Source organism: Dama dama, chromosome 15, assembly GCF_033118175.1.
Source record: "Dama dama isolate Ldn47 chromosome 15, ASM3311817v1, whole genome shotgun sequence".
Lineage (NCBI taxonomy): Eukaryota > Metazoa > Chordata > Mammalia > Artiodactyla > Cervidae > Dama > Dama dama.
In genome coordinates, this window is record NC_083695.1 from 14,110,425 (window position 1) to 14,182,277 (window position 71,853).

The window sequence follows — 71,853 nt, forward strand, 5'->3', positions numbered from 1 at the left end:
AAACAGTTTAATTCTTAGGTAAAGCAGTTTTTGGTATGTGTCTCTATACAGTCTCTAAGAAAAGTATTCTGGGAACAAACAGCAAATACCTCAATAAGATGCTAATGAATAAAGAAATGCTGTTTGGAACAGTGCAAGGTTTTAAAGCATTTCAGAGGGTCAGTGACCACATGATCGTCTCTTCATTTTGTAAAGAGCCCACTGGCTAAGTCAAATCCACAAAGAACAAGGCAGACTGCCTCTATCCAAATTCTTGCCTAAGAAAGATGATTAGCGCTAGAATCATCCCACTATTTTACCTTATTACATATTTGGAGTTTAGCTATCTTTACTTCTCTGAATCTACTTATCTATCTATACATCCGTTTATCTCCTAATTGCAGCAAAATTATTTAATTCCTTTGAGTTTCTTATTATAATATGGAAGAAATTTTCTTTTAGCTACCTCTTATTACCCAGATCATGGATTTTACATAGCTTGGCTGATGTCCCTGATTTGTTTCATATTGCATTTATATTATGACTTCTCTGGTAATAAATTATATTTGATCTAAACACTTAATTGGGTTATGCTTTTTTGCAAAGACCATTTGTTTTTGCAATTGCTGTGAAAACCAGGTGGGACCAAGTTTCTAACAGCACTGAACTCTTTCTATGTGAATTTCAAAGCAACTTCGAAATTGTTAATTTCAAGAATACATCTTTAAACATCACCCACCTTATTAAACATCTTTAAACATCACCCACCTTATTATTAAGTGTTTGAGGTGAGAAAGAAGGATTCAGATTGGACCTATAGAAATAGACTAGTACCAAAAACCTCAACCTCCTGGCTTGATAAGTAGTCCTTCAAATACTGAGCAATCCCAGCTATTATTTGGTGATTTTTTCCACTGTTTTTCAATATGGTATGCTAATAACACTTGATAGAAATATCTTTTATTGTAGAGCTAGTCACATTCATGACATTCTAAAAATATTTTCTAAGGAATTCCGAGCCAGAAGATAAAGCTATCACACATTTAAAACAGAACTTTGCAAGTTATTGCTACAACTGTGTTCAGAATTATCCAAGAGTTTTATTATTATTATTATTATTTGAGGTAACATTGATATTTATAACACTATATAAGTTTCAGATTTATCCAAGTGTTACTTCAGAGGCAATGACCCTAAGTAACAGCTGAAATGCAGATTTTTTTTGTTTTAAATGTGGACATTTAATTCTCATCTGAGCCCTGTTACAGTCTTATTCAAACCAGCCAGACAGTAAAGCAGATGAGGACTCTGTATAATTTTAATGGCTGTGCTCTGAGACATACTTCAAAACGGCACACCTGACCCCCCACACTATTGGGATGCTGCTTCTCTGCCTATGAAAACTTCCTGCTGCCCTTCCGTTCGTTTGCAAACCTCAAGCAGCCTAGAGTTCTTGTGATTTCTGAGACTCCAAAAGGAATCTTGGAGAAAGCAAAGACCATGCGACAGGTTTGGGGAAGAAGTCTTCACCTGCAAAAGAAAAACGAAGTTCAGGTTTACTAGCCCGCGGGCCGAAGATGCCCGCCCGGCAGTTCCTAACTCCTTTTTAGCGAAAGGCTACCTGATACTTCACTTTACTCCTCTCTTTGGGAGCCGCGGAAATTTATATTCTTTCAACTCTCTAGACATTAGTCCAGTGTCCCCAGCTCGTATTTTTTCCGTCCTCACTGCCCCGAGCCCACCCCTTCTATCAGCTCACCGCGCCAAGACCCTGGTCCAGGTTTGGGGACAGTTCAGAGAAAGATGAAAAAGATGACTCAGTTGGGAAAGGGATAAGAATAAGGTGGCCTGTGGCTTGGTCCAGAAATGCCGGTATTACTTAGGCACATCGGAGGGACAAAAGTTTCCTTTGTCAAACTAGTGACCACGTGGCGCTATGGCGGTCACCACCAGCAATCCCATCAGACTGCCAGGCGCGGACCTGGGGACGCGCCAGTCATCTCCTGCGCTGGCCAAGGGGAGCCCCGAAAAGTGGGGGCACCGCGGGAACATGAGAGAGCCGATCTGGAGGACGCAACCAGGCGTAAGAAGGTAGCTCCGGGAGCTGCCCGAAGGGCGGGGTTCCCAGCGGTGGGCTAGTGCGGGATGCTCGACGCGGGGTTCCCGCGGTCGGGGCGCCAAGACTGGGGTCCCGGGGTGGGAGTGCGGAGGGCAGGTTCCTGGGGGTAGAGGAGCGCGGAGTGCCAGGTTCCAGAAGCAGTGGGGTACAGACCGCGGCCTTCCCAGGGTGGGGGCGCGGAGGGCGGAGCTCTCGGAGTGGGGCGGGGCGGGGCGGGGCCTTGGGGGCTGGGCGGGCTCGGAGGCGGGGTTCCTGGGGCGGCGGGGCCCGGGCTCCTGGGGGCGGAAGGGCGCTGTTCGGGGGGGCGGGGCGGGGGCGGCGCTCGGGCCGCTGGGCGGGGGCTGGGGCCTGGGCCAGGGCCCTGGCCGGGGCGGGGGCGGGGAGCTGCGGGCGGGCAGGGCATGGCGTCCATGGCGGCGGCGATTGCGGCCTCGCGCACGGCCGTCATGAGCGCGAACCGGCCTCTGGACGACCGGGAGCGGAAGCGCTTCACCTACTTCTCGTCGCTAAGCCCCATGGCTCGGAAGATCATGCAGGACAAGGAGAAGATCCGGGAGAAGTACGGGCCCGAGTGGGCGCGGCTGCCGCCGGCTCAGCAGGACGAGATCATCGACCGGTGTCTGGTGGGGCCGAGCGCCCCGGCGCCGGGCGACCCCGAGGAGCTCGCGCGCTTCCCCGGCTTGCGCGGGCCCACGGGCCAGAAGGTGGTGCGCTTCGGGGACGAGGTAGGTGCGGACGGGCCGGCGGCCCCTCCACCCTTCCCCGGCTACGCGATGCGCCCGCGGCCGGGCGGACACCTGCCGGCTAGCAGCCCTCCCCTCCAGACGCGCGGGCAGGGGCTGGAGAGAAGGCGCAGGAACCCGGGTGGGTGGAAGGGGCGGCCTGGAGCCGGAGGTCGGGGCCTGGGGGGGCTCCCCGGGGGAGTCTGTGGAGAACCGCCGAGAGAAGGAAGGAGGTCATTCAAGACCCTCCATCTAGACCTGCCCTGACGGGCCGCATTGGACACGAGACTTCTCCCAGAGCTGGAGGCAGTTGCTGGAAGCGAGGCAGACCAAATTGGCCGCAGCAGGGAATTTTAAGCCAGGCCAGCCTAGGTTCTAATCTATTCTGCCATTTAGCTGTCTGGCCGTGGGTGACCTAACCTTTTAGAGCCTCAGGTACCCCCAAGAATAATAATACCCACCCCAAGCCTACTAGGGAAGGTAGTCATTTTATACATAATAATATTGTTAATATTTGCGATGAGTTGTGCGGAGAGAGTGAAATTGTCAAGCAAGATAACAAGAATAAAGAGGTGCCTTCCGAGATTTCCCAAAGCCTAAGATGTTTCCGAGTGAGCCCCATGTGCAGTTTTGTTTTGGGAGTGAGTGTGGTGGCCCCTCTTTTCCGTTGAAAAACACTGGATGCGTTTAAATGAGCTGTTGCAAACCTTTGGTGCATATAAGGGCATGTCTGGGCCTCTGACCTAGACACTCTGCTGGGACTTCTAGAGGGATGTTCACTGGAGGAAGAAACCCTGACGCTAGAAAAAACTCAGGGATGACCCATGGAAACTCACAAAGGCCAGAGTGTTCTGTGCTGCTCAGAAAGTTGGCTTTTTCCTGGAAATGTGTTTAACTAAAACCTGTTTGGTGCCAAATTTGTGGCTCTTGGGCTTTTCAAACTCAACTTTTGGTCCAAGTCGAAAGCAGCAAGCAATATACAATGAAATGCGCATGCTTTGAGGCTGCAAGGATGAGGGGCCTAGCTTGGAGAGATTTTCTGAGGAAGTTGTGGACTGCAGAAGGAATTCTAGTGGAGAATGAGGTTTTAATCTGATTTTCAGGCGTGGGTGTGCGGAAACGTTGATTAATACAAAATGTTTGTGGTCATAAACCCGCTTTAATGTGAGAGATGTGTGAGAGGCAGAAATATGCTGCCCACATGGCTTTATTCTGAGAGGATGAAAAGTCTTCATTGGATTTTAAACTCTAAAGGCTTTGCCAGGAAAAACGAGGGTGTGGTAATGGAATGGATGAGAATATACATTTAAAATGTAATCCCAGAGCTGAAACATATTTAATGTGAAAATAAGCATCTCTAAAGATGTTTGCAATGTTGGTGCTCAGATTTGGGTGATGGAAAAGCAGTCAGCCCCTCTTGGAAACGTCATGAGTAAATAAACTGTGAGAGGAAATAAACCTGCAAGTACTTACAGATGTTGGAGAGTCACTGTCATTTTCCTTTAGCTAGCTGCCTGGCTAAGAATATCCATATGCCTGTTCATCATCAAAAGGCCTGTGCCATATTGCTGATAAGATATGACCAAGTGGATTGTGTACTCTGATTTCTTAACTGGGTACCAGACTGAGCCATTTGTGAATTTGTAAACCCAAAGCAATTTAACAGCCAATAGAACTTTTTGTTGTGGTACTTGCATATTCTTCCGGGAGCACAAGAGCCCTGTTTTTCAGAACTGAACTTAGCTTTGCAAAACGGCCTGCCTGGGAGCATGATCTGCAAACCTGCCAGGCTCTCAGCGTGAGTGGCAGAGACACAGTGAGTTTGAAGAAAGTTACAGAGGAACATTGCCCAGAGCTTTTTGTCTTTTGGGCTACAGTGATTTAATCCCACTAGAGAGTTTAAAGTGTGTTACATCGACTTGGCACCAGAGTCGAGTTGGTGGTCTCATGCCCAGGAGTACAGGTGTTCTTGGAGGAGGGTTGGCTCCTGGGCACAAGGGGTGATGATGGGGACAGGGTGGGGGTACCCCCTCTGTAGGCTGCTGGACAGAGTAGCCTGAATAGGTGGCCCCAGGCTTACCCAAAAGGGCCCTGAGCCAGTCTGAGTCAGCTGCTCTGTCCCTTCCTGTTTAATCTGCCTTCAGATGTAGTCTCTGTGGCCTCCACAGCCAGTCTTGGAACAGAGACTGCTCCTTGGGCTCCGCCACTGCCAGCATCCACAGTTGGCTCAATGAAGGCTGGGTGCTCAGGTGGACCCCAGCTCTTGCTTTAGCCAGTGTCTGACCCTGGATGACAAGCCGGCGGGGGGGGGGGGGCTCGTTGATACTTGGGAAAGACCACCTGGGTTTCTGGGTTCTGAGGGCCTTTTCTAAGGCTGTAACACGAGGCGCCTGGGCTTGGTTGTGAGTCTTGGGTTTGCTTTGGCTGCCCATCAACTAACTTTTTGACTGTGGTAATTCATTAATGTCTCTGAACTCCTACAGTGGGAAGAATAGTAACAGGATGATAGAAGAGCTTATATGTAGGAAAGGCCTATGGGACTAAAAATGGCTGCTGCTGCCAATGGCAAAAATGTCAGTATTAAGGTTGTTAGCTGTAGTCTGTCTGTGTCCACTTTTGAAAATCACTGTCGTGAAATAAATTCCTCCCATTGCTAAGCTTAGAGTCGGCCGTGTAGAGTCCCACGTGAGAAGGAGCTCTGTTCTGATGAGCTCTGGGGATTCACCTTGGGGCACATATTGAAAGCTGGGCTTGCTCTGTCCACAGTGTGGATGTGAGGTGCCCTGACTCCTGATCAGCCATCATTCCAGCCTCAGATTGTTCCCCCCTTTCAGCTATCATGAAGGACCAGGACATTGCCTATTTCTTTGAATAGCCTCTATCCTGTCGCCAGTAACATTTTTGCATCCCAGACAGCCACATTTTACGTCAGATCATGCGAATACAGCCTTCAAATGTGACTGTCATCCAGGCTTCGTTATGTGTGGCAGGAACAAGCAAGTGGAAACTTACTTGTGTGTTGATGGTCATGGATCTTGGTGGCAGGGAGTGTGGTCAGGGCTCGGCTCACACGTCCAGTTGGCACATGTGGGGCTGCTCTATGTAGGACAGGTGTGGCAGCATGCCATCTGTGCGTTTGTTTGTACGTTTGCTGTCTGTAAAGCAAGAGGACCAGTATCCAGGCCCAGATCCACCCTTGCTGGGAGGACAGGCCTGACGCAGAGAGGGAGGCTGGCTGCCTGCTTTTGAGCATGGAAGCCGTGAAGGGTTCTATCAGTTTTTTGGTTCTTACTACCTTGGCAGTCAACCGAGTGACTATTTCCCTAAGCCTAGTATGTTAGACACTAGAGCCATTCATTCTTTAGGGTTGCTTAGCCTTCCTAGGTGGCTCAGTGGTAAAGAATCCGCTTGCCAATGCAGGAGACGCAAGAGATGCAGGTTCAATCCTTGGGACGAGAAGATCCCCTGGAGGAGGAAATGGCAACTTGCTCCAGCATTCTTGCCTGGAAAATTCCATGGACAGAGGAGCCTGGAGGGCTGCAGTTCATGGGGCCACGAAGAGTTGGACATGAATGAGTGACCAAGCATGCCCAGCTCACCAGACCTTTCTGGCTTACAGGCCTTGCTTGGAACAGACAGGGACATTGGGCGTGCCCTTTGCATCACATGTTTGGTCTGGGCATTAAGGCATGTTTGCAAATAGGTGCTTTCAGCAGTTTGACTTGCCCTGTGCTTCTCAATTCCTGCCTTCTTCCTACAGCAGTAAAAGTCTGGGGAATGGCTTATTTTGGGAGATGAAGAGTTTTCATCTAGGGAGATTTAGGTATCACCCCAGTCTGCCTCCTGTTATCAAATAGCAAAAACAGAAAACAAAACCCTGACTTTCTAGGCATGTGTAGCTCTCTGCACCCTGCCCTTACTCCCAGATTCTTGCCACCGATCTAGCAGGATCTGAGAATTCAGGGTTCTGAGCTCCGTGCCACAACTAGGCTCCAGATAAGACATAAGCAGGTGAACTCAGAAATTTGGGCAGCCAGAGTGTTGCCTCTCATGTACCTACTTGCCTGTTTCACCTCTTTATAAAGTAAGTGGGGCTGGGCAGGAAGGATGTTCCCATGTGCCAACCCTAGGGGCCCGGATCTGGATTTTGAGTGCTGGAGAATGTGGGTTGTAAGCCCTGGAGCCAGACAGCTCCACCTCCTGTTCAGCAGCTTAGCTTGACCAGCTGCTGTTGGAAGGAGGTGTTCCCCCAGCCTCTGTGTCCCTCCCCCTCCTGCAGGAACCAGAGGACTGGCTGGCTTATCTTTCACTCCACCTGGCCTTCACCTCCTTTTCTGGGGCTGTGTCTTGGCCTTCCTGACTCCTGCAGGAAGTCAGGAGATCGCCTGCAGGCCTCTGAAGGCCCCTCAGTTTTCCACAGCCCCGCCGCCTGTCCAGCTCCTGCTCCCCCATGGCTGGTGAAGCACCCTTCCCTGAAGTGCTCAGGAGGAGGGGGTCAGTATGGAGCCCCCCAGTCAGCAGACTTTGATGAACTGCTGGCATCCAGGCCATGCCCTTTGGGCTGCCTGTAACAAGTCACCTTGCCCTCTCTCCTCAGGGTCTAGGAGCTGGACAGCCTAGATGTTTGTGTTTTAAAATAAAATTAATTAAGTGTACAATTTCTAAACTGACATACCTGTGTGTGCATGTATGTTAAGTCACTTCACTTGTGTCTGTCTATTTGTGACACCATGTACTGTAGCCTGCCACGCTTCTCTGTCTGTGGGATTCTCCAGGCAGGAACACTGGAGTGGGTTGCCATGCCCTCCTCCAGGGGATCTTCCTGACCCAGTGATCGAACCCGCGTCCCCTGCATCTCCTGCATTTCAGGTGGATTCTTTACCGCTGAGCCAGCAGGGAAGCCCACCGTACCTGTATATTACTGTTAAAAGTTTCAAACAGTGCAGAAGCAGCATTATGAAGCAGTTGGTAGTCCTTCCAGAATGCTCCTCAATTATTAAATCTTCTTCAGATTTGAGTTTGGTTGGCTCTGTGGCTTCCTGATGCAGGACTTGTGATGTGTGAGGTCACCTCTTCTCCTTTTGCTTCAGCAGCTTGGCTTTTTATTTTTCAGCCTTTGGCCCCCAAGTGAGAAATTTGAGAGTTACCTTTTCAGTGTTTTGGACTTTTTTTTTTTTTTTTAAGAAAGGTGGAATGTGTAATTATGAGTCCCACACTTCTGTCCGGCAGATGCATGCGTTCTTTAGAAAAGATGACAGGGTGGATGTGGTTTATCAAGTCCTGGTGCCTGTGCCCTGGCTCCAAGCAGGAGTTGAGAACGTGGCCGTGGGTCCATGTTCACCTCCACAGGCTGTGAGGAGGAGGCTGTGGGTCTCTTCCCCAGGTTTCCCTTTGCAGACAGGTAGTTCTCTGTCCAGAGAAGCACCTGGCCTGGGACCCTGCATAGCTGGTGCCTCTGGAAGAGGAAGGGTATTGAAACCCTCCCCCTGGGAGCTGAGGCAGCTACACTGGCTCCCCCTGCCCCTGCCCTTGGGTGCGTGGCCCCGTAATTACCAGGGAACAGGTTTTGCAAAAAAGTGAAATGACTTGCTCCTTGTCTCCCAGGGTGAGGGGCAGAGCTGGGAAGCTTATTGGCACATGTGAAGTCATCTTGTAATGGACGGGAGTTACTTTGACATTCTAAAGTAAAAAGAAAAAAATCCGTTTCTCAGAAAAATAAATCAAGGCCAGACCTGTCTTAAACTTCCTACTCCGTGCTCCTGTTTGTTTCCTCTGGCCTCCCCATCCACCTTCAGTGGCCACCTTGGCACGGAGCTTTTGTTTTTGCTAAGGTCTGTGGAGGCCTGAGTTTCTGTGCTGTGTTCCTGGTGGAACCTGTCCATTAGTTAAACTGTAACTCTTTTTCGGTTGTCAGAACTGCAGTTTTGTTCCTCCAGTGATGGAAACCGTCTTATCTCAGCAGAATTAAGTGTATTCAATGCTGCAGGTCAAAGGGGAAAGCATCTATTCCATAAATATATAAACAATAGTCCCTAAGAATAAGCAGTTGGTTAAAAAAAAAAAGAGCATATTCTTCTCCCTTACTCCTTCCTTTTTTTTTTTTTAGTGAAATTTATTTTTCAGAGCATTGTTAGGTTCACAGCATGACTGAGCAGAAAGTACAGAGGTTTCCATATACCCACCTCCTTATACATGCAATCCCCCCACAGAATCAACAGCCCCCCATCACAGCGGTGCATTTACTATAATCAGTGAAGCTACACACCGTCACCCAGTTCATAGTTTACATTACAGTTCACTCTTTTGTAAAATGTATATTTTCCACTATTTTTTAATAATCTATTTAAATAATTAATTTTTGGCTGCGCTGGATTTTAGTTGCTGGGCACGGACTTTCTCTAGTTGCAGTGAGCAGTGCTCACAGTACTCTTGGCTGTGGTGTGCGGGCTTCTCACTGCCGTGCCTTCTCTTGTTGCAGAGCACAGGCTGTAGGCGCTGGGCTTCCCTGGTTGTGGTGCATGGGCTTAGTTGCTCTGCAGCATGTGGGATCTTCCCGGATCAGGGATCGAACCCATGTCTCCTGCATTGGCAGGCAGATTCTTATCCACTGCGCCACCAGGGAAGCCCTATAGTTCACTCTTGATATTGGACATTCAGTGGTTTGGACTAATGTTTGAGGACTCAATTCCATCATTATACTGATAGTACCATACAGAGTATTTCACTGTCCTAAAAACCCTGTATGCTTTTCCTGTTCATCCCTTTCTCCCCTGCAGTCCCTAGCAACTGCTTATCTTTTTACTATTACCATAGTGTTGCCTTTTCTAGATGACGTGGTTGGAATCATGGAGTCTGCAGCCTTTTCTGACTGTCTTCTGTCACTTAGTAATATGCATTAAGTTTCCTCTGTGTCTTTTCATGGCTTGATAGCCCATTCTTCTTAGCACTGACTAATAGTCTACAGCCTGAATGTGCCACAGTTTTCTTAGCCATTCATAGCCATTCACCCATGAAAGGACATCTTAGTTACTTCTAAGTCTTGGCATTTATGATTGAAGCTGCTATAAGCAGCCATGTGTAGGTGTTTATGTGGACCTAAGGAGATCCAGCCAGTCCATCCTAAAGGAGATCAGTCCTGAATATTCATTGGAAGGACTGATGCTGAAGCTGAAGCTCTGATACTTTGGCCACCTGATGCGAAGAACTGACTCATTTGAAAAGACCCTGATGCTGGGAAAGATTGAAGGCCAGAGAAGGAGATGACAGAGGATGAGATGGTTGGATGGCATCACCGACTTGATGAACATGAGTTTGAGCAAGCTCTGGAAGTTGGTGATGGACCGGGAGGCCTGGAGGGCTGTAGTCCATGGGGTCGCAAAGAGTCCAACATGACTGAGCAACTGAACTGCAGTTTTCAACTCATTTGGCTAAATACCAGGGAGTATGATTCCCTCCCTTCTGTTTTTAACATGCTCCTGTTTGAGGTACAGACTGACACTCAGCAGACCGTCAGGAAGAAGGTGCTTGATGCAGGATGTGCCAGGAGGCCCGGGCCAGCTGACATCCCTGGAGGGATGAGACAGCAACACAGGGAGTGTCTGTCCCTCTCCCGTAGACTCTGCCATCTGAGCGTCATTTCTCTAGTTTGGAGTATTTCACAGTTAAGCCACGATGGCACCATCTGTCAATTAACTGGAAACTCCCCCAATTTATGGACTTAGGAGGACAATGATAATGTGTGGTTCCTGTGAGCACTGCTTCTGAACCACTCAAGAAAAATCAGATGTATTTCTGGGGAGCTTAATGGTTGGGATTCTAACTTTTAGAGACTCAGCCCTCTAGGTGGCAGGAGAAATTTAACAAACAGCACACCATATTTTGACTCTACAATATCAGAGTATTTATGATTACATACTTATTGTAGTTATGCAGAGGCATTATTAGAAATGCTGTTGCAGTAGTTGTATGTAATCTTTGAACTCTGGAAAGAAGGAAAAGAAAGCAGCCATTTAGTTCAGTTCAGTCGCTGAGTCGTGTCTGAATCTACAACCCCATGGACTGCAGCACTCCAGGCTTCCCTATCCATCACCAACTCCTGGAGCTTGCTCAAACTCATGTCCATCAAGCCATCAAACCATCTCATCCTCTGTCATCCCCTTCTCCTCCTGCCCTCAATCTTTCCCAGCATCAGAGTCTTTTCCAATGAGTCAGTTCTTTGCATCAGGTGGCCAAAGTATTGGAGTTTCAGCTTCAGCATCAGTTCTTCCAATGAATATTCAGGACTGATTTCCTTCAGGATGAACTGATTGGATCTCCTTGCAGTCCAAGGGACTTTCAGGAATCTTCTCCAACACCACAGCATCAAAAGCATCAATTCTTTGGTGTTCAGCTTTCTTTATAGTCCAACTCTCACATCCGTACATGACTACTGGAAAAACTATAGCATTGCATAGACGGACCTTTGTTGGCAAAGTAATGTCTCTGCTCTTTACTATGCTGTCTAGGTTGGTCATAGCTTTTCTTCCAAGGAGCAAGTGTCTTTTAATTTCATGGCTGCAGTCACCATCTGCTGTGATTTTGGACCCCCCAAAAATAAAGTCAGCCACTGTTTCCACTGTTTCCCCATCTATTTACCATGAAGTGATGGGACCAGATGCCATGATCTTAGTTTTCTGAATGTTGAGTTGTAAGCCAGCTTTTTCACTCTCCTCTTTCATTTTCATCAATAGGCTCTTTAATTCTTCAGTTTCTGCCATAAGGGTGGTGTCATCTGCGTATATGAGGTTATTGATATTTCTTCCAGCAATTAAATAAGCTGGGTGACAGTGTACAGCCTTGATGTACCCCTTTCCCCATTTGGAACCAGTCTGTTGTTCCATGTCCAGTTCTAACTGTTGCTTCTTGACCTGCATACAGATTTCTCAGGAGGCAGATCAGGTGGTCTGGTATTCCCATTTCTTTAAGAATTTTCCAGTTTGTCATGATCCACATAGTCAAAGGCTTTGGCATAGTCAATAAAACAGAAGTAGATGTTTTTCAGGAACTCTCTTGCTTTTTCAATGATCGAGCAGATGTTGGCAATTTGATCTTTGGTTACTCTGCCTTTTCTAAATCCAGATTGTACATCTGGAAGTTCATGTACTGTTGAAGCCTGGCTTGGAGATTTTTGAGCATTACACTGCTAGCACGTGAGATGAGTGCAGTTGTGCAGTAGTTTGAACATTCTTTGGCATTGCCTTTCTTGGGGATTGGATGGAAAACTGACCTTTTCCAGTCCTGTGGCCACTGCTGAATTTTCCAAATTTGCTGGCGTATTGAGTGGAGTACTTCAACAGCATCATCTTTTAGGATTTGAAATAGCTCAGCTTGAATTCTATCACCCCCACTAGCTTTGTTTGTAGCAATACTTCCTAAGGCCCACTTGACTTTGCATTCCAGGATGTCTGGCTTTAGGTGAGTGATTACACCGTCATGGATATCTGGGTCATGAAGATCTCTTTTGTATAGTTCTTCTGTGTATTCTTGCCACCTCTTCTTAATATCTTCTGCTTCTGTTAGGTCCCTACCACTTCTGTCCTTTATTGTGCCCATCTTTTTATGAAATGTTTGTTTGGTATCTCTGATTTTCTTGAAGAGATCTCTAGTCTTTCCCATTCTATTGCTTTCCTCTATTTCCTTGCATTGATCATTGAGGGAGGCTTTCTTATCTCTAAAGTAGCCTTTAGACGTGATTTGCTGAGGCCTTTAGAGGTGATTTGCTTTCTGCCATAAGGGTCGTGTCATCTGCATATCTGAGGTTATTGATATTTCTTTAGCAGCATTTAGATGTGATTTGCTGAGGCCTTGCAGTGTTTAGGAGACTGTTTGCTTTGGTTGATTATACTGATGATGTAGAGCATGGTTTTGCCTGCTTCAAAGTGGGGTAGGTGAGAGCCAGCCTAGAAAACCGCGGGCCTCTTGTGAGAGCAGCCAGCATCCAGGTTGGTTTACTAGAAGTCCTTACTTGGGAGCAATGAGAGCTGTGTAGCAGTATTGATTGAGGCCGCCTCTACAGGTGGGGTGGCCTGGGCAGAGAGGTGGGCGCCTGAGCCTTGGAGGTCAGCACGTGCAGCCTGCGTGGCCAGGTGCCTCCATGAGAAGCGGGAGTCAGGTGTCCTGTGGAGGACTGACGTAGGCGAGCTACCCATGGGAACCGCTGCATTAGAATGACTTAGGGAGTTGTTGGATCATAACCGGGTGGCAGCAGTGGTAAAGAATCTGCTTTCCGATGCAGGATATGCAAGTTCAGTCTCCGGGTCAGGAAGATCCCCTGGAGGAGGGCATGGCAACCCACTCCAGTATTCTTGCCTGGAGAATCCCCGTGGACAGAGGAGCTTGGTGGGCTACAGTCCATGAGTTTGCAGAGAGTTGGACATGACTGAGCACACACACTCAGGGAGCTGTTGGTTTTCTAAAACTATGTCAGGTGGGACCCACAGCTTCTGCCTGTTAAAACAGCACCGGCATCTGGTTCTATCACTTCATGGCAAATAGATGGGGAAACAGTGGAAACAGTGGCTGACTTTATTTTTCTGGGCTCCAAAATCACTGCGGATGGTGATTGCAGCCATGAAATTAAAGGACGCTTACTTCTTGGAAGGAAAGTTATGACCAACCTAGACAGCATATTAAAAAGCAGAGACATTGCTTTGCCAACAAAGGTCCCTCTAGTCAAGGCTATGGTTTTTCCAGTGGTCATGTATGGATGTGAGAGTTGGACTACAAAGAAAGCTGAGCACCAAAGAATTGATGCTTTTGAACTGTGGTGTTGGAGAAGACTCTTGAGAGTCCCTTGGACTGCAAGGAGATCCAACCAGTCCATCCTAAAGGAGATCAGTCCTGGGTGTTCATTGGAAGGACTGATGCTGAAGCTGAAACTCCAATACTTTGGCCACCTGATGCAAAGAACTGACTCATTGGAAAAGACCCTGATGCTGGGAAAGATTGAGGGCAGGAGGAGAAGGGGATGACAGAGGATGAGATGGTTGGATGGCATCACCGACTCAATGGACCTGAGTTTGAGTAAACTCCGGGAGTTGGTGATGGACAGGGAGGCCTGGCATGCTGCGGTTCATGGGGTCGCAAAGAGTCGGACACGACTGAACAACTGAACTGAACTGAGGTGATTCTGATTTACAGCTAGGTCTGAAACCTTTAAGCTAAGAGTGCTCTTTAGAGAGCCTTGAATCTGGTGTGTATGAATGGCACAAGCAGGGACCCAAGACCAATAGGGGCCTAGGAAGTGGCCATCCCCTCAGGCTACCTGGGACAGATGTGCCAGAGAGGGGGTGTCTGCAGAAAGGTGCAGTTTTTTCGGGTTTAACGTGGTCCCCAGCCTGTCCCTCATTGAGGCCGGAGAGGAAACAAGACTCTCAGAGTGCTTCAGGGGTCTCCGAAGCACTTCTTTTGACTGTTGTAGGAAAGGTACCTCTCCCTGTCTGCCGGCTGCTAGTGACCTGGTTTTGTGGAGGGGAAGCTCAGAGTTGCTCTGTAATGCCCATGCTCCTGGCCCCGCTTCCTCAGGCTGGCCTGTGGGCCCAGCCGAGGGTCGTCCACTGTGGACACTGCCATCCACGGGTGCTGTCCCCTACGCTGGAGACGAAATGAAGTCTACTGGCTCTGAAGTTGGGAAGGAAGTTATAAAAGAAGAAATGACTCATTAGTATCCAGTCATAGAGGAGAGGCTAATATTTATAACATTTCACCTTTGAAATGAATTTGAAGTCCAGAATTTCTCACTTTAGATTAGTTTTGGAATAGTCATGACTTTTACAGATAAACCAACCGATTCTCGATGAGTTACTGTCACCAAATAATTTCAAAGGCAAGATGACCAAAATCCTTAAAAATTTTAATAGTGAAAATTGCATTTAATGTACAATGGAGTGGATTTCAGGGTGTCTGGTATTGGTTGCAGCTTGTGATGTGTTGGGAAATGTTCAGCATCTGGCGTCAGGGCAGCGAGGGGAACAGCCCTGCTGTGGAGCACCCGCTGGTTGCCATGGAGATGCTCCCCTCGGTCCTGTCCAAGCCCCACGGTGGCTCACGGAATCAGAGCCAGTCAGGGAGGTGCAGCGACCCCACTGTGTGTTGTTACAGATGGATGCACTTTCTATCTTGCAGGTACAATAGATATAAGTAATGTCAGGAGCATAGATGATAGCAAGACAGACTGAAGTAATTAGGAAATGATGTTTTTAGTGTTTGCTACCCTTGTCAGGTTTTTTTTTTTTTTTTTTTTTTTGGAGTGGGGAGGGGTCATTTTTATTTTGGAAAATAAATTAATTTTCAGAGCAATGTAAGGTTCCCAGCAAAAGTGAGTAGAAAGTATAGATTTCTGAAATACTCCCTACTGTCACACACGTGCAGCCTCTTCCAATACCAATGTGGCCCACCAGAGTGGGACATTTGTCACAGTGGATGAACCTACATATCATTATTGCCCTAAGTCCATAGAGTAGTTTCACTGTCCTAAAAATCCTCTGCCCTCTCATCCCTCCTTCCATTTAACCCTGGCAACCACTGATCTTCCTGTCTCTATGATGTTACCTTTTCCAGAATGTCGTGTAGTTCGAGTCATATAATGCATTCAGGTTTTTGAATTGTGGTAACATACTCATGACATAACATTGACCATTCTCACCCTTTTTTAAGCGTACAGTTACGACATTCCCAGTGTGGTACAGCTGCCACCACCACTGTCCACTTCTAGAACCTTGCAGTTCTGATGCCGGTTTGCGTCCCGCGGCCTGGAGAGCCTGCGCTGGCTGCCAGGGCTGTTAGTGGCTGGAGTCTGCAGCCGGGCAATGGCTGACATCAGAGCTTCAATCGCGGTTTGGTTTGGCGTGTTTATTTTTGTTGAGTGCTTTTATTATTTTTTTATGAGCTTGGAACTGCAGAAATCTAAGGAATTTGCCCCTTGACTCAGCTTCTTGCTGGAGCAAACAAAAGATTATTGACTTGACATCAGGTTGTGGAGAAATCACAGGGTGCCCCTCTGTCTGCAGCCCTTTTAGAATTTAGGCCAACATGGGCTTCAGCTGGAGCCTGCTGGCTTACCACGCTCTAGGCTATGTCTTTGCTCCTAAGAGTCTTTTTCTTTTTTTTAAACAATAACTAATTCCTTATTACTCCATGAGTACATATACAAATTTTAGACATCTTATCCATTTCAATCAGAGATGACTACCAATAAAACTTTCCTTTCATGTTTGTTTATCAGATTTTATAAAATATATTTACTGTTTCCCAAATTCTTCACCAAGGAATTATGAGGAATAATTCTTTTAAAAGTATACAATATGTACAAGAATGATCAAATATAGCTCAAATGAAGCATTGTTATAGAAAGTGTATTTCATTGGTTCCCTCTGATACTCCTGTTCGATTTTTTGTTTATTTCATGTAATATTGTTTTTTCATCTTCATTTTTTCTTTCATTAACAAAATTACCTAAGGAGGAATACATTTATAACTTGTATATGTATATTGGTAGGGAAGAAGATAGGCCAGGAATACTGTAGAAAAAAGCTGGAAAAATAGAAAAGAAGGTTGTTCCTAAGAGTCTTGCACTCATTCACCTTCCAAACTCCCAAACCTTCTTACTCTGTTCTTTGCAGATTTCAAAGGGACTCAAGCTGCATAATTAATATTCAGAGGATTGATCGTATCACATGAGAAGGGATGTGTCCTGCTTTTAGCCAGTGATCCTGCTCCCTGTCTGTCTCTGCTTGCCCACTGAATCTCCACACACCTCCTCTGTCCCCTGAGGTGGCCACTGGGTTGTCTGTGACAACACATTTGCCAGTTGGTTTCCCTTTGTCATTTTTTCACTGGTCCAAATCTAGAATAAAGGGGACTTACATCCCATCAGCCTCCTTTATTTTTCCCATCTGACAAAGTCTTTCTTGTATTGCTTCTATGAGGAACTTAGAGGGTCCTGAGATCGTAGAATTTTAAGGACTTTCAGGTCATTTAGCTCAACTACACTTTTCTCCCACTTGCTGACCACACACACCTGGACTGAGGGCCCCCTTAGCTGAGACTTGTTAACTCATATTTCTACTTTTGGAGGGACACAGTTTGTAAATTATAGCGTAAACGTGGGCTTAACTGCACAGTGGCGACACAGTTGGCCCATGTTGCCTCATGTTTTTAGTTTTGCCTGAGAGTCAGGAGTGATAGGAGACATAGCTCAGAGACTGAGGCTGGGAATGGAGTTTGTACTAAAAAAAGTGGGCCCTTTACAGAACTGGGCCACCTCCTGGAGGAGGGGGAGCCAGGTGACCTACCTCTAGGGAGTAGGAGTGCTTCTGGGTGGGAAGACGCCATGTCCCTGGGGTGCTTTATGCAAGGACAGTCTCAATTCAAGTACTTAATCCCATTTTCAATCTGGATCGCCCAAGATATCCCAGTTTTTGCTTCAGAAAATATGATCCCCAGTAGAAGCTGGGCCCAGATGAGACATTTGCTAGTATAGGAATACAGGTGGAAGGGTGGAGAAGTGGCCAAGGGAAGGAGATATTTACAAGCCTTTATTTAGGCTGGTGGACCCAAGGTCAAATCTCGTGACTATTTTGAAGGGCTCCTTTTATCCTGTTCTGCTTGTGAGGGTCAGAATGATTCTGAGTTTTCATTATAATTGCATTTTCTTCATTGATTTGCTGATCATTGCTTTTGAGATTTCTGGGAGGCACTTATTAGGATTGCGGGTGGGGCTCCATTTAAAAATTGGGTACTGGTGTTGACTGCAAATAATTTTCTGACATTCTTTTCACTGTTGTTCAGTTACAAAGTCGTGTCTGGCTCTTTGAGACCTCAGGGACTGCAGCAGGCCAGGCTTCCCTGTCCTTCACCATCTCCCAGAATTTGCTTAAAATCATGTCCACTGAGTCAATGCTGCCATCCAACCTTCTCATCCTCTGTTGTCCCCTTCTCCTCCTGCCCTCAATCTTTTCCAGTATCAGGGTCTTTTCCAATGTGTTTGAAAGCATTCCTTTCATATGTGACCTCATTTAATCCTCACAACAACCCTGCAAGGCAAGTGTGATTCTCCTTTTACAGATGGGGAAACTGAGGCTCAAAAGGCTAAGTCATCATCCCCTGGCCACATGGCTAATTGCTGGTAGGGCTGAGACCTCAGCCCAGAAACCCTGTTCCCTTTCTGCTCAGCTTCCCTGTCACCAAGTTTGCCCTGGGACTCCCAGGCATCCATCTAATATCTGCTTGGCAGGGGACAGGCATGCCTGGCAGCTTCAGTCCGCAGAGTGAGGGGAAGCCAGATCCAGAAGGTCAACATATTCTCTGCAGACTGTGATGATGTCAGGCTTGTTCAGAGCCAGGAGTTGGGATTCTTCCTAAATTTTGGTTCCCCCATGGCCTTGGGTGGTTGTTTGCACAGGGTATGTTTGGGTTTGGATTTCAGATTTATTCTTGAATTTTTATTTCAGGACATAACTTGGCAAGATGAGCACTCTGCCCCTTTCTCCTGGGAAACAAGGGTAAGTTGGATTATATTTAGATTTGTTTATCTTTTATAAAAGTGATGTGATTAGGTATTTTCCTTTCAGCACTTGGGAGGTCAGATGCACCCTCTGCTAGTAGGAAAGGATAGGAGGTGGGGCGGGGCCTGTGCTAGGTTAGATGCTAGGTTTGGTGATGGATTTAAAGTGAGGGGGTTGGTGGCACAAGGGTCCGTATGACAAAGCCTTGAGGGAAGCTTTTGGTGGGGGTGGGATAAGAGCAGCTTTTATTAAAATGAAATCAGAAGGGCAGCAGAGGCAGCAAGTTGGGTGGATGTGGGGGCAGAGTGCAGATCCATCAGAATTGCCTGGAAGAGTCAGCTCTAAGGCAGAGAGTCCTGAGTGGAAAAGAGGGAGAGACTGTTCTTTGTACCTTGTGAAGTCGGAATAGCCAGTGGATACACACGGACAACTCAACCTGGGTCCCTGAATGCTGGTGTCCAGTCATTCATTCATTGTTATCAGTGTTACTGTTGCTGAAGTTGCTTAAGAGTATCAAGCTTCTCTGGGTTGATCCATTTCCCCATTCTCCCTAGTTGTCCCAGAACAAGTGCATTAATAAGTAGCAAAATGACCAAAAGGTAGGTGTCTCAAATCCAAGGAAAAAGACCAGGATTCTCTGAATTCTAGAACTTTTGCTGCTGTGTGTTGGAGGATCCTTTCCATGATGGAGGTGACTATAATGGCTCAGTGCCTGGACTAGGGCTTAGGCTTGAGGTCAGATCAGGGCTTTCAAGCAGGATACTTGAAGGGGCTTGTTCTTGTCCCTGCAGTTGTTCATCCCAGTAGAAATGGCCTCCATGGGGCTGTAGGAAGGGTGGGTCAGAGTGGGATGAAGCAATGAGAGGGTCTGCAAGTGACTCAAGTCTGAGAGGCCCTCACGTCGGGGTCTGTGTCTAAGAACAAATGACGGACTTGACAAGGGCCTGTCTGGATCCGGAGAGCTGGCGTCCTTGCCCATAGGTGGCACTGTAACCAACAATGACTGCCCCAAGTGATGCGATGCTCCTGGGATGAGGAAGCCTGTGAAAGCCAAGGTGACTCTTATGTGGGAGTTAGGAGGTGGCTTTTGAGAATACTTAGCATTAATGCAGATGAACATGTTCATTCGGCAAGCACAGACTCCTGCCTTCAGGGAACCAGAACGTTGGGTCCTAAACGTCCTAAAAATAAAGATGCAAACATCTGCATCCTGTGTGTCTTTTTATTTTTATTTTTTTTAATTTCTGAGGCAGATGAATAACCTAAGTCTAAACAGAGGGCAGGGTGAGCGACAGAGTTCTGCCTGGAAGCTGAATCCTTCAGGATATGGACACTGGTTAAGGGGTGGCTGAGGGTGGGTGGGAGGGAGCCAGGGATATGGAGGAGCACCCTGGAATTGCAGTTTCAGAGCTCTGAAGTCCGACAACAAATCCCTGGTCCAGTAACAGGGCAGAGGTAGTTGGAGGTGGGTGGAAAGTACATCGCCACATTGACATTCATCAGGGCACCACTCTTGCTTTTCTGTGGGTCCCCCAGATGGGGACCTGAGAAGCACGAATCCTGTAGATGACGTCTAGTAACAGGCAGATGGGCAGTCTGCAGGTTGGAGTGGACAGGGCACAGAAGGCAGCACAGATGTTCCAGGACTGGGCCATAGGTTTCATGATGTCTCAGTGATAAAGACTGAGAAATCGGATTAGTTAAAATGCCCCGAGCCCTACGTGCATTGTGCTCCCCTGAGGATATCTGCTCTCATAAGAATTTAGCTTGTTAAGCAACTCCTGCAGCTCAATTCCAGAAAAATAAATGACCCAATCAAAAAATGGGCCAAAGAACTAAACACATATTTCTCCAAAGAAGACATACAGATGGCTAACAAACACATGAAAAGATGCTCAACATAACTCATTATTAGAGAAATGCAAATCAAAACCACAATGAGGTGCCATCTCACGCCAGTCAGAATGGCTGCTATCCAAAAGTCTACAAGCAATAAATGCTGGAGAGGGTGTGCAGAAAAGGGAACCCTCTTACACTGTTGGTGGGAATGCAAACTAGTACAGCCACTATGGAGAGCAGTGTGGAGATTCCTTAAAAAACTGGAAATGGAACTGCCATATGACCCAGCAATCCCACTCCTGGGCATACACACCGAGGAAACCAGATCTGAAAGAGACACGTGTACCCCAATGTTCATCGCAGCACTGTTTATAATAGCCAGGACATGGAAGCAACCTAGATGCCCATCAGCGGACGAATGGATAAGAAAGCTGTGGTACATATACACAATGGAATATTACTCAGCCATTAAAAAGAATACATTTGAATCAGTTCTAACGAGGTGGATGAAACTGGAGCCCATTATACAGAGTGAAGTAAGCCAGGAAGAAAAACACCAATACAGTATACTAACGCATATATATGGAATTTAGAAAGATGATAACAATAACCCTGTATGTAAGATAGAGAGACACAGATGTATAGAACCGACTTCTGGACTCTGTGGGAGAACACAAGGGTGGGATGATCTGAGAAAAGAGCATTGAAACATGTATATTATCAGTTGTGAAACAGATTACCAGTCCAGGTTGGATGCAGCAGACAAGTGCTCAGGGCTGGTGCACTGGGAAGACCCAGAGGGATGGGATGGGGAGGGAGGTGGGAGGGGGGATCAGAATGGGGAACACATGTAAATCCATGGCTGATTCATGTCAATGTATGGCAAAAACCACTACAATATTGTAAAGTAATTAGCCTCCAACTAATATAAATAAATGAAAGAGAGAAAGAATTTAGCTTTCTAAATGTTCGCGAGTCGGCCCTTTGTGGGATGGGCTGTTTCTTCTGTTACTAACACAATGCAGACGACGTTCTGGGACAAGGAGGGGGCAGCGCCTGGGGCAGCTGCTGTGAGTGAGGCTCAGTGTGGGAACAGATGCCGGGAAAAGGTCTCTAGAACAAAGTGTGCTGACATAATCCAGCATGGGTTACACTTGTGCTGGTGTTAATTGTCACAGATGGCATCCAAGTCTCCTGGGAACCTGCATAAATCAAGAAGGCTTGGTAGAATCACGTCGATTTGTTTTGCCCATTTTAACTTGTATCTTTTCAGTAAAAGGTATAGTCTTTGTGGCTCAGAATTCCATTTCATGTTCCCTTCCAATGAGAGAACCAGCTTATTTCATGAATTGGTAGGCTGGCTATGTCCTCACCTGTCTGTTTGAGTTCTCAAAATAAAACTTATGTGGTTTAAAGTCAGTACTTTGTAGGGGTAACAGAAAGTGTTCCAAGGAGCAAAGGACCACACCCCAACCCTGTCCTTACCAGTCAGCATTCCACATTCACCTCTTCCCAGCCAAAAGTCAAGTGCCTGCCTCCCTGAGCTGTCACACTCTTCCTTAGGACTTAAAGACTCATGAGAACTTCTTTGGAGAGCTGCTTGCAGGAGGCAGGTTAGCCATGGCAGGGCGGCCCTGACCTCCAGCTGCAGGGCTAGTGGCCCTTCATCATTTGAAATCTTTGATACATGACAGACACCCCACTGCTTTGTGGCTTGAAACGTTCATTTCTTTGCTCCTGACTCTGTGGGCCAGTGGTCTGGGCAGGGCTCAGCCAGACTGTTCTTCTGCTGGCCTTTCCATGGACCTGCTACCAAACAGCTAATGGGAACCAGCTGCTCGAGGATAGCCTCTCTTCCATTTTCCGCTGGGGCCACATGTATCCAGTGAGCTGCTTGGTAGCTGAAGAGTTCCCCTGGGTGAGAGTGCAAACCGACAAGGCCTTCCTAGGCTTAGGCTTGGGTATCAAAGTGTCCCCTCTGCTTTGTTCTGCTGGTCTAATTGAGGCCTAGTCCAGCTCAGATTTGGGATTTGAGGACATACATTGTAGCTTCTGATGGACAGCTGCAGAGAATTTGTGCCGTTTTGAATCTAAGACTCCATGCTCTGACAACCCTGACACCAGATCATTTTATTTGATTGTCTATCATCCACTGATTTTTTAAATTTTTGTTTTTAAATTTTAATTGTTATAAAATATACCTAACATAAAATGTGCCATCTTACCCATTTGTGAGTGTGCACTGTTGCGCAGCCATCGCCACAGTCCATCTCCAGAAGTCTGTGATCTTCTTGAGCTGAAACTCTATTCCCTATAAGCAGAAACCCCCCTTCCCCCTCCTCCAGCCCCTGGTAACCATCTTTCTACTTCCTGTCTCTATGACACCATTCATTGATTTTTCAAAAATTCAGTAGACTGAATTGATTGATTATACATTGATTATACATCTACTCTGGGTTAGACATTATGCTTAAACTCAGAGATGAGTAATCACTTGCTCTCAGAAAACAGCCCAGTGAGGGGATGAGTGCATCTGGGGACAGGAGGACAGCTTTAGGCACACAATCACTCCTTCAGTTATTTTCCCTCTTGCAGTTAACACATATCTACATGCACATTGGTAGATATGATCTCATGCCTTCTGCAGCTGTTCACTCCAGCAGACTTTTTTCCCCGATTTTCTTTTTTGGCTGTGCCACACGGCATGTGGGACCTTAATTCCCTGACCAGGGATCCAACCCATGCCCCCTGCATTGGAAGCACAAAGTCTTAACCATTAGACCGCCACTTCTGCAGACTTTTAGTGAGTGCCACTCAGGGCCTTGCTCTTTCTCAGCTCTGATGCGGAAGGGGGGACTTCCCTGGTGGTCCAGTGTCCAAGACTCTACTTTCAATTCAGGGGCACAGATTGGATCCTTGGTCAGCAGCCACCAAGAGATTAGCTGAGGCTGGGGTCAGCCTGACCCAAGGTCATGACTGTCCGGTACAGAGTTAATCTCAGGGATTTGGGATTTCTTCCCAAGTTTTGCACCTCTGCCTAGGCTCCTTCCTTGAGGCTAGCTTGTGGCAGAGGACCTCTGCAGAGACCTGCCGAGGATGGACAAGCTAGTGTCGTCTGTCCCTGAAAGGCAGCTCTGATCAGGACAGGCCTTAATGCTGGGCAAGCACAGTCGATCTTCCTTGGCTCCTGCTCAGTCTTCTAGCCTGCCCTCCCCTCCTGGGTCGCTTCCTTCGGAGGCTGTGCCAGGTCGGGGGCCTCTGTTGCTCTGACCTCTTCCCCATGGAAGGGAGGCTCAGAGGCAGAAGTGCCCATTGTAGCCGGTGAGGTGCTCTTGGTCGTCATCTTTCCCCTCATGCGTCAGCCTCACAGGTGTGCTAGAGCAGGGGGTTCCTGCAGGGCCTCACGGTGGATTCCTGTCTCATGCTCCTGAGGTTTCAAGAGGAAAACACTCAGCCTTGGAATGTTCCACAGAGGGGAGGAGAGGATTCTTGGCATTCCTAGTCCCTCTGGGCTGGGGAGTTTAGAGGAGACTCCTACAGGGGCAGGTCAGGCCCTGGCGCTGGGGAGCTGGACCCTGGGGACCCCACCCCCACTGTGCTTTCCTCCCCCAGGCTGTCTGGAATTTTCCTCTCTGTCTGCACGAGTTCTTCCCCTGAGGTTCAGCTGCCTCATTGGGGATAGTAAGTAAGCTGGGTGGGAATCAGCTCCTTGATCTCTAACGGTCAGCATAGACCATGCCCGGAGTAGGGAGGCCTCCTAGCCCCTCTTCAGGAGAAGAAGTAAATGCCTGGGCACAAAAGCATCTCCATACACTGAAGTCCACACCAGCGATTTGCAGGCACGTCCAAGTCTTCTGCCCTGGGAGGTCAGTGTCACTACTCCTGATGTGGGCCAGGACAGCGGGGCTCACAGAAGGCTGTAACTGGCAGGCAGGGGGAATCAGTGAAGAGAGACTGGAGCTTAGATCTGCCTGTGGCTTGCCGGCATCTCCTGCTCATGGGGAACAGAGGGAGTTCCATCAGGTTATCCATACATGGAAGGTTCTCTGGAAATCCAGTTATGGCTCTGCCTGGCTCTCCCTCTTCACTGCCAGCCCAAAGTTTCTGAGAAGCAGGGGGACGTGGAGCCGTACCATCCCCCCGTCACAGAAACACTCCTGCTTGCAGCCCCTCACTTCCCAGCAGTGAAGTCTCCCTCCTCTTTCCGAAGCCCCTGTGCTGTCTCTCACTTAACTTCCTGAGATTCAGAGTGGAACTGTGGCCCCCTGCTCTTGACCTTTCCAGACTCTCATGGGTGCAGGAACCTGTCAGCCCCTTCAACCCAGGGCCCAGCCTGCTTCTTTGACCCCAAGGGTCCTTCCTGCTGGTCGCTCCTGCAGCCCTCAGCCCTGTCTCCTGTCTCCTGCCTCTGTGCCTGGCCCAGTCCCCGCTCCTGCCTCAGCCCGCCCAGCCCACTGCCTTCCTCATGCAGGTTCAACCCGCCCACAGGCCCAGAGCAGATCCTGTTCCTTATGGTTTGCCCAGTCCTCTCAGCAGCCTGGCAGCTCCCACAGGCCCCAACTGTGGTGAGCACCTTGGGGACATTTCCTTGACAAATCCCGACAATGTGCCCTTTTACCCATGAGGAAACTGAAGGCTGAGTGAGGTGTGTGGGCTGGGTATCCGAGCCCAGACCGTACCCTTCACCCTGAGCTGCAACCGTCCCCCTCCCGTGTCCCCTCTGAGGAGCACCCCACTGGACAGGCACGCATTCGTGCTGTTGGTACCGGTCTTTGCTGGGGCATCTTATCCCTGTGAGGTGACAAGCTCCTGGAGGGCAGAGGCTGCTCTTCCCGTGACCTGATGACTGCAGCTCCTCACACCCACCTCCTGTTGGGCATCTGTGGGGTTTTCTCCAGGCTCTCGTTGCCATGGAGCCCAACAGCATGGAGTGGAGCTGGACTGCCCATTGTCTGCCCGGCTCCCTGGGGAAAACACCCAGGGCCTCGGGATCAGGGGCGGGTGGTCCCAGGCTCTGTCTGCCAGGCCCCACTTGCCTGGGGGTCTGACACCCCCAGTCTCAGTGGCTAGGGCCTGCTGTCTCTTCTCCAGGTTGTCATTCTGCTAATTTTGAGATTCTAAGTTTTTAGTATCTTCCCTTCTTCCTCTTCCTTCTTTGGAGGGGGTGGTGGGGAGGATAAATGTTAAATGGTTTGTGAATTTATGAGGATTTGCTCTAGTAAACTATTATATTTTCTAACAATGTTTCTACAGCCTTTGTCTCAACAGTTTAGACCTGCCGCAGGCTGCCAAGCCAAACAGTTAGTTTTGGCTGCCTGCACCCTCCTTTACTGAAATATTACACATTCCTCTCCAGTGAGTGGAACGTAAAAATAGAGCCTGGTCTTTCTGTTGTGGTCTTTCTGTTTTTAGAACAGACATGGCCAGCTGAGACCCAGGTCCCCACATGGGCAGCTGACACCAGGCTTGGCCCAGCTGGCCTGAGCCCCTGGGTACACAGCGCTGGGCTCTCGCCATCACCTGGGAGGTTGCAGGTGGGGTCCTCAGCATCATTGTGAGGGGAGAGGGCTTCCTGAGTACTCCCACCTCTCCCGTCTCAGCCCTCTTATGTGAGACCATGGGCTTGAGGCCCCCATGGGCTTGCTGTCTGAGTCGGGAGCTGTTGACCTTGGGCTGCTTTTTACATGAGGCCCCCCATTGCTGGACGCAGTTCGGTGTGGCTACCAGGCTCCTGAGAGCTCTTCCTCTGCACCTGGAAAACCTGACTTTGTTCCAGGATGGAGGACATCACATGAGAACTTCCTCACTTTCTAGCTTTCATCACAGGCTCTGGAGGCGGTCCCCCTGCTGACCTGTCAGGTTCCGAGGCTGGGCTGTCCCCTCCAGTGTCAGAAGACCCCCTTTCCTCGCCTCAGGGGTGTGGGGAAAGGTGAGGCCAGAGATCTCTAGGGCCGCCTATGGGACCGCACAGTGGCCACACCATGGCCCTGCAGGGAGTATCTTACTCAGACTGCACGTCTGACAGTGGGCCAGGATGGGGCTCCAGAGTCTCACTCCCTTCCGGGCACAGACACTGCCTGCGTGTCCCAGCTGCGGGCACTTGGCTTACACCCCTGGTGGCCAGAGGAAGGCGGGAGGGGGCCAGTGCCCAGAGGGCGATACTGACCTCCCCCAGGGAGCTGAGATACCTCTGACCGAGCAGAAGAGGAGCAGAGCCCAGTAGCCTGCATTTATTGAGCACTTACTATGTGCCAAGTCTGGTTCTAAAACAACAGTCTGGGGAGGTAAGGATAATCATTACTCCGTTTTAACTGGAGAAGAAAAGAGCCCAGTTTTGGGTTGGGTCACTGGTGTGTTTGCCCTTTACTGAGAGGAGCAGGTTCCGGAAAGAACATGAGTCTCCTACATTGCAGGCGGATTCTTTACCGCTGAGCCACTTGGAAAGCCCACATATTTCCAAATTCCACAATAAAACGTAGGGAGAATGTGGACATAGAGATGATGAGTTCTTTAAATATGCAAAGTGCTAAAACAAACTAACAAACAAAAAAAAGCTTAGAATTGAGACTGAGAGAACTGAGTTGAGATTGATCTGGAAATTGTTGGGTAAGAAAAGTACTTATACTGAGCAGTTCATCAAACTTTAGGCTTTTTTAGGATCAACATTTCTCCAGTGGGGAGAAGCCCCTGGAAGCCTGGGCTGAACACAAGTCTACACAGGGCAGCAGTGGGCCAAGCCAAGGACCCTGGGGAGGGAAGCCAAGGACCCTGGGGAGAGTCGCAGTGGCTCCCGGGCTGCTTCAGGCCTCCGTCAGGACACCCAGGCAGCCACTCATATTTCTCACTCCGGTTTTGAGCCGGTGAGCAGAAGGCCCTTCTAAAGTGGACCCAGGGCTTGGGGGACGTTCTAGGAGAAATCGCAGGAGACAGGCCAGGCTGAGTCCCGGTCTGGGAGGGAAGGGCTGCCCAGGGCGCTGGAGTCATGGAGCGAAAGCAAAGACGCCTCCTCTAAAGGACAAAGGGGGCTGCAGCGCAGGTGCTGCTTCTGTGTGACCCGGACAACAGTGTCTTTGAAAATGACCACTGTGTCCTGGCCCAGTTTTGCTGGTATTCTGGGGTCTTGGAGCCAAGGAAGATGAACTTTAGTTAGGAAAAAATGGCCCTCTGTCCCTCTTCTTTTTCCTTCTGCGTCCCTTCCCAACAGGCACGTGTTACTTTGTTTTTTATTGTTACTTTTGGCTGCACTGAGTGCTCTTTTCTGCTCCAACTTTCTCTAGTTGTGGCGGTGGTCGGCCGCCCTTTATTGTGGTGTGCCAGCTTGTCATTGCAGTGGCTTCTCTCGTGGAGCACAGGCTCTGGGCACATGGACTTGAGTAGTTGTGGTGCATGGGCTTAGTTGTCCTGCAGCACGTGGAATCTTCCCGGACCAGGGATCGAACCCAAGTCCCCTGCGTTGGCAGGCGGATTCATCCCCAGGCATGTGTTTCCAACACAAACCACAAACCTTTGCCTTCTGGGGCGAGAAGTAGTGCAGCTGATCAGGGAGGACTGTTTCTTAAAAGGGGGCTATGATCATAATTCTATCTGCAGAATGGAAACCAACAAATGCCTGGTTAAAAAAAAAAAAAAGACTTAGAAGCTGAATTATATTAGAACTTTGTCTTTTCTGTAAGTTCTTATTTTTCCCATTTTCACCTTAGAGCGCCCCAAACCAGCTAGCCACCCCAGTTCAGCGTGGCCCCCTCTTCTACCCAGATGTCACCCTTCCCCGAGGAGCTGTTGTGAGGGCTCTGGTGGCCCTAGGAGCCATGAAGCCTCCGTGGCTGTGTTGGTTTGTCACTTCCGGCTCAGTGCTGCCTGGGTGTCCTGACGGAGGCCTGAAGCAGCCCTGGAGCCACTGCGACTCTCCCCAGGGTCCTTGGCTTCCCTCCCCAGGGTCCTTGGCTTGGCCCACTGCTGCCCTCTGTGTAGACTTGTGTTCAGCCCAGGCTTCCAGGGGCTTCTCCCCACTGGAGAAATGTTGATCCTAAAAAAGCCTAAGGTTTGATGAACTGCTCAGTATAAGTACTTTTCTTACCCAATAATTTCCAGATCAATCTCAACTCAGTTCCCTCAGTCTCAATTCCAAGCTGTGTTTTTTTTAGCACTTTGCATATTTAAAGAACTCATCATCTCTATGTCCACATTCTCCCTATATTTTGTTATGGAATTTGGAAATATGTGGGCCTTCCAAGTGGCTCAGCGGTAAAGAATCCGCCTGCAATGTAGGAGACTCACGTTCAATCCCTGGGTTGAGAAGAGTCCCTGGAGAAAGAAATGACAACCCACTCCAGTGTTCTTGCCTGGAAAATCCCGTGGACAGAGGAGCCTGGTGGGCTATAGTCCATGGGGTCGCAAAGATTTGGACATGACTGAGCAACTGAGCACGCAGACACGCACACATGGAAATATGGAATATTTGAGAATGATTCCCTCAGAAACCTAAAAACCTGATTAGGTTGCTGACATACAGAAATCCTGCTGCATATGAGGATCTCTGGTGTTTATAAAGACATTGTCCATGGCAGCCACTGGCTTTTTATACGTGATGTGATGCCCAGCATAGTTGCAAGCCTAGAATCACTTGCTCCAGATTGGAAACCCAGCCACACAATCTCTTAATGGACTATCTCTTAATCCCTTATGTGACCTAGGACAATTCACTCGTTTGCTGCAAACCTCCATTTTTCTCCTTTGTAGAATAAAAGCTGTTAGATGAAAAACCCATCAAGAAAGGAAACTATGTCTGGTGCACTGGATGCACTCAGAATCTGCATTTGTTCTGAGCCCCAGTACCTGAGTTTTGAAGTCGTTTCTTGGGTTTTATATCTTATAACCCTGAGCTTGAGTGCAGCCTGTGCTCGTAGCTAGAGTTCCTTGTGGCCTCATCATCTCGAAGGGTGTCCTCTGGCTATCAGAATCTGGGGTTTGAGGAAAAATCTCAGCCAAATAGAACATGTGCAGCTCCCTGGGCTCAGGTCTCCAGCTTCTGTGGGAAAAGCAGTATTTCCATCCTTGTTATGACAAACATGTTGCAATGGTAAGGCTTCTGGGAGAGTGCTGTTTATATAAACTAGACTGGAATCACCATTTATTAAGTGAAGGTGTATGTATTAAAGTAGTAGAGATTCATGGTTTTTTTTTTTTTTTCATTTATTTTTATTAGTTGGAGGCTAATTACTTTACAGTATTGTAGTGGTTTTTGCCATATATTGACATGAATCAGCCATGGCTTTACATGTATTCTCCATCCCGATCCCCGCCATGAGACAAGTGCTCGGGGCTGGTGCACTGGGAAGACCCAGAGGGATCGGGTGGAGAGAATCATGTTTTAATAGGGAACCAGTGGCTGCAATTGGTACCCTGATATATAGTGAACAGCATTAAAAATTGGGGCAGCCCCTGGCAAACAAATTTGGTATGCACCCAAAATCATGATAGAAGAAAGGTTTAAACCTGCTGTAGTTTGGTATTTCACTTCTGGAAATCTATCTGACTAAATGAACCCCAAATGGAGAAAGCTGTATACTAGAAGATGTTCCTGGCAGCCTTAATTATAACAACAAAAATTAGAAGTAGCCAATTGTCTGATAAGAAGAAAGTGGGAAAGTAGATGGTGCGACAGCCACTGAATGAAATATCTTATGTCCTTTAAAACGAATGGTTTACAAAGACCACACCCCACCATTGATGATGGTTCTAAGTGAAAAAACAATACCCAAATTATATGCATAGCAGAACTGCAATGTCATAAAATACATATCTGAAAAAGATTACCTGAAAATACAAAAAGAAATAGAGATTATGGGAAGAGGGAAAGGTTATGAATGTTTTTTTTCTAACTCCTCAAATTTTAGCATATAGTTTTAATACTTTTATTATTTTCCTTTTAATATTCATTTATTTGGCTGAGACAGGTCTTAGCTGTGGCATGTGCAGTCTTTTTAGTTGTAGCCTGTGGGATCTAGTTCCCTGACTAGGGATTGAATCCAGACCCCCTGCACTGGGAACTTGGTGTCCTAGCCACTAGACCGTCAGGGAAGTCCTGATACCTTTACTTTAAAAAGAAGAAGAAGAAGGGAATGTACGCGAGAGTACAAGTAGAGAGGAAGAGAGGAATGTTCCAGGTTGATTTTAGAGGCATTGAGGTAGCGGAGGGCTCGCTCTGTAGGACTTGGGAACAGCCTCCAGGGCACACTCCTGTCAGAGGGGCTAGGTTTCCCCCCAGTGATCTGTTGGTCATACAGCTCAACCTTGGCCTTCCCAGGTGGTGCGGTGGTGAAGAATCCGCCTGCCAATGCAGGAAACCCAAGAGATGTGGGTTCTGTCCCTGGGTTGGGAAGATCCCCTGGAGGAGGAAGTGGTAACCCACTCCAGTATTCTTGCCTGGGAAATCCCATGGACAGAGGAGCCTGGTGGGCTAGAGTCCATGGGGTTGCAAAGAGTTGGACGCAACTGAGTATGCCCAGCTCAGTCCCACTGCTTTTAGTGGTTAGCAGCATCAGAATAAGGCAGTGTTTTGGGGGCACTTGGATGTGGGGTATGGCCCTGCCCTCGGGGGTTCCCCACCTAACAGGACCAGGATCGGCTGAGAGCAGGGCAATACTGAAGAGAGCACTGGAGAGGAAGCTTGTCTTGTCAGCCAGATGCCACAGGCTGGTGGCATCCAGTAACAGACGTTCACTTCCCACAGTTCCAGGGCTAGGAGTCCAAGGTCACAGTGCCAGCAGGTTGGTCCGGGAGAGACTCCTCTTCCTGATTGGCAGACGTCCGTCTTCTTGCTGTGTCCTTATGCGGCAGAGAGCGAGCATCTCTCTGTCTCTTCTTATAAGGGCACTAATCCTGTCATGAGGGCTCATCCTCATGACCTCACCTAAGCCTCTTAAAGACTCTGCCTCCAAATACTAACTTCAGAAGTTAGGCCTTCAACTTAGGAATTAGAGGCACACAAACAGGCAGTCCTTAGCAGGCATGAAGGCAGAGTGTGGGATGGAAGGGTGTGGGGGGGATCGAATCTTTGTAGCTGCACTCAGGCCTGCCCTTGACTTTCTCGTTTTAGTTCAGGAAAGCAGGGTCTGACTGCTGGATTGTTTTTCACCCTTGCTGGCTGTCATCGGTCAGGAAGGAAGAGGCCTATGAGGTGGGGAGTTGGTTCTGGGTTTGGATCCTCACTGCAGGGCACTTATGCTAACCGTGTGCCCTTCCTTGTCGTTGCCAAGGGGACAGTCACCCTCCTCAGGAAGGTGTGGGAATCTCTCTTGAAGAGCCAGGTGGGGGATCCGCTCACCAAGCAGAGGCCTTAGTTGTCAGTCAGAGGCAAGAGTCTCAGATGTTTGTAGCCTCCAGAGTGAAGGGCCTTGCTCTCAAAACTTCTGCCGTGTTCCAGGGATGTTATGGCATTCCTGCAAATCACTGCTGAGGACAGACAGTTCCAGCAGAAGGACAGCAGGCAGTCGGTTGCTCCTGGGGAGATGTTTGGGCTGGCACACCCATTCTGTTGACTGAAAGTGTGGCTGTACTTCTCGTCCCCTCCCCCAACCCTGCTAGAGTCAGATGGAGTTCAGCATCTCCTCCTTGTCCATCCAAGAGCCGAGCTGCAGCACCGCTGGCGAGGCCAGGCCACCATCCAAAGCCCCTCAGGGTTCGCAGGCCCTCCGGCCCCCGCAGGGCGGCAAGTCCTCCAGCCTGGATGCCCTGGGTCCTGCCTGGAAGGAAGAGGAGGCGTCCTTCTGGAAGATCAACGCAGAGCGGTCCCGCGGGGAGGGCCCCGAGGCGGAGTTCCAGTCGCTGACCCCCAGCCAGATCAAGTCTATGGAGAAAGGGGAGAAGGTCCTGCCCATCTGTTACCGGCAGGAGCCGGCGCCAAAGGCCAGGGAGGTGAAGGTGGAGAAGCCCAGCAGCCTCCGCCAGGAGCAGCGGGCCGCTCCCAGCATCAGCGCGGAGTGTGAGAGGCCCCCGCCTGCCCAGGCCTGCACCAGCCCTGCAAGCGAAGCCGGCCCCTCTGGGCCCGTGGGAAAGCCCCCCTCTCCTGAGGCCATGGAGGCTGCAGAGGACATGGAGGATGCTCTCTTCCTGGAACCCGTGCCTGTACAGGTGGGTGTCTCACTTCAGCCAGGGTCTCCTTCTTGCTGAAGGGACGAGGGCTGCCTCACAGGGGTGGGCAGGCGGGCCACAGATGCCCATGCCTTCTTCTTCCTCTGTCATCCCTCGGCGGCCTGCTGGGTTGTCACTCAGCTCGGCAACCAACAAACATGCAAGAAGCGTGTTCAGTGAGCCTGTCTGGGTGCCGTGACTTGTCTGCCTGCTGTGTGATCGTGTCTCAGATGCCCCCCGCCCTTCCCTGCTTGTGTGAGGGCAGGTGACGAAGGATCGTGGGGGCAGCGAGCAGAGGACTCGAGGGGGAAGCTGGCAGTGTGGGTGGGGTTTGAATGCCAGCTCCACGCAGGGGCCTGGGAGGCTGGGCTGCTCTGTGAGTGAGGAAAGGAGCTGCAGGTGTCCTGAGGGCACATGGGGAAGCAGGCAGGACCCCCAAACCTCCACCAGGAGCAGCTGTGCTTGTTTGCAGATCACAGGAGACTCGCTTCGGTAGTGATGGGCAGCTTCTCGTTTTCAAGCAAAACACAGAGTTAGGTGTCCCAAGTAGAGTCCTAAGGAAAGGACTCGTTCCGGGGATGCATGAGAAGGAAAAGAAAGATCTGAGAGGTTCACTGCCGAGGTGCAGTGAGTCGTGAGGAAAGGGCCCTGCAAGAGAATGGGCAGTGTGAGTGGCTTCTCCATGTTTTCCCAGTGTTATGAAGCACCGACTTTTGTCTTTGTTAGCTGGTCTTCATTACTTGAGAAAATTCAGCAAAGAAAGAGAATATTTGGTTAGGACTTTAAACGGAGTTAGTGTTGAAGGATCACCCAAATCCAAAATATATAAGTGTGTGTGTGTGTGTGTGTGTGTGTGTGTGCGCACGCACATGTGTGCAGGGTAAGTCACTTTAGTTGTGTCCGACTCTTTGCAACCCTGTGGACGGTAGCCCGCCAGGCTCCTCTGTCCATGGGATTCTCCAGGCAAGAATACTGGAGTGGGTTGTCATGCCCTCCTCCAGGGTATCTTCCCGACCCAGGGGATCTTCCCGACCCAAGAATTGAACCCACATCTCCTGTGGCTCCTGCATTGCCAGCGAATTCTTTACTGCTGAGCCACCAGGGAAGCCCAAATAAACAGGTAGTGGTATTTCAGAGGGAGGCCGTGGTTTTGAGACATTGTTTTATAATGAACAAAGAGATACTTGGGCAAGGCATGTCTGAGAACCATTTCTGGGGGAAGATGGTGGCCTACTCGTGGAGCTGGGTGAGGCGATGAGCAAGGCTTCGTTCATGGAGATGGACGGCACTTCCCAGAGCTTTACTGCTTCCTGCCCTTCCGAGCTTTTCTGGATGGGCTGCAGTGCTTGCTGAGGTCCCAGGGAGGCATGGGGAGGACGGCCATGGGGTGATGGAGGCCCCCGGGTCCCCAGGAGCACCGCCTTGTGGTGCTGGCCCTGAGGCTGGCTTCCTGCCCAGCGGCTCCCTCTCGCAGACTCAGGCAGCCCACTGCTCTTGACAGTCTGCAGTGGGGTCTTCCTCTGAGGGAAGCATTTATATAAGATATGTGAGAATCTTAATTGTAAAGAGATGCAGGAAAGTGTGTGTCTGCGGGGTGGGGTGGAATGTGGGACAAAGCCCATGAAATCCTCTGACAGAACTGATTCTGACTGCGGAATACAGAGTGACATGCTGCTGAACTGAGAGCACTGGTAGGAAACCAGAAAAAGGAATGTACGCCTGAACCCCTTTGGCTTTTCAAGCTCTGGCTCAGTCTGAGGGGCAGCAAAAGCCCGAGACCTGCCTCAGGGGGAGCTGCTTAGCCCATTGCCTCTGTTGCCTCTGTGGCAGCGCCTTCCATTGGCAGCATGTGGAGGGTGCAGGCTCAAGGCTCCCTTGCCCAGGAAGGCTGCAGCCACAAGGTGAACACGCTTGTGTTAGACCCAGCAGAAGGGTCTCTCAGGTGGCTGGTGGAAGCCTGTGGGAGTGTGTCTGGATGAGCTCACAGATGGCCCTTTAAACCAACCCCACGTCCTGTAAGTGGGCAGTCTGACCTGAAGAATGGTCCTGGGTTAGGGAAAACCACTCCAGAACCCACCACATCATCTGAGAGAAAGAAGTTTTATATCCTTTCTTCTATTTTTCACTCCCTCAACTTGGTAATTTATTTTGTTTTGTCTGTCACTGTGTAAGTGTGTTTCATATTAGAAAGACTGTCTTCCTAACTTGTTCTCTTACTCCACGGGTGACTAAATTTAAACATGCCCCTCATTAAGAAATAGAAAAGATACATTTTTCTCCTTTTCTCTCCAGGTGGGGTCTACAGGCTGCCCTCAGGCGTGCCTGGGGACAGAAAGGGATATGTGTTGGATCCTGGCAGAGTTTGGCTTGCACTGAGCTTTATTTAATTTTCTGGTTCCCAACACTGAGGCAAATTGAGGTCAGGGAGCCTCTGAGAGGGAAGTACGCTATTTCATTTGGGTCATTTTAAATGAGATGCTGTTTTTAGATTGTGCTGACTTGAAAAAAGCCTCATGCCTTACTTTGTTTTTGTCCCTTCTACAGGTCAGCTCAAGTAATGTCATCTTGAAGACAGGATTTGATTTTCTGGACAACTGGTAAAGTGGATTAGACAGAACAAACAAACCAAGAATCCCCAAGTGTTTTCCAAAGTGGTGTGGTGAAGGGGGAGATTAAACAAAAGGGCAGCATTCCCACTCTTTCCAGAATCATTTGGAAGCTGGTTAATGTTGCCTTGGCCAGCTCTCCAGATTTTTCCCTTTTTGGTAAGACCAGATATCTGTGCTATTTTCAACAATTTGATAACAGAAGTTTTACATTTGGAATTTTTAAAAACTCTTAGGAATTCAGTAAATCTTAAAAATAAAAGCTGTGCTCTAGCTCTACCCAATTTTCCCCCTCCTTCGAGAAAGAATTTTCTCAACCATGTCATAAAAATCATAGAGTGATTCCCACCTCGTCTCTGTCCCCACCCTTTTAAAAATGCACGGGGCTCCTTTTGACGGGTGGCTGTTGAGGATGTTCTCAGTAGTCATGGCGCTGGGCGCCCGGTGTGACCATGGGGAGACCTGCCTGCCCCTGAAGTCCACACCCACAGCCCCAGCTGTCCGGCTTCCCGTGTGGAAGCCACGCCTCTTCCTCTGCGGAAGCCCCGCCTCTGTATCACGTGCCACCCTTCACTCCGCATCACTTCCAGGAAACGGATCATGGGCACATGGCAGAGGTTGTCTTTAAACTGCCTGCCATGCTACTTACTCAGACTTCATCTTTAACAAGTTGCATGTTTTAAAGTTTTGTATTAACTTTACATGATTTTGTATCTAGATTTAGCAGTTATAGGGCTACCGCTTTTTTTGGGTTTGTACCAGTTTCCCCTTGGAAGTTCTTTGCTACTTTCCTGACCTTTTAGGTGTTTCCTGTCCTGGGCATCTGCAGGAGTCAGGGCAGATGACAGGCATTGCTGGAAGGCCAGGTTCTTCTGATTAGTTGCGTTGGAACCTTCTGGCGTGAAGCTGGCAGGGGCAGTGCATGTCCTTCATCCCACGGACTGGTCAAGCTGTGTCACGATGGACCCTCCCTCAATCCTGACCACCGACAGAAGTGCAGTCGTTTCTGCATGGCCCCAGCGGCGCCCCCTGGAGACCTTCGTGGTCATGGCAACAGCATCTCCTGGACGTGGACTTGGCTACCTGCTGTGGTCTCTGCTGCCGGGGGAGTGGGGAGGGGGGCGGGTTAGGGCAGCTCTAAGCCTACCCAGAAGGGCAAGGTGTCCTTCACCCAAGATGGGATGGCGTAAGGTCAGAGGAGAGCCCTGCCCAGTGACCCCGAGTGCTGTGAGCCTGTGTTCCATGCCCTGGCGTGGTCTCCATGTTGCCTCTCACTGTGTTCTCACCTGACGCCTTAATCCCTGCAAATCCTGCCAGTGAGCACCTGATTTCAGTATCAAAGTGTATCTTTTTAAAATGCCTTTCTGTTTCGTATGACATTCTGAAATGATTTCTACAATGTTTTATCAGGCTCCAAGGTAAAGCACATGGCAACTGTTTTTTTTCCCAGAAAGTTTCTGCCAAAACTGTGGCCTAGCCAACTTTTGGTTTGGCTTCTGCCAATTGCATTATGTCTCTAAACCTCATTTGGCTCCTTGGGGTCTTGAGTTTGACCTTCCTCCTCTGGTGACTGACTGTACTGTGGTGAATACAAGTTCTTTCTGCCCTGTTTAAGTAGAGTTGAAACATTCAAGGGAAAAAGGTTCCTAGCATGGTAATGAAGGGGAAAGAATGCTAGAAATCCCAGCTGCAATTGCACAGCTGGGTACCAGCCCCACAGGTCAGCCACTGAGCTTCAGAGCTGGGCTTGCCACCTGTCTCCACTTCCAGCTTTGAGCACAGTGGACTGTCTTAGAACCCATGCTTGAAAGCAGGGTCAGCTTAAGAAAAAAAGATGTCCAGAAGTTGCATTTCTTAGTGTTGACATATCAAGAAAGAAAGATCTGTGTCCTGGGACAGTTAGCCAAGGTGATCTATCTGTTCTTATGAGAGAGAACTCTAATTTCTTTTCCACTTTCTCATAAAACCCAGTATTCCCATCAAGTTCTCCTGGTAGCTGAGGAGATTTGGGGATTATTGAAAGGTTCTGCCTCTCTTATCATCATCTGGGGTCCAGTACCCAGTGAAATTCAGGTCTCTGTAACAATGTCTAAAGTTTCATAAAGGTACAGCCTCCTGAGATTAAATGTAAAATCACTGCTTGGGAAATCCTAGAGGGAGTCCTGAAATTGTATTGCTTTGCTTTGCAAAGTAATACAACTTGCGAGGGAGAGGTGATGGCCTGGACACATGCTCATGGGTCACCATCCTGCCTGAACTGCAGAGTCTCCCCTTAACCCTGGGCAGTCCATGTTAAGATGATGCCTTTCACCATCCTCCTGGGAATCTATGTTTGGTGTGTCCAAGTAAGGGAAAATTGAACTCACGTTTGCCAACTTTTTTTTTTTTTTTTTTTGCCACATATATCAAGATGGCATTTCTAAAACCAGACATTTGTATTATTTTAAATATTCACACTTTTCAGTTGAAGCCTAATGTGGTTTTGCATCCTTCCTTCTTCATCCTGGCCACTCTGTTGTCTGCCCCTGAGTTTCAGCTCAAGGATTCAGTGTCTTGCTTTGGGTGACTGTAACAGCAAAATCTCCACCAGGAAGTTAGAAACCAGTCTCAGTTCTTTCACTTGGGATCCCTCCCTACTTCTACCCTCTGGGTTTAGGGGTGTCACCTGCTTTGGGAACAGTGGGTCATGGCACCCAGCCCCATTGCACCCCTGTGGGTGTGAGAACAGCCTCTTCTTTGATACACATTTTCAAAAATGAAAAATTCTTACTGACTACTTGTACCTTGGTTGTATTTTGTATTAACAGCCTTTAATAAAGCCATTTAAAATTTGTTCGATGTGTCTCTTTGGGACCTCTGCTGGAGTTAGAAAGCCTGCTAGGATGATTGCTGTTGAACCCAGAGGGGAATAAAAGGATTCATACTAGTTAAAACCAGCTTGAAACCTTACTTCAGCAGGCCCACTTTGCACAGTCCTGCCTTGGCCCTGTGCAGGTTAGTGGGAAGCAGTAGCCAAGGTACACAGGCCCCCAGCAGAAGAGGTGGGCTGTATCCCAGAGAGCTCTCATACAGCCCTCCTGTGACATGGAACCCAGGGCATGTCTTTCCAAGACAAGCTGATGGCATCAAGAGAGGGACTCAGAAGGGCAGATGCCATCTCCCCAAAAGCTTTCACCTTGAATGTGATTGAACCTGATTTTTCTTGAAAGAAATATAAACATGGCTCGTGAGTTCTATTTTGTTCATTAAGGTGCAGGTGGTAGGTTACCGGTTGTAGACTAACAGAATGTTCAGATGTCAGTTTTTAAAACTAATACCCTCTTAGTACCATTTTTCTAGATACCATATATGTGTGTTAATATATATTTGTTTTTCTCTTGACTGACTATGTATAACAGGTTCTAAGTTCATTCACCTCCTATTTGCAGGGCAGGAGTAGAGAAGCAGACAGAGAGAACAGATTTGTGGACACTGCGGGCTAAGGAGAGGGTGGAACGAATTGACTGAGTAGCACTGAAACATACATTACCTTGTGTAAAGTAGATAGCTAATGGGAAGTTACTGTATAGCATAGGGATCTCAACCCGGTCCTCTGACAACCTAGATGGGTGGGATGGGGTGTGGGGTGGGAGGGAGCTTCAAGAGGGAGGGGACATATGTATACTTATGGCTGACTCACATTCCTGTATGGCAGAAACCAACACAATGATGTAAAACAATTATTCTCCAATTAAAAATTAAAAAAAAAAAACAACCTAATACCCCCTCAAGAAAATGGGGGTTCCAGGTGTCAGACTTCTAAGTTATCATGCATGGTGGGGCCTTGCTGACCACAGATTTTTGGGTGAGCAAATGATTGTACTTGCTGACTCTTTGGTATTACAGTGATTTGATGAAGTGTGTGGACCAGCAAGTGTATGTATATGTATGAGACGAGGCAAAGTAGGTCTCCCCTAGGTTTGGCAACCTTTATGGTAGCTCAGTATGTGGAAGCAACATGGCTACCAAAGGAAACAAAAGTGTTTCTATGCAAGAGGGAGCCATCAGCATAGACACAAAATATATCTGGATGTAATCAACACTTCGCAGCCTGGAGGAAAGATGTTGAATCTGGGGGACAAGAATGCTCTTGGTTGTGGGGTGGGGGTATTCACAGGGACTTGTCTAGAAAATTTCATTGGTCTGATCATATGCTTATATGTAATCTAATGAACCTACAGGTGCCTTGATCCCAAAGGTGGGGGGGGGGGGGAGCACCATAGGAGGGAATCAGTGATTCTGAATCCCACCAAAACTCAGGTAGAAAGCAAGTGAGCAATTCTGAATATAAAATTAAAAATTAACAGCAGCAATACCAACTAGAAACACAAATAAAAGGAAATCAACTCATAATGAGAGTTGAAAATACAAGGTACCCAGGAATCAACTTTATAAAGTATACAAAGACTTTTTTTTTTTTTTTAACAAAGCAAACTATAAAAGAAAAATAGAAGGTGTAGAAGAAGAGCTGAATAATCCTACATGGGATAACAATATTATAAAACTTCATTTTCTTCAAATCCTTTTAAAAAGTTAGTGTAACCTCAACAAAAATTGCAGTTGGGCATTTTGGGAGATTGGATAGATTTACACTACATTGTAGGTGAAAATAGTTCACTGAAAAATGAGAGAAGCCTTGTCTGTCAGTTATGAAACATGTTTATGGGTCTTGGTGCAGGAACAGATGATTAGATCAGTGCAGAGCTTGGGGACAAATGCACCCATTAAAGGAGACTTAATTTGCAATCAAAGTGACACCAGAAATTGGCAGGGGAAAGGAGGATTCACTATAGGAGATATCAACATGGATTCTTACAGAATTCTACATAGAAGGTGGACTCCATAAAGATTAAAAGCCAATTTATCAAAGATAATGTGTAAAGCTAATGGAGTGAAATGTCTTGTGACCTAGGGCAAGAGCAAGGAAGAACTTCTTTAGTAAAAGTTCAAAAGCACAAACCATAAAGCAAAATGCTGATGACTCTCATACATGAAAATTAAGGATTTCTGTCGGTGAAGTACAATTTCAGTAGAGTTAGTGGAAAGGATGGGAGAAGATATGTGCTTTGTCAATTCCAATAATGGACAAGTATTAAGAGTACATAGGGGACTTCCCTGGTGGTCCAGTGGTTAAGAATCCACCTGTCAAAGCAAGGGACATAGGTTCGATCCCCAGTCCAGGAAGATCCCACATGCTGCAGAGCAACTAAGCCCATGTTCCACAACTACTAAAGCCCACACACCTAGAGCCTGTGTTCCACAACAAGAGAGGCCACTGCAATGAGAAACCTGAGCACTGCAACTAGAGAGTAGCTCCCACTTGCTGCAACTAGAGAAACCCACATGCAGCAATGAAGACCCTGTGCAGCCAAAAATAGATAAAGTACAAAGGGCACTCTTGGAAATCAACAAAAAGAGGCCAGCAACCTTAACAGAATTAACATTACAGAAAATCCTTACAAACTGTCAAGCATATGAGAAGTTGCTTAAAATAGTTGATAATCAGAGGGGGGAAATTGCTTGATAATGCCAAGTGTTGGCAGAATTGGGATAGAGCACTGGTTCTCAACCTTGGGTGATTTTGCCCTCCCTGGGGACCTTTGGTAGTGTGGGAAGACATTTTTTTCATCACCACAACTGAGGGTGAGGATGCTTGGCACCTAGTAGGTAGAAGCCAGAGATGCTGTCAGACATCCCAGGGCACAGGACCGCCCCACGACAAAGGATGCCGTGCTGCACCATGCTAACTCGCTTCAGTCTAGTCCGACTCTGTGCAACCCTATGGACTGTAGCTTGCCAGGCTCCTCTGTGCATGGGGTTCTCCAGGCAAGAATACTGGAGTGGGTTGCCATGCCCTCGTCCAGGGGATCTTCTCAACCCAGGGACTGAACCTGCATCTCTTAAGTCTCCTGCATTGGCAGTCATGTTCTTTACTATTAGTGCCACCTGGGAAGCCTACAACAAAGGATAAGCTAGTCCAAAATGTCAGTACTGCTGAGGTTGAGAAAACCTAGGATAGAGGAACTGTACAGCCATTTGTCAAGAATAATCTAGTGCTATTTCACCAAACCGAGTGTCCCCTATTCTGGGACTCCACTGTTCTCCTCCAGGACGTGTCTTAAGGAAATTTTCAATCAGGTGCTTAAGGAAGTATGTACAGGGCTGTTCATTGCAGTGCTGTATGTGGGAGTAAGAGGCAAGCTAGATGTCATTGGGAAGATGGTTAGATAAAATGTGATGGACCATAAAACAGAAAATTAATAAACACATGTCTTAAATGATACATTATTTGAGATGGATCTCATTGATATCTTCAGGACATTCCATCTAAATGCAGAAGAATACACCTTGGTAGGCCACATCTTGGGTCACAAATCAAACCTCAGTAAATTTAAGAACATTGAAATTGTATCAAGCATCTTCTCCAACCACAATGCTATGAGACTAGATATCAATTACAAGAAAAAAACTAAAAAACACAGACACATGGAGATTAAACCATACGTTTCTAAATAACCAACAGGTTACTGAAAAAATCAAAAGGGAAATTAAAAAATTTCTAGAAACAAATGACAAAACATGACAACTCAAAATCTATGGGATGCAACAAAAGCAGACTTAAGAGGGAAGTTTATAGCAATACAATCCTACCTCAAGAAACAAGAAAAACATTGAATAGACAACCTAACTTTACACCTAAAACAACTGGAAAAACAAGAACAACCCTCCCCCACCACCCCCCACCCCCAATTAGCAGAAGGAAAGAAATCATAAAGATCTGAGTAGAAATAAAAAGAAATGAAAGAAACAATAGTAAAGATTAATAAAGCTAAAAGTTGGTTCTTTGAGAAGATAAATAATATTGACAAACCTTTAGCCAGACTCATCAAGAAAAAAAAAAAAAAGAATCAAATCAACAAAATTAGAAGTGAAAAAGGACAGGTTACAACAGACAATGCAGAAATACAAAGGATTATAAGAGACTATTATGAACAACTATATGGCAATAAAATGGATAACCTGGAAGAAAAGGACAGATGCTTAGAAAAGTTCAATCTTCCAAGACTGAACCAGGAAGAAATAGAAATTATGAACAACCCAATTACAAGCACTGAAATTGAAGCTGTAATAAAAAATCTCCCAAAAAACAAAAGCTGAGGACCAGATGGCTTCACAGAATTCTATCAAATGTTTAGAGAAGAGCTAATGTCTATCCTTCTAAAACTCTTTAAAAAAATTGCAGAGGAAGGAGCAGTTCCAAATTCATTCTATGAGGCCACCATCACCCTGATACCGAAACCAGACAAAGACAACACAAACAAAGAAGACAACAGGCCAATATCACTGATGAACATAGATGCAAAAATCCTCAACAAAATTTTAGCAAACAGAAGTCAACAACACATCAAAAGCTCATACAACATGATCAAGTTGGATTTATTCCAGGGATGCAAGGATTCTTTGATATATGGAAATCAATGTGATACACCATATTAACAATCTGAAAGATAAAAGCCATATGATAATCTCAATAGATACAGAAAAAGCCTTTGACAACATTCAGCACCCATTTATGATTAAAACTCTTCAAAAAAATGGGCATAGAAGGAACCTCCCTCAACATAGTAAAGGCCATATATGATAAGCCTACAGCAAACATTATTCTCAATGGTGAAAAACTGAAAGCATTCCCCCTGAGATCAGGAACAAGACAAGGGTGTCCACTTTCACCACTATTATTCAACATAGTTCTGGAAATCCTAGCTACAGCAATCAGAGAAGAAAAATACAAGGAATCCAGATTGGAAAAGAAGTAAAACTCTCACCATTTGCAGGCGACATGATAGTGTACATAGAAAACCCTAAAGATACTATCAGAAAATTACTAGAGCTAATCAGTGAATTTAGCAGAGTTGCAGGACACAAAATCAATACACAGAAATCGCTTGCATTTCTATATACTAACAATGAAAAATAAGAAAGAGAAATAAAGGAATCATCCCATTCACCATTGCAACAAAAAGAATTAAATATCTAGGAGTAAACTTACCTAAGGAGACAAAAGAGCTGTATACAGAAAATTATAAGACACTGATGAAAAAAATAAAAAATGACATAAACAGATGGAGAGATATTCCATGTTCCTGGGTAGGAAGAATCAATATTGTGAAAATGACTATACTACCAAATGCAATCTACATAGTCAATGTGATCCCTATCAAATTACCAATGGCATTTTTCACAGAACTAGAACAAAAAATTTCACAGTCCATATGGAAGCACAAAAGACCCAGAAGAGCCAATGCAGTCTTGAGAAAGAAGAATGGAACTGGAGGAATCAACCTTCCTGACCTCAGATTATACTACAAAGCTACCATAGTACTATGGTAGTACAGTATGTACTATAGTACATGTACTATGTACTACAGTACCATACAAGACAGTATGGTACTGGCACAAAAACAGAAATATAGACCAATGAAACAAGATAGAAAGCCCAGAAATAAACCCATGCACCTATGTAAGGTAAACCCGTGTAACTTATTTTTGACAAAGGAGGCAGGAATATACAGTGGGGCAAAGACAACCTCTTCAGTAAATGGTCCTGGGAAAACTGGGCATCTGCATGTAAAAGAATGAAATTAGAACACTTCCTAACACCATACACAAAGATAAACTCAAAGTAGACTAAAGACCTAAATGTGAGACTGAAAATTATAAAACTCTCTAAGGAAAACATAGGTAGAACATAAATGCCTATGACATAAATCAAATGATGTCAAATTATGGCATCAATAGATTGATGACATAAATTAAAGCTAGATCCTTTATGACCCACCTCCTGGAGTAATGGAAATAAAAATAAAAGTAAACAAGTGGTACCTGATTAAACTTAAAAACTTTTGCAGGGCAAAGGAAACTATAAGCAAGGTGAAAAGACAACCCTTAGAATGGGAGAAAATAATAGCAAATGAAACAACTGACAAAGGATTAATTTCCGAAATATAAAAGCAGCTCATACAACCCAGTGAAAAACTGGGAAAAAGACCTAAACAGACATTTCTCTGAAGAAGACATACAGATGGCTAACAAACACATGAAAAGATACTCAACATCACTCATTATCAGAGAAATGCAAGTCAAAACTACAACAAGATATCACCTCACACCAGTCAGAATGAACATCATCAAAAAGTCTACAGACAATAAATGCTGGAGAGGGTGTGGAGAAAAGGGAATGCTCTTGCAACTGTTGGTGGGAGTGTAAACTGATACAGCCCCTATGGAAGATGGTATGGAGATTCCTTTAAAAACTAGGAATAAAAGCACCATATGACCCAGCAATCCCACTCCTAGGCATATACCCTGAGGAAACCAAAATTGAAAAATACACATGCATTCCATTGTTCATTGTGGCACTATTTACAATAGCTAGGACATGGAGACAACCTAGATGTTCATTGATGGATGAATGGATAAAGGAGCTGTGGTACATATGCACAGTGGAATATTATTCAGCCATAGAAAGGAAAAGATTTGAATCAGTTCTAATGGGGTGGATGAACCTAGAGCCTATTATACAAAGTGAAGTAAGTCAGAAAGAGCAAGATAAATATTGTATTCTAACACATATATGGAACCTAGAAAATGGTACTGAAGAATTTATTTACAGGGCAGCAATGGAGAAACAGACATTAGAGAACAGACTCATGGGAGAGGGGAGGAGAGGTTGAGATGTATGCAGAGAGTAACATGGAAACTTACATTACCATATTTACATTAGATAGCCAATGGGAATTTGCTGTATGGCTCAGGAAACTCAAATAGGGGCTCTGTATCAACCAAGAGGCTTGGGATGGGGCGGGAGATGGGAGGGAGGTTACCTATGGCTGATTCATGCTGGGGTTTGACAGAAAACAACAAAATTCTGTAAAGGAATTATCCTTCAATTAAAAAATAAATAAAGTTTTTAAAAGTGTGATGGACCCACACCACGGATTATTATGTAGCACTTAAAAGCAACAAATTAGATGTTCACATGGCAACATGGATGGGTCTGAATAACTATGTTACTGAAACAAAGCAAGAATAATGGAATTCAAAATAATATCATTTGTATAAATTAAAAATGTAAGACATTTGACAATACAATGATTGCCTATGGGAGGAGGAGAGGTAGAAATAAGGGTTCAGTTCAGTTCAGTCACTCAGTCACGTCCCACTCTTTGCGACCCCATGGACTGCCATGTGCCAGGCTTCCCTGTCCATCACCAACTCCCAAAGTTTACTCAAACTCATGTCCACTGAGTCAGTGATACCATCCACCCATCTCATCCTCTGTCGTCCCCTCCTCCTCCTGCCCTCAATCTTTCCCAGCATCAGGGTCTTTTCAAATGAGTCAGTTCTTCGCATCTGGCAGCCAAGGTATTGGAGCTTCAGCTTCAGCATCAATCCTTCCAATGAATATTCAGGGTTGATTTCCTTTAGGATTGACTGGTTTGATCTCCTTGTAGTCCAAGGGACTCTCAAGAGTCTTCTCCAACACCACAGTTCAAAAGCATCAATTCTTTGGTGCTCAGCTTTCTTTATGGTCCAGCTCTTACGTCCAAACATGACTGTTGGAAAAACCATAGCTTTGACTAGATGGATCTTTGCCGGCAAAGATCTCTGCTTTTTAATGAGCTGTCTAGGTTGGTCATAACTTTTCTTCCAAAGAGCAAGCTTCTTTTAATTTCATGGTTGCAGTCACCTTCTGCAGTGATTTTGGAGCCCCCAAAATAAAGTCTCTCATTGTTTTCCCATCTATTTGCCATGAAGTGATAGGACCAGGTGCCATAATTTTAGTTTTTTGAATGTTGAGTTTTAAACCAGCTTTTTCACTCTCCTTTTTCACTTTCACCAAGAGGCTCTTCAGTTCCTCTTTGCTTTCTGCCATTAGGGTGGTGTCATCTGCATATCTGAGGTTATTGATAAGGGTAGCAAGGAAGAAATGTAGCAGAGAGCTCTAGAATAGACTGACGCTCATGTTTCAGTGGATGCCTATTGGCAAAGAAGCTTGCCATCTCTCATCATCTAGGTCTGTTATTAATCTCTCACATTAAACAGGACACTTTAACTGGTGTGTTAGGTTGGAGGTGCCCCCTGGCCAGCAATGGTTAGATCTTTGTGGCCTGGCTCTGTTTCGTTTTAATTTGTGTGACTCTGTAGTTGCATGGCAGCCAACCTCTGTAAAGCCTGATCAATCCAGGCACTTCTGTAATAGCTGGTGGGACAACTATGCAGATTGCAAAGAGAGTGAGGGTAGGAATTACTGACAGCTGATGCCATGTGCCTTGGGGACAGAGATGACACGCTATGTGAGATTGGGCATGGCAATCTGTAGAGGAAAAGATGATTTCATCCGCTGGCCAGTGCCTTACCAATGCAACCTGCAGTTTACCCTAAGAATTTGCAATAAAATCATACAGAGTGATTTGTGTGAGGAGCTTTAAAATTTATTCTAAGAGTCCTAACTATAGTACAGAAAGTGTGGAAAACATACTTCGATGCTTTAACGTAATACTAGCATTTTGAAGCATTCACTGCCATTTTTTTTTTTTTTTTTTTTTATTTTGCTGCAGTGGGTCTTCGTTGTGATACCTGGGTTCTTCATTGTGACGCATGGGCTTAGTTGCCTCACAGCTTGTGGGATCTTAGTTCCTTGACCAGGAATCAAACCTGTGTCCCCTGCACTGTACCGTGGATTCTTAACCACTGAACCATCAGGGAAGTCCCTACTGCCCATCTTTTACTGCGAAAGTGTCCAAGCCCAAGCATGGAATGGATGTGTCCAAGGGACTGCCCAGACTGGAAATGAGGTCCAAATGCGGGTCTGGCAACCACCTGGGTCCTGGTTGTTGCCTTTGTGCCATGTTCTCCATTCCTCTTGCTCCATCCCCTCATCTTGTCTCCCCCAATGGATTCGTTGCAACATCTAGCCCCAGGACTGCAATAATATATATTTTCTTCATAGCTTTTACTGTGTCACAGCCTGGCACTAGGCACTGGGAAGTTCATAGTGTATCATATGGACAGAGTTGCTACCCTCACGCAGCTTAAGTTCTAGCAGAGGAAGGAGACTATAGATATGACCACACAAAAAATTTTACAGCTGGAAACTGTTAAAAGTAAACAAGATTTCTGCTTCTGGCAATGATAGACTAATGAGGATTGGATTCAACCCTCTTGCCATAAACAACTAGAAAATTGGAGAAAATATAGGTAACAGCAACTTATACAAAATTTGGACAATAGTCAATGCAAGACTGTGATCCCAAGAGAAGGGAAACAAATGAAGTAAGTCTTATAATTATCTTGGTTTTCTGACTTGAGGCATTTTTCAGACTGTGTTGCAGGAAGTTTCAGTGAGTTGAGGAGAATGAGTTTTGGAATGAAAAGATACTTGGAATTTGCAAGGCGTCGGGGTTGGGCAGAGAAAGAGCTTCAGAAATATCCAGAAGATTCCCCTTGAGTACATTGGGGACAATTTCTAGACTATAGCCCAGGGTGGGGGTGGGGTGCGCGGAATCCAAACAGAACCCAACAGTCTTCCTGAGGTGAAGAGAATGAATTTGGAGTTGGGGAGGCAAAAGGGACTAGAATTAAAATAGCAGAGTTCTGGAAATGAAGATCTCTAGAAACCTGCATAGTGATTCTTTATATCTTTGGCCAAAGATCAGTCTGTACATGCGTTGGCTGAACTTATAATGGGTTGGGCAAAAGAAACCTCCAAGGAAATAGCAGTTGTCAGAGAACTGTAAGATAATTCTGAGTTCACACAAGGCAGGAATCATTCAAATTCTTTCCAGTAAGGGTGAATGTTGAATATGTGGGCTTTCATCAGAGACTGTAGATGGGCCATGCACTAGATGTGGGGTTAAATTAGTCTCGAAACAAAGAACGCTAGATCTGCCCTAAAATAGTTTTGAAGCAAGACATGAAAAGATCAAACCAATTCACAAATAACTTTGCTGCCTGCCAGAATATGTCCAACATTCTTTATAGGAATACTACACAATCAATCTTTAAACATGAAAGTCAAAATATTCAGCAACCAATCAAAAATTATTAGACATACAAATGAGCAAAGAAATATGACTTAGATGAGAAAAATAAGCTAATTAGAAGCAATAGAAAAGAGTTGGAAGATAGGAGTCTTAAAGCAGCTATTATAAATAAGGTACATATGCTCAAAGATGGAAAGTAAAATGGAAGAACAGAGAAAGGGAACTTGTAGAGATAAAATATCTTAAAAATTTTATCAGAGATTAAAATTAAATGATACACCACAGAAATAAGTGAATATGAAGGTAGCGATAGAATCTATCCAAAGTTAAGCAAAAAGATCAGCGGGGAAAAAAAAAGAACAGAGCCTCAGTGTTTTGTGGGAAAATATTAACTGTATTTCAAAATCCCAAAGGGCAAAAATAGAGAGAGGGATGGAAAAAAATATTTGAAGAAATAATGGCCAAATTTCCCCAAATTTGATAAAAATTATAGACCCACAGATACAGGAATTCAATGAATTCCAAGGAGGGTAAACATACACACAGAGATGTCCTAAACCATGCTGCAAATGGCTGAAAAACAGTAATAAAGAGAAAACTACAAAACAGCCAGAGAAAAAGAGACATTTTAAGTACAGATAAGGGAATGAAAAGAATTACTACAGAATTATCATCCCAAAATATGCCAGATTGAAGTAAATGGAAACACATCTTTTAAAAATAGAACTATTAAGCTAAAATTTAATATACAACAATAACAAAAATAATTCAAAACCAAAAGCAAAAATTAAAACACACACATGAGACACATACAAAACAGCCACATAGTACATGACTTTTTCAAGTGTACATGAAAAATTCACCAAGATACAATATGTGCTGGGTCATAGGGGAAGTCCCAATAAAATGAGAAGAACTGAAATCATCCAGAGTATGGTCTCTGATACCAGTCATTGTTGGTATGGTGGTGAGGATAGCTGCCTCCAAGAATATGATTGCAATATAATTAAATCAAGGATTAATAAAGGAAGATATCTGGAAAATCCTAACATATTTAAATATTAAAATTACATTTAAAAGTAGCTTATTGGTCAGAAAAGGATCGCAAGAAAAACTGGAAATTATTTTGAACTAAAAATACAGCATATCAAAATTATTGATATGCAAGTAAATCAGTGTTTAGAGGGGCATTGATAGCTTTAAATGTTTATATTAGAAAAGAAAAGAGATCTGAAAAAACCACTTATCTAAACTTCCACCATAAGAAACTAGAAGAACAAATTAAGCAGAAGGAAGGAAATAATGAAGAGTGGAAATCAATTAAACAGAAGTGGGTCAATAACAGTAAAATAGATGATTTTTTAAAAGTTAGAACTTTGAAAAGATCAACATAATTGATAAATTGCTAGCTAGGCTAATGAAAAACAAAGATACATCATTTACACACACACACACACAAAGAAACAAATTACTAATACAAGGAATGAAATAAGGATATAACTACAGATATTTCATATATTAAAGTGTTAATAAAAGATTATTATAAGCAATTTTACTCCAAATAGCATAAATTAGATAGAATGAACCACTTCATTGAAAGATAAAGCCTACTAAAAGTGACTCAAAATAAATAGAAATCCTGAATTTCTGTACAAAGAAATTTTTATCATTATTTGAATTCTTCCTCCCCCAAAACTATAGGTTCAGATGATCTCACTGGTGAGTTCTACTAAATGTATACCAATCTTACATGAACTTTTGAAACAAGAGAAAGGAAGAATTCTACCCATCTCATGTTATGAGGTCTGCATTACCCTGGCACCAAAATTAGACAGAGACATGACAAAAACAGAAGAGAAAAAACCTACAGATCAATATTCATATCATGAACACAGATATCAAAATATCTAACAAAATATTGGGAAATCAAATCTTATAGTATTTTAAAATAATAATATATCATAACCAAGTGGGGTTTACGTCAGGAATAAACCTGATTAGGTTTGACTAGGTAGGCTATAGGTATTACCCAGTGATATAATCAAGCACTAATCTAAGTGTGTGGTAAAGTATTTTATAGGCATGGTTAAGATCCACAATAAGTTGACTCAGTAAAGGAGATTACCCTTGATAATATTTGTGGACCTCATCCAATCACTTGAAAGGCCTTTTAAGAGCAAAAACTGAGGTTTTATAGAGAAGAAATTCAAATCCTGGCAGAGTCTCCCCTTCAGATTTTGGATTTGCCAGTCCCCAGAATCACATGAGCCAAGTTCATAAAATAAGTCATTCACACACACACACACACACACACACACACACACACACGCACACACACACACACATCCCCTATTGCTTCTGTTTCTCTGGAGAACCCTGACTGATAGATAAAATTTGCTTAGCATTTGAAATTCAGTTAATGTAATTCATCATGAAAGTGAAGTGAAAGTGTTAGTCACTCAGTAGTGTCTGACCCTTTGCAACCCCATGGACTGTAGCCTGTTAGGCTCCTCTGTCCATGGAATTCTCCAGGCAAGAACACTGGAGTGAGTAGCCATTCCCTTCTCCAGGGGTTCTTCCTGACCCAGGGACTGAACCCAGGTCTCACGCACTGCAGGGAAATTCTTTACCATCTGAGCCATCATACTAGCAGAATTAAGGAGAAGAATCATTTGATAGTCTCGACAGATGCTGGAAAAGTATTAGGCAAAATCCAGCACCCAATCATGATAAAAATTCTCAGCAAACTTGAAACAGGAAGGAACTTCCTCAACCTGATAAAGGGCACTTTTGAAAGTTATACATCTAATGTCATATTTAGTGATGAAAGACTAAATCCTTTTCTTTTCAAATTAGGAATAAACAAGGAATTCCACACTTGCCAATTCTACTCAACATTGTGTTGGCAGTCCTAGACAGCTTAATAAAACAAGTGATAGAAATAAATGTCATAAAACTGAAGAAATAAAGCTCTATTTATTTGCAGTTGACATGATCATACACATATGACATACATGTGGAGCCCTAAGGAATCCATAGAAGTAATACACAAATTTAGAAACACTACAGCACAGAAGGTGTGTTTCTACATACTTAGCTGTGTTTCTACATACTTAGCAATAAGTTGGAAAAAAGTAGTTGCATTTACAAGGTTATCAAAACCATGAAATTACAACAAAATATATACCATGTATATTCTAAAAACTACAAAACATTGCTGAAAATTAAAAATAGCTAAATACTTGGAGAATATGTGATGTCCATGCTTTGGAAGATTCAATATTGTAAGATACTAATTCTCTCCAAATTGATCTATGGATTCAGTGGATAATTCAGGATAAGGCTCCCCATCTTAAGGTCAGTCGATTGGCAACCTTAATTCCATCTGCAACATTGATTCTCCTTTGTCACGTAAAATAGTCACAGATCCCAGGGACTTGTTGAGGGAGACTTTTTGAGGAATCATCAGTCTGCAAACCACAGGACAAGTTTTTAATTATGTGATAAGATCAGCCAAACATCCTTGAGGAAGGGACATTTAAACCTGGAGAACAGTTAGAAAATCATTGCAATCTCAGGAAAGAAGTAATGATGACTTGTCCTAGATGAGCAGCAATGAGGATGGAGAGAAAATGTGTTTAAGAGACACTTGGAAGGCAGAGTGGGTTGCCACTCCACGGAGATGGAATCTATTATTATCTAGCATAAGCACAGGTGAGAGGGGCATTTTGATTGGAAAGAGAGAAAGTCTGGATTAAAAAAGAACTAGAGAAAGTTTGATCCTTTAGAATCAAGGCCAGACAAGAAATGAAAATTGTTCTGCCATTTTATCAGCCTTAGTTTTTGTTAAGCTGAGTGTCAATGCCAGTTTTAATTGTTTACATTGTCTCTCAGACAAACTCACTCGATGGATCATTTGCAGAGATGTCCTCCAACAATTCCTTCTATCCCTGATTCACACTTCACTCCTCAAGGTAAGAGGTGAAGTCCATTTTCCTTCCTCACGGTTCTGAACTGGTCTTACAACTTGCTTTGACCAAAAGAATGTAATGTGTGCTGGAAGTTAACATCTTGTTGATTTCTGAGCCTCAGCTTCAAGAAACTGGGCACCCTCCACTCCTGTTCTCTTGAAATGCTTCATCTTCATGCAGAGAGCATGGTCTGGCCTCTTGGAGAGGATGGGCAGCCATGTGGAAGAGATGGAGTCAACTCAGTCAATAGGCCCAGCCAACTTCTGGATACAAGAGCAAGAACATCTCCAACCAGCCAGTCCCATGGTTCTTTACTGTCTTAGTCAACACAGGCTGCTATTGCAAGCTGCCATAGATTGGGTAGATAAACAACAAATTTTATTTCTCACTGTCCTGGAGGCTGGGGATGGAAGATCAGGGTGCCAGCATGGTCAGGTTCTGGGGACCTCACGTAGTCTTCACATGAATGACAGAAGGCTAGCTCTCTTTCTCTTCTTATGAGGACACTAACCCATCATGAAGGCTCCACCCTCATGATCTAATTACATGCCAGTCACTCCACTTCCCAATACCATCCTATGGGTAGTTAGGGTTTCAGCATATGAGTCTGGGGAGTACATAAACATGCAGTTCACAGTACCAACTGAGAACAAACATGAGGAAGCCCAGCTGACCACATGAGGAACCAAGAGGAGCCTCCCAATGAAGCCCTGCCCTAACACCACTCCACAGAGCTGTGAGCAAATACATGGTTGCTACTGTAAGCATGGAATTTTCAGTTGGTTTGACGGACAGCAAGATAACTGATATGCCTTTCCTGCTGGACTCTAGCCAAAAGTCTACCCTGGATTTCTCTTGTGAAGAGAGCAGAAGAGCAAAGTGAATATAATATAATATAATATAGGGAATACAACACAAAAGAGACCCACAGACATAGAGAATAAATGAGTGGTTACCAGTGAGAAGAGGGAGATGGAGGGACAATATCAGGGTAGGGGTTAAGAGACACAAACTATTATGTATAAAATAAGCTACAAGGAAATACTGTACAACATAGGAAATATAACCAATATTTTATAATGACTATAAATGTAGTATAACCTTTAAAAATTGTGAATTACTATATTGCACACCTATAACATATACTATTGTACATCAACAGTACTTCATTTAGAAAATTAAAGTAAATTAAAAAATCAAGACCAAAAGATATCTCGCCCAGCAGATAATGAGTAGAAGCACCCAGTGACTATTGTACTGTGTTCTTCATTTGGCGATGTAAATAGATAGGTACACAGCTGCCCTAACTTTGGCAGTCCTTGTTCATTTTTATAGCATGTCCCTTCATTCTCTCTCCATTGCTAAGACAGCTGATGGCAGCCACCTGGGCTGCAAGGGGAAAGAGGAGCCCTGGGATGATGATAAAGCCTCCTGACAGGGTTCCTGGAGGCTGGCGGAAGCTCAGAGGACAGGAACTAAAGATAGCCTCTCCCGTGATGCCCAGCATCCATCCTTCATGCCGAGAGGGTTAGTGCAGAGGGTGCGCACCGCCCCCAGAGCTGGGACACGGTGCAGACATGAAGACCTACAAAGGTGCCACTGCTGCTCCCAGGAAGTGCAGCTGGGGAAGCAGAGTGAGCTACAGTAGAAAAACTGTTCACTGTTCATCTGTGTTGGATTGTAAATCACCGTAATTTACTAACCTGTCAGGACTTTAAAGAAGGTAGCAGAACAGAGAACAGGGGTGTGGAGCAAGCAGGTGGGGAAAGTGCTGTGAAAGAAGTAGGATTTTGCCTTTTATGTGACTTTTTACCTGTCATCTCTCAGATGGAATGGCTGTGGGAGGCAAGTTGCCATTTTCCCTGTGCCTATGGGTTGGTCTCATCTTGTTTGTGAAGACAGCAAGAGCTCTCTGGTACCTCTGAATTATTATAAGAGTTACCACTTATTAAACACTTAAAATATGTCAGCCATATTTTAAGTGTTTAATAAATGTATTAAACTAGTGTACTAGAGTACTCAATGTTTTACTTTAGTAAGAAGTATTATTAATTTCATTTTACAGATTATGAAACTGAGGTTCTAAGTAAATTTTCTGAGGTGTTTCAGCTAGTAAGTGATCAAAGTGGGATTCCAATCCCCATTTACCTGATTTCCAAGCACATGTACAATTATTTTGCAGAGGCCATACTATCCTTCATTTTCAATGAAGTGGTTGTTTCCTGAAAGAGAAAGCTATTTACTCTGAAACTTCTTTATGCTTCCTCTTTCACAGCATCAAATTCACTGAACTGTGATCCCCAAAACCTTGTGTCCTTAGAGCACAAAAACTACAAAGAGTCTATTTTCCCGAGCTTCACATTGGTCCTTCTTTTCATATGCTTATTTGGTGCAGAGTGAAAAACATCAGTTGGGTCACTTTAACACCCAGTTTTACATGAATAATGTTCTTGATTTCTTTCTTTCTTTCTTTCTTTCTTTTTTTTTTTTAAATAAAAGCTGTTGTTCCCTGTCCCCCAGTGGCCTTCAGTGTTTTGCACCGCCATTCCCATTTGGAGTGAATCTCTGAGTGCCCCCAACAGAGTCATGCTGTGGCAGTGCCTGTCTCTGGGAGAGGGGACCTGTATCTGAAGAACATATGTCTGGGAGGGGAAAACAGCATCTCCTCTCAGGGATAAGCAAGCCAATATAGGAGGAAAAGTCACCTTCAAAACAAATAGCAGAAGCTGCAGCAGGAATGACCGACCTGGCCCACTCTCTTCCCTGGGTTTCAGACTTTGTCCAGTACTTCCCCTCTCTGAGCTTCATTACCATTCTCTCCAAATTAACATCCAGCCTGGTATAACATTCTTGAAATTTCTGGTACAAAATAGTCACTCAGTAAGCATTAAATGAACCCACACTCCTACTCCTTCATAGCTTGGTGTTAGGCTGGAGGTACATTTAACTTATGTCCCTCACAAAATATATCTGCACATATGAGATATGTGTAAAATAAAATATTATTTTAAATGTATATTTAATATTTTAAAATAACACTTTAGGGGTTTCACTGGTGGTCTGAAACCACCTGGCTTTCCAGGTGGCGCAGTGGTAAAGAATCTGCCTATGAAAGAAAGAGACTCCAAGAGAGACATGGGTTCTATCCCTGGGTTGGAAAGATCCCCTGGAGAAGAAAGTGGCAACCTATTCCAGTATTCTTGCCTGGAAAATTCCATGGACAGAGGAGGCTGGTGGGCAGTAGTCCATGGGGTTGCAAAGAGCTGAACACCACTGAGCAACTAAACACAGTACTGGTGATCTAGTGGTTAGCAACCCGCCTGCCAATGCAGGAGGCACAGGTTGGATCCCTGATCTGGGGAGATCCCACATGGTCTGAGGCAACCAATCCCATGTGCCACTACCACAGAGCCAATGCTCTAGAGTACACGAGCTGGGGTTTTTTTTTGTTTTTTTTTTTTTTTAATATTGAACTGCCTGAGCTGTTTATTTTGGAGATTAATCCCTAGTCAGTCTCTTTGTTTGCAAATATGCAAAATATATCCCATTCTGTAGGTTGTGTTTTCATTTTGTTTATGGTTTCCTTTGCTGTGCAAAAGCTTTTAAATTTAGGTCATATTTATTCATTTTGGTCTTTATTTTCATTACTCTAAGAGGTGGATCAAAAAAGATCATACTATGATTTATGTCAAAGAGTGTTCTGCCTATGTTCTCCCCTGAGAGTTTTATAGTGCCTGGTCTTACATTTAGATTTTTTATCCATTTGAGTTTATCTTTGTATATGGTGTTAGAGAATGTTCTGATTTCATTCTTTTACATGTAGCTGTCCAGTTTTCCCAGGACCACTTATTGAAGAGACTGTCTTTTCTCCATAGTATATTCTTGCCTCCTGTGTCATAGATTAGAGGACCATAAGTGTGCAGATTTATCCCTGGACTTTCTGTTCCAATGGACTATCCTGTTCCATTGATCTATATATTTGGTTTTCTTTTTTTTTTTTTTTTTTTAATTTTGATTTATTTATTTATTTATTTATTTTTTCAGTGGGTTTTGTCATCCATTGACATGAATCAGCAATAGATTTACACGTATTCCCCATCCCGATCCCCCCTCCCACCTCCCTCTCCACCCGATTCCTCTGGGTCTTCCCAGTGCACCAGGCCCGAGCACTTGTCTCATGCATCCCACCTGGGCTGGTGACCTGTTTCACCATAGATAATATACATGCTGTTCTTTCGCAATATATATTTGGTTTTGTGTCCAAAACCATACTATACCTTTGATTACTTTACCTTTGATTACTATACCTTTGTAGTATAGATTGAATCAGGGAGCCTGATTCCTCCGGCTCTGTTTTTCTTTCTCAGAATTGCCTTGGCCATTTGGGGGCATTTTTGTTTCCATACAAATTGGAAAATTTTTTGTTCTAATTCAGTGGAAAAAAAATTGGTAATTTGATAGAAATTGCATTGAATACATAGATTACTTTGGGTAGTATAGTCATTTTGACAATATTAATTCTTCCAATCCAAGAACATGGCTTATCTCTCCACCTGTTCATGTTATCTTTGATTTCTTTCATCAGTATCTTATCATTTTCTGAGTACAGGTCTTAAAACATTGAGGACCTGCTTAGGGGGACACTTTGGAGAGGCTTGGCGCTGGTCTGCTCTCTTCTGACAAAACATGATCCACCGGAGGAAGGAATGGCAAACCACCCCAGTATACTTGCCATGAGAATCTCATGAACTATATAAAAAGAAAAAGATATGACACCAAAAGATGAGTCCCCCAGGTTGAAAGGTGTTCAATATGCTATTGGAGAAGAGCAGAGGAGAACTACTAATATCCCCAGAAAAAATAAAGCTTCTGGGCCAAAATGGAAATGATACTCAGTTGTGGATGTATCTGGTGATAAAAGTAAAATCCATTGCTGCAAAGAACAGTGTTACATAGGAACCTGGAATGTTAGGTCCATGAGTCAAGGTAAATTGGATGTGGTCAAGCAGGATATGGTAAGAATAAATATCAACATCTTAGGAATCAGTGAACTAAAATGCACAGGAATGGGTGAATTTAATTCAGATGACCATTATATCTACTACTGTGGACAAGAATCTCATGGAAGAAACAGAGTAGCCCTCATAATCAACAAAAGAGTCTGAAATGTAGTACTTGGGTGCAACCTCAAAAATGACAGAATGACCTCAGTTCATTCCCAAGGCAAGCCATTCAACATCACAGTAATTCAAGTCTATGCCCCTACCACCAGTGCAGACTATGCTGAAGTTGATCAGTTCTATGAAGACCTAGAAGACCTAGAACTAACACCAAAAAAGATGTTCTATTCTTCATTGGGGACTGGAATGCAAAAGTAGGAAGTCAAGAGATACCTGGAATAACAGGCAAGTTTGACCCTGGAGTACAAAATGAAGCAGAGCAAAGGCTAACTGAATTCTGCCAAGAGAATGCACTGGTCATAGCAAGCACCCTTTCTCAACAACACAAGAGACAACTTTACACATGGACATCACCAAATGGTCAATACTGAAATCAAACTGATTACATTATTTCTAGTTGAAGATGGAGAAGCTGTATACGTTCAGCAGAAACAAGACCTGGAGCTGACTGTGGCTCAGACCATCAGCTTCTCATAGAAAAATTCAGGCTTAGACTAAAGAAAGTGAGGAAAACCACTAGACCAGCCAGGTATAACTTAAATCAAATCCCTATGAATATGCTGTAGAGGTGACAAATAGATTCAAGGGATTAAATCTAGTGAATAGTGTGCCTGAAGAACTATGGACAGAGATATGTAATATTGCACAGGAGACAGCAAACAAAACCATCCCAAATGAAAGGAAAAACAAGAAGGCAAAGTGGTTATCTGAGGAGGCTTTACAAAGAAGAAAGAAGAGAAGTGGAAAGCAAGGGGAAAGGGAAAGGTTTTAAACACAGAGTTCCAAAGACCAGCAAGGAGAGACAAGAAGGACTTCTTCAATGAACAGTGCGTAAAACTAGAGGAAAACAGCAGAAGGGGAAAGACTAGAGATCTCTTCAGGAAAATTGGAAATATCAAGGGAACATTCTGCCCAAAGATTGGCACAATAAAGGACAGAAATGGTAGAGACCTAGTAGATGCAGAAGAGCTCAAGAAGAGATGGAAAAAATACATGAAAGAACTATACAAAAAAGAGCTTAATGAACCAGGTTACTACAGTGGTGTGGTCAGTCACCCATAGCTAGACATTCTGGGGTGTGAAGTCAAGTGGGCCTTAGGAAGCACTGCTGTCAATAAAGCTAGTGGATGCAATGGAATTCCAGTAAAGCTATTCAAAACCCTAAAGGATGACACTATCAAAGTGTTGCACTCAATATGTCAGCAAATCTGGAAAACCCAGGAGTGGCCACAGGACTGGAAAAGATTGGTACTCATCCCAATTCCATCAGACAGTTGCACTCATCTCCCACGCTAGTAATATGCTTAAGATCTTGCATGCTAGGCTTCATCATTACATGAACCAAGAACTTCCAGACATCCAAGCTAGGTTTAGAAAAGGCAGAGGAACCAGAGATCAAGTTGCCAATGTTTTCTGGATCGTAGAGAAAGCAAGGGAATTCCAGAAAAACATCCACCTCTGTTTCATTGACTCTGCTTAGCATAGCCTTTGACTGTGTGGAGATCATAACAAACTGTGGGAAGCTCTTAAAGATATGGGAATACCAGACCATCTTCCCTGTCTCCTGAGAAACCTGTATGTGGGTCAAGAAGCAACAGTTAGAATCCTGTATGGAACAACTGATTGGTTCAGGATTGCGAAAGGAGTACAACAGGGCTGTCACAGCTGTCACCCTGTTTATTTAAGCTGTATCCTGAGCACATTATGAGAAATGCCAGGTTGGATGAGTTACAGGCTGGAAGCAAGATAGGCAGGAGAAAGAACAACAACCTCAGAGGTATGGATGATACCACTTTAATGGCAGAAAGCAAAGAGGAACTAAAGACCCTCTTGATGGAGGCTTGATGGAGGAGAGTGAAAGACCCGACTTAAAGCTAAATATTAAAAAAACTAAGATCATGGCTTCCAGCCCAATTACTTCATGGCAAATAGACAGGAAACAGGTGGAAGTAGTGACAGCTTTCCTCTTCTTGGGCTCTAAAATCACTGCGGATGGTGACTGCAGCCATGAAATCAGAAGACATTTGCTTCTTGGCAGGAAAGCTGTGACAAATCTAGACAGTGTGTTGAAAAGCAGAGACATTTCTTTGCTGACAAAGGTCCATACAGTCAAGGCCATGGTCTTCCCAGTGGTCACGTATGGTTGCGAGAGCCAGACTGTAAAGAAGGCAGAGTGCCAAAGAATTGATGCCTTCGAACTGTGGTGCTAGAAAAGACTCCCGAGAGTCTCCTGGACAACAAGGAGATCAAACAAGTCAATCTTAAGGGAAATCAACCCAGAATACTCAGACTGATGCTGAGGCTGAAGCTCCAGTATTTTGGTCACCTGATGTGAACAGCAGACTCATTGGAAAAGACTCTGATACTTGGAAAGATTGAAGGCAGAAGAAGAGAGCATCCGAGGATGAGATGGCTGGATGGCATCACTGATGCACAGGACATGAACTTGGGAAAACTTTGGGAATTGGTGAGGGACAGAGAGGCCTGGTGTGCTGTAGTCCATGGGGTTGCAATGAGTAGGACATGGCTCGATGACTGAACAACAACTGCACTCTTCATTGGGGAGCTCTTTTCCATGTTGAAGTTTACATCAGATCTTTGTTGTGAAAAAACATCCAGTGGAAAAATCAAGACTGGGATCCACTGGGTAGTGTCAGTGCTGGATTGCTTTGGTTTCTTCTCTCGGCCCAAGGAGTTCTGTAAGTTCTCTGAGCTGGGCTGGTTTAAGTGCACAGCTGCCCTGGATTAAAAAGAGGTTTACAGGAGCTGCTTGTCCAACTGTTGGATAATGTTGAGCTGTCCTGTAAAGCAGTCCCAGCCACAGCTGACTATTGACTGCTTGAAATGTGGCAAATGCTAATTGAGATGTATTGAAAATGCAATATACACATTGGATTTCAAAGGCTTTGTATGAAAAAAGAGGGTAAAATATTTCATTGATAATCATGCTGTGTTTCTTACATGTTAAAATCCTATTTTATATATACATGGTTAAATAAATTATAATATTAAAATCCCTTTCACTTGTTTCTTTTTACATTTTTAGATGTAGTTATCAAAAAATTTAACTTTTTCATAAGAGTTACAAATAACTAACAGGTACATGAGAAGTTGCTCAACATCACTCAACATCAGGGAAATGTAAATTAAAAGCACCATGAGATATCACCACACCTCAGATTAATTCTCATCAAAAAGATAAGAAATAACAAGTGTTGGTGAGGATGTAGAGAAAAGGAAACTCTTGTGCACTCTTGGTGGGAATATAAATTGCTGTAGCCACTGTGGAAAGCATATGGAGTTTCCTCCAAAAATTCAGAATAGAACTTTTATATGACCAGCAATTCTACTTCTGGTTATTTATCTGAAGAAAATGGAAACACTAACTTGAAAAGATATATGTATCCTTATACTCACTGCAGCATTATTTCCAACAGCCAAGATATGGAAGCAACCCAAGTGTCCATCAGCAGACAAATGGGCATATATACAATGGAAGTCATCAAAAGAAGGAAATCTACCTTTTCTGACAACATGGATGAAATCTGGGGGCATATGCTTACTGAAATAAGTCAGGTAAGAGAAAGACAAACACTGTATGATTTCACTTCTATGTGAAAGCTGAAAACAAAAAAAAAAAAATCAGATTCAGAGAACTGATTGGTGGCTGCCAGAAGTAATGATTGGGACAGAGGCAGAAGTGGGTGAACATGGTGAAAAGGTACAAACTTTCAGTCCCAGAATTTAGAAAAACTTCCATGCTGGCTCGCATTATACTTCTATTGGGCAGCGCAGGGTAGCACTTTGTCCCCTCTGGAGGCCTTCCTGTGCACGCTTCCACTTGATTTGGGCAACAGTTCTGTGTGGGATTGAGGTATGTTCTGGATTCTCATGAGCCTTGTAGATGAAAGGCTGAGATCTCCTTCTGCTTATGCTCCCTGTGACTTCAGTCAAGTCTGTTTCCTTCTCTGTAAAATGGGATTTCTGGAAGTCCCACATGGTACTTATAAAGCTCAGACCAGACAGTGTACAAGACCTACAAGTGGAGCATAGATGTCATCCACCTCTAAGGGAATGAGAAGGCTTTCCCATGTGGGAATGTGGCTTTTGTCCCTGTCGGGCCAGCTCCTTTTCTTTTCTCCTGCGGGGAGTCTACCATGAGCCTCAAGGCTACACATTTCCTCCCAACCTGCTCCAAAGAGTTGTCAGATTAATTTGAGTGGAGAGGGCCCCTGCAAAGTGCAGGTCTGCCTATTGGCTTCCCTTTTAGGATGGGAAGTCAGGAAAATTAACAAAACTGACCTCAAAGAATTGTACAAAATGGGTCCTGGGTCAAGGAGCTTCTCCATGCAATAGGTTTTCTTGCAAATAACTAGTGGGTTTTGAATCTTTACCAGATCACTCTTTATAATGACCCCTTCATCCAACCCTCGCTCCCCCAGGAAGATGGTGACAGATGAGTGACCATGACACTCGTGTTCCACAAATGGGGCTGAACACATTCTCTGTCTTGGAGGGTCACTGGTTCTCTCCTTGGGCGAGACCCCTCCAGGCCTGGTGCCTTGCCTCACATCTGGTGGGAGTGCCAGCACTGGGCCAGGAGCTTCCCTCCCCTGTGCCTTGCCAGGACGTTCTGTGGGTTTGATGGTTGTTAGACAGCAGGGTGGAGCAACCCAGGGAGCAGCCACATCCTCAAAAACACAGCTTCTAAAAGTGTCTGTGAGGTCTCAGGGTTGAGCGGACAAGACACATGGGGACCTACCAGCCTGAGGGTCCTGAATCCTAGATCTAAGCCCTGGAGAACTTGGGTTTAGGATTTGCCCACACCACCCCAATTTCCCTTCCTTCTGCATAAGATCGACACCACTTGTGTCTCTGATCCTCACATACTAGAGGGCCCTGCTGGACCCCACTTTCAGTCTCAGTTTGGGGAGTCCCAGGTAAGGATGCATAGGCAGGTAGAGGAATTGAGAATGGACTTTGGAGTCACATAAACTGAGATTCCCTTTCAGCTGTGTGCTGTGAAAGGTTACATGACCATTTTCAAGAGGCTGTACAGACCTCTTGGGGTTGTGAGAGGGTTGGTGAAAAGCACGGTTAACACCCCTGGCAGGTGGTAGATGCTCCCACAGCAGCATTATCCTAGTGGCCATGCTGGGATGACTCAGCAAGGCAGTGAAGGAAGGAGAGGAGCAGGCAGAGGCCCCCCTCTTGGTCCTGAAAGAGACTTCCACACAGCTAGCTGTCTGAAGGTTCTCTGTCCTGGCTACCACCTCCGAGGTGATGCCCAACCCCTCAGGAGGGCAGGACACCATTTTGTGACTTTGTTTCTGTGTTCAGGCTGCTCTGATGAGCCATCCCTCTACTTCCTCTGGCCTGGCAAGCCCCCTGCAGTGGAGTTGGCGGCCTCACAATGTCACTTTCCTGCCTCCCAAAGGCTGCCTCCATTGAGGGGCGGCAGAAGCTTGCTCTGGGCCACACTGATGTGCCCAAGACACCACCATCTCCCACCCTCCTGCCCTGGCCTATCCAGTTTTGCCCCAGGTTCCGTGCCCACTAGTGCCAGGGCTGGAGTGGGGGACAGGGACAGTGGTGAGAAGCCTGGCAGCCTGGGCTGCAGGCCAGGGGTAGCCTCTGCCTCCCAGGCTGTGCACCAGCTCTGCCCTCCTGGCCTCACCCCCTGCTTCCTTGGGGATTGTTCTGTCCTCGGGCACTGAGGCAGGCGGCAGCTCCTGAGCTGCACAGAGGACATGTTACCAAACCGTTTTGCTCTCCAGTCTCCTCTCCTGCTCTAAAGGTAAGGCAATAGTTCAGTGAGGATGAAATGAGAAACGATGGAAAGCACAGTCAGGGTGCCTCTGTCTGAAGCAGATGCTTACCACGTACCATCTTTATCAGTGAACCCATCATGAAAGCCGCCTGAAACCAACTCCTGGAAGCTTTCTCTCACCCTGAAAGGTTGTGACTTCTATTTCCTATAGCTTAGATTATTGCTCACACTTTCATTGTATCAATATTTATCTCCTGCAGGAAACTCACAGCAGAAACATAGCTAGATGTTTCATCCGGTCCAGTTCTGAGTCCCTGGTGTGTCCTTCCCTCCCCGTAGCTGGCCGCTCTTCACTCAGCCAGCTGCCACTGCCCTGAAGCGAGGTCCCCATGGTGACTCTTATTAAAATTTTTTGGATTCAACTTTAATGACACTTGACTCAACGTGGATAACAGTCTCTGCTCTCTGCAGTCTTAATAACAGAGTCCTTTGTTACCAACCTAGGTCCTTGGACTCTGAGTGCATGCTAAGTCCCTTCAGTCATGTCCAACTCTTTGAGACTCTATGGACTATAGCCCGCCAGGCTCCTCTGTCCATGGGATTCTCCAGGCAAGAATTCTGGAGTGCATTGCCTTGCCCTTTTCTAGGGGATCTTTCCCACCCAGGGATCGAACCCATGTCTCTTAAGTCTCCTGCATTGGCAGGCAGATTCTTTACCACTAGCACCACCTTGGACTCTTCAATCAACAGAAATTGATTAGGCCTGACCAGGAGTTCGGGCAAAGTTTTCCTGGGACTCATGCTGCAGCAGGAGGGAGCGAAAACAAGTAACAGGTGTTCTGGCTCGCTCTCTGCGGGTGGGGTGAGGGTGGGGACAGGCGGGTGGGTTGGACTGGAGGGATGACTTAGGTGGTCTACCCACCTCTTTGGTGGTACTGTGGGCAGAGATCAGGCTTAGGACCCTGCTTTTGCTCCTGACACCTCAGACCTGGCAGGTGGGTTCTGACATCTTGTATCTTGTTCATGATTTGCCCCAACTGCCTATGCATGCAGTTAATTTTAGTCCCTTATAGTTTCTTTGTATCTGTTGTTTCAGGAGATGTTTGTCCAGGTGCAAGCACTGCAGTAAAATGGCCCAGGTCCCAGTCTATCTCCTTATTACAAAACAAATTCACCTTCCATCTGCCAGTTATAAACATCCTTTACTTGCGTGTCCCCTATACTATGGGGCTTCCTTGGTGGTGCTAATGGTAAAGAGTGACAGTCACTTGGTCATATCTGACTCTTTGCGACCCCATGGACTGTAGCCTGCCTGGCTCCTCTGTCCATGGAATTCTCTAGGCAAGAATACTAGAGTGGGTTGCCATTTCCTTCTCTAAGTAGTAAAGTACCCGCCTGCCAATGCAGAAGTAAGAGATGTGGGTTTGATCCCTGAGTCGGGAAGGTCCCCTGGAGGAGACTCCCTTATCGGTCTTGCCGCATCTGCCAGCTTCCAGGACAGGGTGAGTTCTGGCCCCCTGTCTGCAGACAAGTCACTGAAGCTCTTCACTTCTTCCTGTGACACATCCATCAACCCCTGTGGTGGCTGGTGGCTGGGTGGTTTCAGCGATGGTGGGCTGCATGTCCACTGTCTGGAGTGTGAAGGGGCTTCCCTGGGGCCCAGTGGGCTCTCAGAAGAGAGCTCTGCTTGAAGTGGATGGTAGTGACAGAAAGGGGGGTTGCTGCTCCTAAGAAGGCCTTCCGATGTGTTGGAGATTGTCCGAGGCAGAGAGGAGAGATCTGACAGAGGCAGTATAGAAGTCACTCGTTGCAGAAAATCTAGCATTTCTTTTTTTTTTTCTTCCATTTATTTTTATTAGTTGGAGGCTAATTACTTTACAATATTGTAGTGGTTTTTGCCATACATTGACATGAATCAGCCATGGATTTATATGTATTCCCCATCCCGATCCCCCCTCCCACCTCCCTCTCCATCCGATCCCTCTGTGCTAATGAGATGGATGAAACTGGAGCCCATTATACAGAGTGAAATAAGCCAGAAAGATAAAGACCAATACAGTATACTAACGCATATATATGGAATTTAGAAAGATGGTAATGATAACCCTACATGCAAAACAGACAAAGAGACACAGATGTACAGAACATTTCTTTTCTTTTACATGATTTACTTATTTATTTTTGGCTGTGCTGGGTCTTCATCTGTTTGCATGGGTTTCCTCTAGTTGCAGTAAGCAGAGGTTACTCTTCATTGTGGTGTGTGGGCTTCTCATTGCGGTGGCTTCTCTTGTGGAGCCCAGGCCCTAGGCACACAGGTTTCAGCAGCTGCAGCTTGTGGACTCTAGAGCGTGGGCCCAGCAGTTGTGGTGCCCATGCTTAGCTGCTCCAAGGCATATGGAATCTTCCCAAACCAGGGATCAAAGCTGATTCCTCTGCATTAGCAGCTGGACCCTTAACCACTGGACCACCATGGAAGTCCCCAAACTGGTATTTCTGGATTGTCCCCCCAGGCTACTACTCCCAGGCCCTGAGAATAACCCTTACTGTTCAGCTTGTGATCTTGTCCAGACCTCAGCTCAGCAAGCCCCACACCTGCGTGGAGGCAGCCTACCCCTGAGAAGAGCCGCTGGTGTCTGAACTCTGCCGGCTCCTGAGCCACCCACAAGGCATCCTCCCATGAAGGTGGGAGGAAGGAGGTAGAGCCCTGCTGGAGCTCATGAGACAGTGGTGGATGAGGCCCAGCTCACCACAGAGCCAGAGAAACTTCCAGTCTCCGAGGAAGACTTCTGGGCCTCAGGAAGTTCTGAAACTCATCAGGTGGATGGCTGTGGTGTCAGCAAGAGAAGATGGCCTGGGCTGCAGTCCTGCTCTGCAAATAGCCAGTCAGCCTGCTCCTTCTCCATCTACAACTTCAGGGAAACAGGGGGCAGGGGTACCAACCTACAGCACATTGAGAGGCTTTGGAAGACGGGAGAACTCTCTAGAATGATGAGCACACTAGTGTGTATATGTGTACCTTCTAGAGGAAGGCCCAGGAACTGTTTTTTTTTTTTTTTTCAGATTCTCAAAGGGATCCCCAGCCCAGAAAAATAAATACTACTATACAGGGAGATATCTGGGGTCCTTTCCATCGTGGATATTCTTGATTTCTAAATTACAGGCCTCTGAGTCCTGTTGGCAGGTTCCCAACATCAATAGGAATACTGCCTGAATCTGATTCTGTGACTCTGAGGGGAAGCAAGGATGGAACAGTCTGTGGGTCATATTTAAAGTCTGCCCTCCACTGAGGAAGAAAAGGCACTCTCCATAGTAGTGTGTTCTTCCTGAGTAATTAGACGCAGATGTTCCTGTTAGAACCATTTCCTTTTGTTCCTCATCTGCAGGCTCCAGGGCGTCTCCTGGGACAGCTGCTGGCTCAGCCCCCATCTCCATTGTCCTATTTTCTGGATGTGCCCTTATGTGGCTTTTGCACCACACCAGAGGGTGGCTGCCACCTGGGCCCCAGGGCCATTGCTGGAGGAAGAAGATACCCCCCTGTGGTATTTCATAGCCCCCTAAGCTGCCCCAGTTTTTTAGATGCACAAAAACAGTATTGTCAGTTTTCTTTACAAAACTTGTAGAGAAACTTATAGGGAAGACCTCGGCTAGGCCTCAACGCTGGATCAGAAATACTTGGATCTCCAGAGGAAAATGATTTGATAATGTGAGCTCCCCAGGCTTTGAGCGGTAAAGAATCTGTCTGCAATGCGGGAGGCCTGGGTTAGATCCCTGGGTCAGGAAGATCCCCTGGAGAAGAAGGCAACCCACTCCAGAGGAGCCTGGTGGGTTACAGTCCATGGGGTTGCAGAGAGTTGGACACGACTGAGCAGCTAACACTTTCACTCTCCCCAGGCTTTGGGGAGCAAAGGTGTTCCCTGGCAGGCCTCACACAGGCTGTTTCTGGAAATCCGGCAAAACCAGCCCTCAGCCCCTGGCTGCTGCTCCCCTGGACCTGTTGCTCTTCCTTGGAATTCATGCTACTGGACAGCTCATTTTTCATACACGTTTTGCTTTATCCTGCCCGACTCCAAGGCCCTTTGAAAACTAGCCTGCTGGTTGGAGTAGCCTTTTGGCAAGAGAGGTGAGGAGTTCCATTTTCTGCCCAAGGGCCTCATGGCTCATCTCTGCCAGGTGCTGGGCTGTCTCCCCAGCCAGATGGCACTCATTCTTTCTCCTAGAGTAAGGAAGGCAGGGTTTCCCTGGACGGGAGGAGCCAGGAGGCTTTTTCCAGTGAAGTCAGACTCCTGAGCCCCGTGCCATGAACCAACACAACTTGATGACAGGCCTCTCCCTTAGCCTCCTGGCAGAGCTTCACAGGACAGGATGTAGAAAATTGATCCTCTCCACCACATGGGCATCTGAGACTTGTTGGGTGGGTTTTCTCATCTTCCTCATTTTGAAAGATTGCGTCAAGATCTTGAAGAGAGGGCTTCCCTGCTGGCTCAATGTTAATGAATCAGTTTGGCTGTGCAGGAGACACAGGTTCTATCTCAGGTCCAGGAAGATCCTACATGGCCTGGAGCAACTAAGACTGTGCACCACAGCTACTGAGTCTGCTCTAGAGCCTGGGAACCCGCCACAGCTACTGAGTCTGTGCTCTAAAGCCTGGGAAATGCAGCTACTGAAGCCTGCGGGCCTAAAGCCTGTGCTTCACAACAAGAGAAACCACCACAGTGAGAAGCCCATGAGCCACAACTAGGGCAGCCCTCACTTTCTGCAACTAGAGAAAGTCCACTCAAAGCAACAAAGACCCAGTTCAGCCCAAAATAGACAGGTAAATCAATTAAGTTATATATTAAAAAAAGATCTTGAAAAGATAAGCACCAATGTCCTGATGCCTGTTATCCCCTGACCCAGGGAAAGTGAGCAGCCCTGACGTTGGTCAAGGGCCTCACGGTTGCAGAGCTGTTTCTCCTGTGACCTGACAGCTGACAGTGGCAGGCGTATGACTTCTCTGGGGCAGATCCCCCCTGCCCCCGCCGGCCACCCTGTGACCCTTCACCCACACCTCCTCAGCTCTGGGTGGGATCTTCTTGCCCTCTGCTAGTTTCTACCCCCCGCCCCCACTCCCACAGGTAGCTTTTCTTCCACTCTAGGTTGCTTGGTCGCAGGAGGCCCTGCAAAAGCCAGGCTCTGAATCTCCCCACAGTGACTCCCTCCCACTTCTGGGCTGCTGAGCAGACCTAAAGTAACCCCATCCTCCCTTTTTCTCCTCTTAGGGACACCTGGCCTCCTTGCCTACAGCAGCTGGGTGACAATCTGGCTCTCCCTAAGGTCCCCTCCACTGACCAGCCTCTGTCTTCCTGGCTAGGAGGGCCCTGCCTGGCCTTGGCCTTCTGCTCCTCCACTCACTCTCTGCCATGGGCTGGGTGGTGTGGGTGAGGTGTTCAGCTTCACAAGGCAGACTCCCTCATCTATGGAGGGGGCGTGATGACAGGAGCCTCTCTCAGGGCTCCTGTGAGGAGTCAACAGCAGCGGGAAGGGCTTGGCCCCCGGTCCCTGCTCTGTGAATGAGAGCCACTTTGTTCCGGCACCTTTGGAGACGGGGCTGTCTGTTCAAAACCTGCCCTCCACTTAGTCTCACAAGCTTATCCCTCCTATCCACGAGGACTGCTTCTCCTCATCCCCACAAGACAAACCCAAGCTTCTCAGTCAGGAAGACATGGGGATGTCATGGTGACCAGGCCACATGTCTCCCCTGGACCAGCCTGAAGTTTTGGTGACAGAGAACAAGCCCCAGTGCACAGACTTCAAGCTCCTAGTTGTGTCCCCTTGGCCAGCTCAAAGCCTGTGGCTCATTCCGGAGTCAACAGGAGGCGCTCCAAAGTGACAGGGCCTGGGTCAGGACTGGGATAAGTGGGGCTGGGAATCAGTCCCTCCACCCCAGCCGGGAGAGCCTTTGCCCGTGTCTGGTTTGATTACGCTGCTACCCTTTCCCATCTGCCCTGCATTCCAGCTCCTATAGGGATGAGAACTACATCTTATTTACCCTTGTGTCTCCAATACTTAGCACAGTGCTGGCCCACAGAGGGTCCTTGCTGGTGGTTGCCTGAATTGAATTTGTTCTCCCCCCTTTTTAAAATTGGAATACAATTGCTTACAATGTTGTGTTGGTTTCTGCTGTACAATGAGAATCAGCTACCAGTTCAGTTCAGTCGCTCAGTTGTGTCCAGCTCTTTGCGACCCCATGGACTGAAGCACACCAGGCTTCCCTGTCCATCACCAACTCCCACAGCTTGCCCAAACTCATGCCCATGGAGTCGGAGATGCCATCCAACCATCTCATCCTCTATCGTCCCCTTCTCTTCCTGCGTTCAATCTTTTCCAACATCAGGGTCTTTTCTAATGAGTCAGTTCTTTGCATCTGGGGGCCAAAGTATTGGAGTTTCAGCTTCAGCATCAGTTCTTCCAATAAATATTCAGGGTTGATTTCCTTTAGGATTGACTGGTTTGATCTCCTTGCAGGCCAAGGGACTCTCAAGAGTCTTCTCCAACACCACAGTTCAAAAGCATCAATTTTTTGGCGCTCAGCTTTCTTTATAGTCCAACTCTCACATCCATACATTGGAGCTTCCCTGGTGTCTCAGACAGCGAAGAATCTGCCTGCCATGTGGGAGACTTGAGTTTGATCCCTGGGTCGGGAAGATCCCCTGGGGAAGGGAATGGCTACCCACTCCAGTATTCTTGTCTGGAGAATCCCATGGACAGAGGAGCTACAGTCCATGGGGTCGCAGAGAGTTGGACACAACTGAGCAACTAACACTTAACATTCCCTCTCTCTGAAGTCTCCTTCCCACCCCTGATCCTATCCATCTAGATTATCACAGTGAGGGAGCTGAGCTCCCTGTGCTATATAGCAGTTTTCCACTAGCTCTCTGTTTTACATGTGGTATTGTATACATGTCAATGCTAATCTCCCATTCATCCCACCATTTCCATGCCCCACTATGTCCACAAGTCTGCTCTCTCCATCTCAGTCTCAAAGAGCTCATTATGCTCTGCTTTTAAACACATGTCTTCTCTTATCTTTATTCACATGCCATCCCTTGTTCCGGTTGCCTACTCTGGTCCTCACTGTCTGGCCACAGATGGTACAGTCTGGAAAAATCTCTCCACCCCATGCCCTGACAGCCCATGTCTGGTCACCTCTCATCACATTCAAACCACTCGTCAGCATCTCAAAGCCTCTCTCAAGTTTCAGCAATACATGGTTATCTCTTCTGCAAAACATCCTCCCCTTGGAGCACAGGACTATGGACAGAGCCTGGCCCTTAGCCTCAGAGACCCACATTGAGCCTGGACTTAACACCTTTCAGCAGCAAGACTCTCACCCATGGAGGAGAGAGTCTGCTTTCTTCTGAGCCTCAGTGAGTGGCCAGCTCCCACTCTTCACCTGCGGCCTGAGTCAGACTCCTGGTCTGAAGATCCAGAGGTCTTCTGCACTTCCAGGAGACTTTGGAGCCCTAGGAGAAGGAGGGCTTCTGTTGCAGGGCTGCATTTTTGTTAGGAAAGTTGTGGTGGGAAAAACATAGGCTTCAGATTTAACCCGTCTCTCTCCCAACCATGCAATATGTCTCATTTGTTTCTGATCATCACCTCATTTCTTAGAAGAGTTTTCCCTTCCTTCTGTGTCCTAACATCAGTTTCTTTTAAGATCCTAGTTCTTAGGTATTCTATTTTTACACTCATTTTTGGAAGAAGCTTGACTTTTCAGTGGCTTATCTGAATTGGGATCTTCCAAATTTGATCATCAGCTCTAAAATTTCACATTTCCACCTTCCCATTTCCTGTTAGGATCTTTTCACATTGATATTCCATAATCGGCTCAAATATGAAATGGAAACAGGCTTCTCACCTCAACATGCCTGTTTTCATCAGCAGGGCCACCTCACATCAGCCACCTATGTCCTCCCTCCTGGAATGACTTCTGGCCTTGTCTCTCTGCCATCAAACTTCAGACTGGCCTACCAATTTGCTCCAGAAGGTCATGGAGACACTAATAAGTAAGCCCATCTCTGCACCCTTTCCAGCCTCTTCCAAAGACTGCCGTTCTCGGATTTGTGGGAATCCAAGGAAACAAGGCATGATTTGGTTTTTGTGTATGCAACGGCAGCAGCTGCAGGCTTGTGGGCCTGGATGGCCAGGATGGAAGGGAGAGAGAGAGTGACTGAGGAACAAAATTCTCTGTACTGCTCTTTCTTCCTCCCTGGAAAGGAAAAGCTGGACTAATCCCACACCCTTGGTGAATTAAATAAGAAGGCTTGGCCTCTAGGCCTTCTAATATTCTCAGATGCGGAAAGGAGGGTGGGACGTCTCCCACTCCTGGCCCAGTTCTTTCCAAGAAAATGAACCCATTTATCTTGGTGAAAGGCAAGTGCACATTTTAAAGTGTACATTTCATTTTCCATTACTTAATAGACACATAATGTGTTGCAGCTTCCTTCTAAGTGATTTCAGACATAGTGATTTTATGTATTGTTCCAATGCATATATGTGTGTCAATAAATTTCTGTATTTCTTTTAGCACTCTGGCATTGGGTGATGTGTGCTGGTGGTTTTGGTAGTTTTAGGAAAATTTTTAGTCTGGTGAGGAAATGTCCTGTGACTTAGGAGCAGGGGCTGAGAGGCAAGGCTGTGCATCAGATGGGGCTGCACCTCCCCTTCAAAGTGGAGTTAGGGTGGAGGGACTGAGGTGGGAGATGGTGTCCAGGAAAAATAATTCATACCGCTTGGCAAAGATGCTAAGGCAGAATTCCTTCAGGTCCATCATGATAGGTGTAGGAATCACTGCAATTGGGCTTTATGCAATGGAGGAGAAGAGGAGACTGGACTGGACTCAACTTGAAATACAATAAGGAAAAGTGGGAAT

At 45.9% G+C, this 71,853-nt stretch overlaps 1 protein-coding gene across 1 annotated transcript; it reads left to right on the top strand.

Annotated features, from left to right (window-relative positions):
* Positions 1 to 2,471: 2,471 nt before the first annotated feature.
* C15H1orf198 (chromosome 15 C1orf198 homolog) lies at positions 2,472 to 37,772 on the top strand. Its single transcript, XM_061161516.1, has 4 exons — positions 2,472 to 2,823; positions 18,309 to 18,359; positions 31,788 to 32,333; positions 34,878 to 37,772. Exons 1-4 carry the CDS (start codon positions 2,500 to 2,502, stop codon positions 34,932 to 34,934), a joined length of 978 nt encoding a protein of 325 aa, XP_061017499.1. The 5' UTR covers positions 2,472 to 2,499; the 3' UTR covers positions 34,935 to 37,772.
* Positions 37,773 to 71,853: the final 34,081 nt, after the last annotated feature.

Bases quoted from the DNA above. Each gene is read 5' to 3' on its own strand.
- C15H1orf198 (XM_061161516.1), top strand. From the start codon at position 2,500: ATGGCGTCCATGGCGGCGGCGATTGCGGCCTCGCGCACGGCCGTCATG. The intron at 2,824-18,308 runs GTAGGTGCGGAC...TTTTTATTTCAG, and splicing joins TGGTGCGCTTCGGGGACGAG to GACATAACTTGGCAAGATGA. The intron at 18,360-31,787 runs GTAAGTTGGATT...CAACCCTGCTAG, and splicing joins CTTTCTCCTGGGAAACAAGG to AGTCAGATGGAGTTCAGCAT.